Consider the following 60948-nt stretch of genomic DNA (forward strand, 5'->3'; position numbering starts at 1 on the left):
TTGTGGAAACAGGCCTGCAAGAGGACAGCAGACACAAGACTTCAGACAAATACAATGCAAACACTTCATTGGTTAGAGGTGTGTATAGAACTTTACTGCTATTCTTCAAATGATTAAACACTACTGAGGACCCATCAAACTATTTCAATAGGCTGGAAACATTTAATTAATCCAAACTCACAGCGTCACAGGTGAGGTTGGGGTCCACCTGTTTGAAGCCACAGCAGTTGAGGCTCTTCTCCACATCCCTCTGAGTGCTCTGAGAGTTATTCCAGCCCACCTCCAGCAGGTGATCCTGCAGCACACACACATGGGGGCAACGCCACGCTTTAATGTGTGATAGCATTTTCAGAGCTTTTTAGAGCTGTGTGTAATGTCAGTAAATACACAATATCTGCATTAACGTTACAATATCAGTACCGGTAGCAGTAGTCATTGAATGTGTTCACATGAAAATGTTGAAGTATAATCCTATATGTCTATGTATGCACGCACACACAGTAAGTAAAGCTAGCTAGCTACTTCATAGCTAACATTTGCACAGTTGGTACATGCTGTTTGAGGCCAATAAATATTGACCGCAAAATGTGTGTTGCTGAAAATGAAAAGTCTCTTCAAGCTGCTGCAGGTGTGAACATTAGTATTTCTGCTACAAAACAGTTACCGATTAAAATCTAAGAAGAGGAAAGAAGGAAGGATTCTCTGACTGAAAGATGTTCATCTTACCTGCTGCTCTCTGTTGATAGTCAAGCAGGCGCTGGACACAGAGAACTGCACAATAAACACCATGAACAGAACGATCATGTACTGAGGTTCAGTGTCAAGGAGCTGCTCACACCAGTCACTGAACCAGGGCATTGAACACAGTGTGAGGCTGGAAGCAGAGCTGTAGCTCGGTCTCTGCACGACAGATCAGTGGGACATACGATGCTCTGTATTGCACATGCATACATGCACGGAAATTCATTTTACAAACTTTGAGATGAAAAGAGAACAGTGTCATGATGTTGGTTTGTTTGGTGTCTTGTTTTGTTGTGAAGTCCTTGTCTTGTATGTCCTCTGTGTCCCTGCACTTCCTGCCCTGTGGTTGTCCCTGTGGTTGTCCCTGTCTGTCTGCCCTGTTCCCTGATTGTGTATTCCCTTCACCTGTGCTGCTCTCATTGTTTTCCACCTGTTCCGCGTTACCTTCCTCTTGTATTTAAACCCTGTTTGTCTCCTGTCCCCTTGTCAGATTGTACTGTTCGTTCCTGTCAGTGTCCCCGTTAGATGTCCCGTAAGTCGCCTGTCTTGATGCCTGTGTGTTTCCTGGTCATTCCCCATCCCTGTTTTTGTTCCCTGTTTTCCGCTGCCTGTTTTGGATTGTTTTGGATTCGTTCCTCGGCCTGTTTTAAGCCAACCTTAGTTTTGTTTTACGGAATACATTTACGTTGAACCGTTGCTCTGGCATTTGGGTCCTCTCCTTACTACACACCTGACAAACAGCTTCCTTAGCCAGATTGTTCAGACTCATACTGTATATCTCTAGTGGTCAGGGACATGTTCGACATGTTTAAGGTTTCACAACATAAATCAGCAACATTTGTGATATTTGGATGTAGAATTGCTTTAGAGAATACCACAAATATTCAACGCATAGGTTGTTAAGCAGACTGTCAAATCATCAATCCATTCAAGCAGAGCTGAGATCCCTGCCACACTCCAACATGATGTCATCTCCAGCTGAAGGGAAACGTGCACATCAACCCCAGAAGCAGCAGCAGCAGGGCGTTCTGTGTATCTAATGATGATCTTATTTAAATGCTGTTCAACCACGGGCTGTGGACATTTCCCTGGCTAGTAACTTCACACATGATGTCAAAACGATGATATATGTATATGTATATATGTATATATATGTGTATGTATATATATATGTGTGTATATGTATATGTATATGTATATATGTATATGAGCATATAATTTGTAAACCAATAGTAGTGATGGCAGCAGGAGCAGTGTGAAGGATACGAAGAAGAGCAGGACCTGGTGATGCTTCATGGCCCCGATGAGGCCGGCCAGGGCCACAAAGAAGAGGAAGACGCCCACGCCGATGACGCCTCCCACCACCTGGAAGCTGGAGACCAGACCGAACCACTTCCCCCAGGCCGCGATGCCGACCATCAGCAGGCTCACCATCTGAGGACAGACACAGACGTACTGAATGCTACAGGTTGTTTATGAAATACCATAGGGTTTGTGAAACATGAAAACTTTACAATCATTTTAACTTAATTTCAATATCAAATGAAAATATTAGCTGCAGGCCGTTTGGATTTGAAAAAAAGTAACCTGTAAGGATGGAACCCTGCCAGCAGACATACTCCTGGGATGTCTTCTGATGCCGTGTGGAGATCACACACAGCTGTATCATATAGTGTTCACATGGTGGAAGACATATTCAGTTTGTTTACTAAATACAATTATCAATACTAAAATGTAAAAAAACTCACTTCCTGTAAAAGTCCTGCATTTAAGGTAAAAGTACAGAAACAAGAATTGAAAATAGAAAATGGATTTTACACTCCATGTCATCACACATTCATCCACTGACAACGTGCCACCTGACCACCAGGCTCTAAATCTCATTCATACACACACTTGCACGTCTCAGCCTTCAGGAGCTGTTGAGCTGGGGATCAAACCGCCGGTGTGTGTGTGAGTACTGTGGTCAGATAATTTGTGGCATATGAAGTCTGAGGTGTGAAGGGTTAACGGGGCTGTCCCCTGGGGGCCCCACAGATAGTGTGTGTGTATGTATGTGTGTGTATATATATATATATATATATATATATATATATATATATATATATATATATACACACACACACACTCTGAGCATGTACCTGCCTTTTGCTTTTAAATGCAAGTTCCTCAAGCTCATCCTTCAACGTGGCGCAACCGCAGTTAAAAACCGATAACATTATTATGACATCAGTCAGATTCCTTGTGTGCATGATACTTTTCACAGCAACACTACAGAGCGGTCCTTGTGATAAGATGAGCGCAGGACTGTCCCGTGGACTCTGGGGGGTCTCCCGCACCCCTATGGTCCAGCAGGGGATCAGAGCGTCAGAGCTGGCGCACACTGCGCATGCTCCTGGCACCACAGAGACACGGACGGCCTCCTGCAGCGGGACGCTGTGTGGACAGGATGGAGACAGCAGTCTGATGGGAGAGTCCATATGGCAGCATAGATACTCACCACATAGAGGATGTTGAGCGCGCACAGGCAGTGTTTGGAGCAGGTGAAGCCCGCGCAGCCCATCCTGAGCAATAAACAACGGATCCAAACAAGTGGTGGCTCCAGAGGTGAGATCCGGACGCAGAGCCGCAGGAGAGACGCCGCTTCTCGCTCCGCAGCAGCTGGAAGAACCAGCTGGACGCGTCACTAGAAACAATGCAGCCAGACGACCGGAAGTTACAAGCCGAGCCTTCAAAATAAGCGCATATCATTTGTCATATAATTGGAAGCTAATGTCAGCTATTATATTAAGTACCGCTCTCTAGGAAGCAGTGCTCCAGTGTATGTGTCAAGGGCTGTATGGAGCCGTAGCACAGTAAACATGGTAACAAGATAAGAGCAGACGTAATGAAAAGAAGCTTAAATATGCTGTGACAGGAAAGGGATCCAGTAAAGCCTGTAGAATAGATACTGTAGCAACAGCTCTTATGTCTCATGTCATGCTTTGACCCATTTGGTGAGATCATGTATATCCTGTTCAGCCCAGAGGATCATGTCTCTGGACATACAGAGGACATCATCATGGTGGAGGCTTGGACTGTGTCTCGCCATAGCAAGAAAGAGATTGGATTATAAAGTCAAAATGTATAAAGAGACATAGTGCTGACCAATGAGGTGATAACTGAGCCGCTGTATTGAACAATACAGCTCATTATTTAAACATGCTTGAGTGTCCGTCTTCCTGCCATACATTATATATAAATAGCAGGTCTCTCAGTCTGTTTCGGCTTTTGCTGAATTCATGTTATTCTCATGCTCTTATTTTGTAGAGAAAATGATAAAACCCCAGTGTTCCTGTGGTCAGCATGCTGAACAGGTGACATGTTAAAGCGTGTCACCTGTTCAGTATGTGACTGTAAGGTAAGGGCTCCAGAGCATCCGGGCTGCTGATTGGCTACAGAGAAGTACTGTTGTTTCTGTTGAACATCTTCCACAGAGGTCTGGGTCAGTAGCATCAGCATGAAGGCTCTCTGCTCCTGGTCCAGTGCAGGAGCTGTGAGGAGCGACCCGGTTGGCTTGAGAAGAACATGCTCGTTCCTGCCTGACACCACAAGGCCACATCCCACGTGTCTTAACTGCATCCTCGTCTCCCTCACTTGCGTCTTTTCCTTGCGTCCTAGTCCCTTCCACCAGGGACGCATGGAGAGACGCAAGAAAACCAAGTGAGGAGAGAGGACACAAGGAAGTTTGTTTTAATAAGAGACATGAGACGTCCTTTCCTCTGAAGCGTCACGTGAAACAACGTCTGTTTCTGATGACGACGGATCTGATTTTTTTTTATCAGTCGGCTTTACCATAGCCTTATGATTATCTCTGTGCTAATACTAATAAAGACTGCAGCATTCATCCAGGAGGACACACCATGAAGAGACTCCTCACTCATTTCAATGAAACTCATCTTCCAAAAAAAAGATCCGTAAAACTTGTGACAATTCCTTACTGGCAAGCATTTCCTAAGCTAGAATCATAGCGTAGAACAACAGACTGAACAGAACAAGAAACGTAATGTAGAACCACAGATATGCATAGAACAGAACGAGAAACATATTGTTTACTATTGCTCTTTGTATCAGTGGAGCTTTGGTCTGTCAGGTTTTCTGGCTTTGACTTTCACAAGAGAGTCCTGTGCCAATGAAATATCATTTTGCGTATGTAATTGTAAACTAATTGTCACTAATCGATGTGTTCATATTAAAGCAGGGGTTTCCCCTCGGAGTTAAGATCAAATATAACTTCAGACAACACCAAATAAAATGTCTAAGTGAGACATTTATTAGTTTATGACCCTTTAAGGATGGTGGACCACTCAGACCACTCTGTGATATGTGAATGACTAATGTATCAGTTTAAACTGTGAACACATTCTAGTTTAGGTCATCAATCTTTTAATATCAACAATGAATCACAAAGAGCTCAAAGCTCCGTGCAGCAGCTGGATGTCTGAACAGAGATGAGGTCAGAGGTCAGATCTGCTGTTTACTGCCCCCACCTGGCCAAAAGATCATAATGCAGCTTGAAAGTGCAGACGGAGTGAAAAGCATCTTTGATCCTGTGAACGCAACGTTAAGCACATCACAAACACCATCTTCTTTCATCTTAAAAGCATCGCCCGTCTACGCCCCTCCCTCTCCTCTTCAGCTGGAACACTCATCCTCGTCTTCAAGAGGCTCTCAACTGGACTACAGCACCGTGTACGGCACCTCCACCAAAACCATCCACACACTACAACACATCCAGAGCTCAGCTGCTCCTCGCCCCCTCTACCAGAGACCAGGTCACCCAGTCCACCAGAGACCACACCACCTAGTCCTCCAGAGACCACACCACCTAGTCCTCCAGAGACCACACCACCTAGTCCTCCAGAGACCACACCACCTAGTCCTCCAGAGACCACACCACCTAGTCCTCCAGAGACCACACCACCTAGTCCTCCAGAGACCACATCACCCAGTCCACCAGAGACCACACCACCCAGTCCACCAGAGACCACACCACCCAGTCCACCAGAGACCACATCACCTAGTCCACCAGAGACCACACCACCTAGTCCACCAGAGACCACACCACCCAGTCCACCAGAGACCACATCACCCAGTCCACCAGAGACCACATCACCTAGTCCACCAGAGACCACACCACCTAGTCCTCCAGAGACCACACCACCTAGTCCTCCAGAGACCACACCACCTAGTCCTCCAGAGACCACACCACCTAGTCCTCCAGAGACCACACCACCTAGTCCTCCAGAGACCACACCACCTAGTCCTCCAGAGACCACACCACCTAGTCCACCAGAGACCACATCACCCAGTCCACCAGAGACCACACCACCCAGTCCACCAGAGACCACACCACCCAGTCCACCAGAGACCACATCACCCAGTCCACCAGAACCTCCTCTGGCTCCCCATTTAGCACATAATCCAGTTCAGGATCATCCTCCTCACCACAAAGCCTCCACCACCCTGAACCCTCCATCCTCTCTGACCTCCTGCACCACGACCTCAGATCTTACCCCCATTCAGTCCAAGCATCAGACCTGCGGAGGCGGGGCCATCTCCTTGCTGGCCCCTCCCTCTAGATCTCTCTCCATCACCTCAGACATTATTCTCCATCACTCCCTTTCAAGACTGCACTTAAAACTCACTCATTAAAATCTAGGTGTAACCTGTGATGCTTCAGTGCTCTGGTTTCATCTCTCTTGTTTATATTGTTGTTGCTTTTATTGTTTGTGTTTACCATGTAAAGGGCCTTGAGTACCATGTAAAGCACAATGCAAATAAAATGTATTATTATTATTATTATTAATTTGACAAGATATAGAAAAAAATCGACTGCAAAGGATTTGATGTAAATCCCCCTTGGAACTGTACACTTCTGTTTCACTGGGACTTTAGAGAGAGAGAGTGGGGTGATAATGAGGAGGACGAATGGTCCAGTCTTTACATGTTAGAAGGTCTTTACTGTTAATATAGTCTGAATGCAGTACAAGACTGCTGTTGCTCAAATGTTCAGAGATATTGACGTGTAAGTTGCTTATAGCGACCTCCAACCCTCAGCAGGCTCACAGGCTGAGTGACAGGAGGCCATGAACCCTGAGGCCTCACTTAGGGAATATAGAGTCACACCAATTCATATTTAAAGCTCCGTACTGAGGCACACATGTCCTTCATTCATCCAGTCCATGTCTATGTATTAGTACGGAGCATCAGCATGAGCTATACCATAATTATCCTGTGTAATACTCACGAGTTGCTGAGTTGTAAATAAAACAGCACACTCACCATCTTGTATGTATGAACAGTTCCATATTTATTCAAAAGACATTCTTGAGTACAGCAATAATAACAAAGGTAAGAAGATGTAAATGTGGTGACAGCATCACTTTGCTCACAGCTCAGACTTCAGGAGCTTCTTGGCCTTCTCCATGTTGCTCTTCACTGAGGGAGAAGAAGCATTAGCATTAGCATTAGCATTGAGTAGGTGTGTTGATGGAAACAACCAGACGGCTCAGCAGTAGCAGCACTTACAGAGCTTGATGTCAACTGGTTCGTAGGCATACATGCGGTTGGAGTAGCGACCCACGATGTCGGCCCTCACCGTCATGGAGGGATCTGTAAGCACATTATTGTACCGTCTGAGCAGGACCTTTACTTTATCAAAGGAATCTTTCAGTCTGTGAAGCTGGTGGAGAGGATTTGCTAACAGAAAGATATCTCTTACCGACAAAGATGACCCTGGGGACATACTGTCCGTCAGGAGACAGATGCTTGTCTGTGGTTTCATACTGTAGGGGGAGAGAAGGAACAACACGTCACCATATACACCTCACAGCTTGGCCCTGGAGCCACACAGAGAACCATGGGTCCAGCAGATATTAGTTCATATTGGACATGACAGGTCCAGTATTTCTTGTTCCGAGCTCAATTAGAAAACGGGGTTAAATCTCTGTGCACCAATCCTAGTTTATCAATCTGTGAATTGCAATGGCATGACAGTTCATGTTGACTTAATGAATAGCTAAGTACACTTTAACTAGTTTAGTGTTCAACACTAACTTACCATCAGATTGAGGACGACGAATTCCTCATCCAGCGTTCTCTGGATCCCGTTGTCCTCAGATAAAACCTTCCTGAGTTCTGCAGGAGAAAACGTGTTTTAATTCCTGCGCTCCAGGACGTCCCGTCACACACAAACAAAGGACTGCTTGCTCTTCCAAAGGGTTGCCTCTTAGTTCAACGGTGATTCAACAGGTGCATGAACAGAAGCTGGACTCACCCAGGCTGTGAGGACAGTCCTCCAGGTGGAACAGGACCATCAGAGGCTTGTTTCTAAAACACAACGCAGCTTCATTTAGATTTCATCATCGACTTCAATGAAGTCGATGATGCTGGAACTGTTTCTCACCTTGACCTCGCCCAGTAGAGAGCCTCCTCGTAGGTCTGAGCCCAGATCAGCTGATCGCCCCAACCTGGACAGACATGGACATGTCCTCAACATTCATCATACTAGACGTTAGTCTCAGCCATTCAGCCTAGCAGCGGATGCTCACTGACCTCTGGACAGAGTCTGAGGGATCCTCTTTCCAGATTTAGGGATGTATTTCCCGGAGGTGGAGGAGATGGCCACCAGGACCAAGAGGAGGGACAGCGCTGTTTTGATCATCTTGAAGCTTTACTGGAACACGAGGAACCGGCACAGAGGGAACACACAGTGGAATGAATGAACTCGCCCTCCCTTTGAGAAGGAACACCGCCTAGCTCCTATACAGAATACCCTGCAGCTTTAATCCAGATTATTTTATTGAACTGGAAGCAAGTGAAGACTAGAACGGCATGATGTGGGTGTAGTTGTTATGTGAAAGTATGTCATTAAACTACAGACACTATTCCAGAACACCGAGGAGGAAATGCTCCATCAATTATTACAAAATAATAACACAGTTGGAATTCAAACCACATTGTTGGATGCAGAAATTAAATGGACATTTGTGGATTTATAATAAAGTGAAATGAATTTCCCTACAGCTGAAATGCAGTCGCCTAGAGGAGCAGCAGCTCTTACCTGTTCCTGCGGGCCGGGTGAGGAGGACTAGACCGCGCTCCAGGATGTGCTGAGCCTCCCTCTCATGCCTCCCTATTTAAACACCTGTTCACCTGCGGGCCCGCCCTCCTCCCATCCCCCACCGTCTGCTACCACGGTGATTCATATTTGATTTGGTTTAGAAAACCAAACTCCCTTAGGGACATTGGTAAAGGTTTCTGTGCATGTTGCCAAAGGTGTATGGTAATAATCACCTAACATGTGAAGTTAGGGTAGAATAAACCTTGAAAGCACCTATCCCAATTAATACCAATATCACACGTTCTAAGTCTCATATCTAGTTCATCTTCTTCCTCTAAAATGTAGGAGTGTGGTGGAGGGAGAACGATAGGAACCAATTCAAATGTTTTTATTTAGACTTTCTATTTATGTCTATGCCAAATGTATGAGAACAGTATAAGACTTTAAAGATGAGCCTGTCTTCAGCTCCCCTTATTCACATTCTGGTGTGTGTCAGCAGTCTAATGCTACATATCCATATTCATGTTTTTTCATTTTAGGTTATTTGAAAGATTATTATTACTATAGAAATTACCCCAAAACTTGCTGTAGTTATACATTTAAGTATTTGCACATGCCGCAGCCTGTCTGAACATTTCATTCTTCTGGAAATGTTTCAGCAATTCTGTTAATCAAAAGAGAAGATTCAGAAAACGTTAAAGCAATGTTTCTATAATCACATTCGCTCACAAATAATCTACAGCACCTCTCCCTGAGAGGTTTATCCTGAGGATCTCCACCGTGTCCTGTTTCCTCTCAGCAGACCTGCTATGAAAGAAGCTTTGTTCAGGCCTCAGGGAGTCTGATCCTGGGACAGCAGTCCTCTGTCTGCACCGCCTTCACTGAGAGGGTGACTGTAACACACTGAGAGGAGAGCAACGGAGAAGGAGGAGAAGGAGAAAGAGGAGGAGGAGGAGAAGGAGGAGGAGAAGAAGGAGAAAGAGAAGGAGGAGGAGGAGAAGAAGAAGGAGAAAGAGAAGGAGGAGGAGGAGGAGAAGAAGAAGAAGAAGAAGAAGGAGAAGGAGGAGGAGGAGAAGAAGGAGAAAGAGAAGGAGGAGGAGGAGGAGGAGAAGAAGAAGGAGAAGAAGGAGGAGGAGGAGGAGGAGAAGAAGAAGGAGAAGAAGGAGGAGGAGGAGGAGAAGAAGGAGAAGAAGGAGGAGGAGGAGGAGAAAGAGGAGGAGGAGGAGAAGGAGAAAGAGAAGAAGAAGGAGAAGAAGAAGGAGAAGAAGGAGGAGGAGAAGGAGAAGGAGGAGGAGGAGAAGAAGAAGAAGGAGAAGAAGGAGATGAAGGAGGAGGAGAAGAACAAGGAGAAGAAGTAGGAGAAGGAGGAGGAGAAGAAGAAGGAGAAGAAGGAGGAGAAGAAGGAGAAGAAGAAGAAGAAGGAGGAGGAGAAGAAGAAGGAGAAGAATGAAATCAATAAAATGATATACAATGCTTAGTGTGCATGTTGTGTGAATTGTTATTCACATTTCAATGAAACGTGTTCTAGTTACATAGAAAAGTCACATCTGTGTTTTTGTTCAAAGATCAAAGCTTTGAGTGGCTTTTTATCACCGTGTAATACAGTTGTATTCATAGTTGATAAATAATATATTTTTAAGCCATTAATAAGTCCGTTGGGGTTTGACAAGTTGTTAAAAAATCATCTTTCAGCAGAGCATGTGCTTTGTCCTTATAGTTCTTTAATCTAGCAGTGGACCGCTAGTCATACAACAGCAGATATGATCACTGAACTATATAAGATATGATATTCATACTCACTGAACTATATAAGATATGATATTCATTCTCACTGAACTATATAAGATATGATATTCATACTCACTAAACTATATAAGATATGATATTCATACTCACTAAACTATACAAGATATGATATTCATACTCACTAAACTATATAAGATATGATATTAAACTCACTAAACTATATAACAGCAGATATGATATTCAACTCACTAAACTATATAAGATATGATATTCATACTCACTGAACTATATAACAGCAGATATGATAGTCATGGCATTGAAAGTGAGGAATCATTAACTACTGATTTAATTAATAACTTAAACCATTAAACACTCACCACCCTGAGAGATTTTTCACAACAAAAAAATATCTTATCACATGTGTTGAAGATCATGGACTTATAACTGTGAACCCTTTAACCAGCGTCCCATCAGGAAGTGGAGGCTGTGAACCCTTTAACCGGACGTCCCATCAGGAAGTGGAGGCTGTGAACCCTTTAACCGGACGTCCTATCAGGAAGTGGTGTCTTCATGGAGGAGAGGAAGTTGGGCTTCATGGAGGAGAGGAAGTGGTGTCTTCATGGAGGAGAGGAAGTTGGGCTTCATGGAGGAGAGGAAGTTGGGCTTCATGGAGGAGAGGAAGTTGGGCTTCATGGAGGAGAGGAAGTTGGGCTTCATGGAGGAGAGGAAGTTGGGCTTCATGGAGGAGAGGAAGTTGGGCTTCATGGAGGAGAGGAAGTTGGGCTTCCTGCTGCTCCTCACGCTGGAGAAGAAGAAGAGGAAACCTCAGAGAGCATCAGAGAAGGATTCCTCTCCTCGGATGGACAGAAGCAATAGATGTCAACAACGGAATAAAGTTCCATCATAATCTGTCCATATGTTAAAGATTATTCTTATAATGAGCATATTATATATAGTAGCACTAATAAAAGAACAATAGTAACAATAACGCAGTAATATTAATATAAATGTGGGTAATAATAATAGTAGTAGTAGCATGAAACCGGACCAGGATGAAGAGATAGAGAAACAAATGTACCTGAATTTCCCCTTTCTTTTTACAAAATCATGAAATAATCACAAAGGGCTATGTAACCATGGCAACCAACAGCAATTTCAGGGATTTAAAAATATTGTAAAGAACGGTTCCATGAATGTAACACACACCAGGCTTTGGGTGAACATGAAGCTAGCTGTGTGTTAGATAGATTCCTCTCTTTGGTGAAGGGACTGTGTTGTGTCTCATGCAACTCTTTCTCTCTGGGAAAATGGCAAAATATTGTTTTAAAAAGAGTCTTGTGATCTCCCAGTCACATACTCATAGTACAGGTCCATAAGCATGAATCACTCTTACATGAATTGTTTCCTTATTTTCAGCACATACACAGACACACATACACAGATACACAGATACACAGACACACATACACAGATACACAGACACACAGATACACAAACACAGATACACAGATACACAGACACACAGACACACAGATACACAAATACACATACACAGACACACATACACACAAATACACATACACAGACACACAGACACACAGATACACATACACAGACACACAGACACACATACACACAAATACACATACACAGACACACAGACACACAGATACACATACACACAAATACACATACACAGACACACAGACACACAGATACACATACACACAAATACACATACACAGACACACAGACACACAGACACACATACACACAAATACACATACACACATACACACAAATACACATACACATACACACAGATACACATACACAGACACACAGATACACATACACAGACACACAGATACACATACACAGACACACAGACACACATACACAGACACACAGACAAAGACACACATACACACATACACAGATACACAGACACAGACACACAGATACACAGACACAGACACACAGATACACATACACAGACACACATACACAGATACACACACACACAGATACACAGACACACATACACAGATACACATACACAGACACACAGACACACATACACAGATACACAGACACACATACACACAGATACACATACACAGACACACATACACAGATACACACACACAGATACACAGACACACATACACAGACACACATACACATACACAGATACAGACACACATACACAGATACAGACACACAGACACAGACACACATACACAGACACACAGACACACATACACAGATACAGACACACAGACACAGACACACATACACAGACACACAGACACACATACACAGATACAGACACACATACACAGACACACAGATACACAGATACACAGACACACATACACAGACACACAGATACACAGACACAGACACACAGACACACAGACACACATACACAGATACAGACACACATACACAGACACACAGACACACATACACAGACACACAGATACACAGACACACAGACACAGACACACAGACACACATACACAGATGCAGACACACAGACACACAGACACACATACACAGATACACATACACAGATACACACACACAGACACACATACACAGATACACATACACAGATACACACACACAGATACACAGACACACAGACACAGATACACAGACACAGACACACAGATACACATACACAGACACACAGATACACAGACACACAGACACACAGACACAGATACACAGATACACAGACACAGATACACAGACACAGACACACAGACACACATACACAGACACACAGACACACAGACACACAGATACACAGATAGACAGATACACAGACACACAGACACACAGACACACAGACACAGACACACAGATACACAGATAGACAGATAGACAGATAGACAGACACACATACACAGATACAGACACACAGACACACAGACACAGACACACAGATACACATACACACAGATACACAGACACAGACACACAGATACACAGACACAGACACACATACACACAGACACACATACACACAGATACACATACACACAGATACACATACACATACACAGACCAAGGCCTTTCTGATCTGTCCATAGCTCTCAGCTCAAGCTGTTGGTTCTACTGCAGACACACATCTATGAAACACACCTTACAAACATAACGTTGATTTGGGGTTCAGCAATATCCTAAAACATACTGGAGGAGCATTTGGTGGGGACTATTTTCAGCGGTGGATTGATCCACATGTGGTGCTCCAGAGTATTAGGACAGTGCATGTTGGGTCCAGTCAACCCGAGAACCATTCTCTATAGTCTGATGGGTTAAGTGCCGTGGAAACAGGCTACTTGTAAAACAACCCAGTGGACACGCCGCCTCACAGCCCCAACTCCAGTATCGCATCAAGCTGCTAATGGGACTGTTAACAGAGCAGCTCACAGAAAAGGAAGTCTTGAACCTTGCCAATGTTGGCCCTTCAGACAGACATGTGATGGTGCAGAGATGGGTCATGAACCCTAACCCTGCTGACTGCCTGATAGCGTCTGCTTCAGTAGAGGAAGGTGAATGGTGACTTGGTGACATGGTGACATGGTGACATGGTGACCAGCTCTCTGCCTGGTCAGAAGACAAGGCCATAAAGGAAGTCCATCTACAGTCAGTCTAACAGAAACATGGTCTCCTTCTGATTGAACTGTATTCTGCTTCCTGTATTTCACTCATTGCATGCCTCTAGTCAAAAGCTTGACAAACCAAATGTCCCAACGGACTAAACAAACAGTTGCATTGTGTGCTGTGTGCTGGCCTGTAACCAGGATGTGGAGCCGTTCAGTGCTAGGCTCTCGTCACTGTGTTGTCACGGCACCAGAGTCAATATTTGAAGGGCAGGGCCGGGCGAGAGGGCGCTCCTGTTAGCACTTCTCATTCAGCAGCTGCACTCGGCCCTGCCCTGATAACACACACTGCTATTGGCCGGCCCACTCGAATAGGATGCAACTTCCTGTTTGTAGTGAAGCACAATGCACCTGAGCTGAGAAACAGTTACACACACGTTGTGTTAACCTTCAATACACACACACATTCACCTCAGATCACTTTCTTTCTTCATGATGTAGTTTCTGCTTTTGTGACACAATGACCAGTGTTGAGCCTGTTGACCACACATCACTAGTATTATTATCACATTTATATTACTATCATTGTTATGTGCATAATATCTATTTCTGCTGTTATAGTGGTCAACATCTTTATATTCTTCTTATATTAATAGTACTACTACTTTCATTACATGAAACATTAATATCATATGGATTGCCCGTTATGTGTCCATGATAGAGGGATCCTCCTCTGTTGCCAGTGGCGGCTGGTGGCAATGTTTTTTGGTGGTGCCATCTAATCCCAGTGTGAATCAATGCAAAAAATGGTATCACGCATTACTACTTTGCAGTTAAATATTTAACATTTATTCCAACACTTTGACATAATAAGGACATCTTATTAATACAATTCAGTATATTATAAGTAGGGATGGGCATTGTTTTTTTTTTTTTCAATACTGGTGCTAAAACGATACTTTTAAAACATACCGGTGCCTAAACGGTGCCTGAACAGATACTTTCTTCAAATTGAACAATATATTAACTATTTAAAGTATACTTTAAATATAAATAAATAAATACAAAACATTTGACTTCAAACTACAGCTTCAAATGTTTTAACTTCAAACTATAAACAATATATATATTTTTTTTAAAGAACAGACACAAGCATCAGGTGGCCTGATTGGACCGTGTGCAACAGAACTCCACTCAGAAACTGTTGGATTCTACAAACTGCTGCTTTACTGGACTACACGTCATCATACCATCATATCATCATATCATCATATCATCATACCATCATGTCATCATATCATCAACTGGGAGAGCTTTGTTCCAACAAGCCCAGACGGTCGGCACGGCTCGTGCATGTCTCCCCAGCGATCACTCTGGGCCAATCCCAATCTCCACCCTTAAGGACTCACGGACTTTGAGGCGCGCTCCCGCGAAGTCCTTGAGGGTTTAGGGGTGTCCCATTGTCTCATCGTGGAGGGCTTGAGGCTCTCTGGCAGACTTGTTGAGCCCTTTATGATCCCTTTCCATAAATCAGCATTAAATGCTGACTTTGCCTAAAATACATTACGGATTAAAGATGGGACATAAAAACACATGAAATCAGAGGAATGCAAGCAGAATATATATATATATATATAATAATATTGTTTTTACATTCATCAAACATTTCGTTTTTACAAAAACAAGTAAATAGAAAATTTAAAATGACTTCTCATCTCGTGAGGAAGACGTTCAAATCAGTGAATAAAAAATATAAAATAAATACACAATTGTACACAATATCTTTTTATGTAGTCACGTGATATGTTGCAGCAGTGCTGTCATTCATATTCACACCATAGGCTGATATCAGTGAGTCCCTGAGGGTTCAGGCTTGAGGGTTTAGGGGGAGATTGGGCCTCTGTGAGGCACGCACTGTGTCTGTGCGCTGCAGCTCCGCCCCCCCAAGCCCCGCCCCCCCGAGTCCGTCACTGCATGAGAGAGAGAGAGAGAGAGAGAGAGAGAGAGAGAGAGAGAGAGAGGGAGTGCGCTCTGATCTGCGCTATTTGAATAAAGTATTGTTTTTAACTTCCTGGTACCGCGCTACCTTTTTAGTATTGTGCAACATTACACAGTAGTGTAAAAGAAGTATTTACGGCTCAGGCACAGAAAGTAATCTGCATTGCTTTTCTGACCGGTGGATCTGGGACCAGGTGGATCTGGGACCAGGTGGATCTGGGACCAGGTGTTTCACCTGTAGTTTCTCAGCCAAAGGTCTTCTCTCAAACGGGTGTTGGAGGAGAGATTATGAAGCGTTAGTTTTGCCTCTCTGCTCAAGCAGCAGAGAGGACAAGCAGGAAAAGCAGATATTTGGCGCAGATATCCTATTTTACAAATATTACTGGGTATATTCCATTGCTCAAAAGCACAAATATTGACAATTTGTATAATTTATTAATATTTTTCAAATTTTTCTAATGAATTTTTTTTTTTTGGTGGCTCAGGGTGGGTGGGGCCCTGTTGCCCTCTTTGGGCTGGCCGCCACTGTCGGTTGCTCTCCCTGAGGTTTCTTCCTCTTTTCTTTTCCCTGGAAAGGTTTTTTGGGAGTTTTTTTCTGTTCCGGTGTATACAGATTGATACAAATAAAATCCTGAGGGATTATTTTATAATACATTAATTAACATGTATTAACAAATATAATAACAAATAATAACACATTCTTTGAGGTTTCGCTGATTTCAGATGCATTGAAATCACCTGTTCAATGAAACAGAAGTATCAATAAATCTCAGGTTTTGGGGAATTTTCTTTAAACAGTCCTATATATGTTCTTATCTTTACAACAATGAGTGGTGTGGAGCTCAGTGTCAAGCAACCTGATTGGTTGATCCAAAGAAGATGCAGAAAGAGAAGAAGCGTCCACGGCTATGCTAGCAGTGCTAGCAGTGCTGCTTTGAGCTGAATGCTAACATGCCAAGATGGCAGCATGTCTTTTGTCTCTGTCAGGTGTCTGTCTGTTTTAATGTTTTTTTTTCTTTTTTTTAGTGGATTTTTAGGATTTTTGTGCTGATGAATGGCCTGTTCATCCACCCTGCTCTGCAGCCTGAGGCCTGTTCATCCACCCTGCTCTGCAGCCTGAGGCCTGTTCATCCACCCTGCTAGGCAGCCTGAGGCCTGTTCATCCACCCTGCTCTGCAGCCTGAGGCTCGCTTCATCATCTTGCTTGGATACACCGTGTCTTGCACCTGGTTTTTTCTTGGGACTGAATTCTGTGCGGGCACTATGTGTTCTCTTTTCATGGTCCTCATCGCTACTGTGATTCTCTCGGATTCTGGGTTAACCAGCTACCATGGGGAGCGCACATCAGGTATTGTGTTCTCTCCTCCAATCATTCCAAACCCTGAAACCAATAACTTGCTCAGTGAACGAAGTGAACAAGTGCTGACCCATTCTTATATGGATCCCTTTGTCTTTGCACAATGATTATGTCTTGTTTGCACCTCTGTCGTGGAATCAAACTTTATATTGTCTGATAAGTCTCTTGTCATGTTGCATGCTAGATTACACTCCAAAGCAGAAACACCTAGCAACCTTGAAATTAGTAGGAAAAGATTAATGTTGCTTCTTTTACTCTTGATTTCTGGTATCCAGCCAAATCCTGGTCCTGGCACTGCTATTTGTAACACACCTGCTGAATTTAAGGACAGGACCGGGCTAGGTTTAATCCATCTGAATATTCGTAGTCTGCCATCAAAGATTGATATGCTGCACATCTGGGCAAAATCAACTGATGCAGATGTCATTGTTCTGTCGGAAACGTGTATCAGTAAATCTTATTCTGATAAAGCAATCTCCATCAAAGGATATAATGTTTTTAGGGCTGACCGTCACAGGAAAGGGGGCGGGGTTGCAATTTATTGTAAATCAAAATTTAATGTAAATATCCTGCAGTCCAAATCAATCAGTAAACAGTTTGAGTTCTTAGCCATAAAACTTGACATTTCAAATGGGTTTTCCATCACTGTTGTGGGCTGCTATAGACCCCCATCAGCTACTGCTGAAGCGCTAACTTCTCTGAATCAGCTATTAGCTGAATTGACCTATAATGAAATAATATTAACTGGTGATCTAAATTGGGATTGGCTAAATTCTAACTCTGATGCCTTCAAAGATTCCTGTGTTTCATTAAATCTTACGCAGCTCATTGAAAGCCCCACACACCCCAATTTAAAGTGTACAGATAAATCATCTTTAATTGACTTGTTCTTGACTAATGTCCCGCACAAGTATTCTATGTCAGGTATTTTTGCAAATGATATTAGTGACCACTGTGTGATTGCTGCAGTCAGAAATGCCAAAATTCCAAAATCCAAATCTCGTATTTTGATTAAACGTAATATGAAGGCCTTTGTTGAACAGGCGTTCTTCTGGGATTTATATGATTTTAACTGGGATCGTATTGAATTAATTAATGATGTAGAGACTGCATGGCAATTTTTCTCTGAAGGGATATCTTCCCTGCTCAATAAGCATGCTCCCTTCAGAAGATATAAGGTTAAGGGGAGGGATAATCCCTGGTTCACGCCTGATTTAGCCGATTTACTGCATAATAGAAATCTTGCCTGGGCTAAGGCCAGAAAGACACAGTCTGAGGCAGATAAACTTATATTTAGGCAACTCAGAAATCGTTTTACCTTTCTTTTAAAAAAAGCTAAGTCCAGCTTTTATCTCTCTGCAATAACGAAAAACTTAAACGACCCTAAAAATTTTTGGAAAGTGATCAAATCTATCTCAGCCACTGATAATCATAACGAACTCCCACCCTGTATTGTTAATGATGCTACCACTGTAACTGACAGGGCTACTATACTTGATTGTTTTAATGTTCATTTTTCTGCCTCTGGTTCCTTATTCTCTCGGTCTTCTTCCACGATTGCTATGCCTGCCCTTAATATTGCGTCTTCTACCCCAGATGTTGGAAACATGTCTCTAGGCAATATCTCTGCTGGTCAACCTTCCTTTGTTTTTAGGTTGTTTTCAGTGGAAGAGGTCCGCAGAGCTCTTTGCTCTCTTGATGTTAGTAAATCTGCAGGCCCAGATCACTTGGAACCATATTTCTTAAAGTTAGCAGCTGATTTTATTGCCAAACCACTCCAATATCTTTTTAACCTCTCTATCACCACAAATTGTATTCCTGAAATTTGGAAAGTTGCTTACGTCCTTCCCCATCTGAAAGGGGGGGACCCTACTTGCTTGAATAATTATCGACCCATCTCCAAGTTGTCCATCCTGTCAAAGGTCCTTGAAGGTCTAGTAAACGATCAGTTGAAAGATTTTCTTCATACTTACAACATTCTCTCCCCATATCAATCCGGCTTTGGGAAACAACACAGCACAACTACAGCCTCACTCAAACTCACCAATGATATAATAGACGGGCTGGATCAAAAGAAAGTTTGCACAGCTCTCTTTGTTGACCTTTCAAAGGCCTTTGACACAGTGGATCATTCCATTCTGAAGCAACGCCTGCTTGATATAGGTTTATCCGAGCAGGCCGTTGGCTGGTTTAATTATTATCTGTCTAATAGAAAACAATGTGTTCGTTTTGAAGGCACCTCATCCACACTGCTAAATGTCTCTACTGGTGTGCCACAGGGCTCAGTTCTGGGCCCGATTCTGTTTGTTATTTATGTAAATACATTGGGCAGTAACGTCCCAAATGCCAAATTATTTTTTTTTGCTGATGACAGTTATATACTGTTGTGGCACCACTCTTGCCGAGGCCCTTGGCAACTTACAAATTGATTTTAACCTTGTGGAAAATCAGCTCATTGAACTAAGACTTGTCTTGAATGCCACCAAAACCAAACTGTTGATATTTTCCAATGGCAGGAAAGTGCCAGTATCTCCACTCAGCATTTTGTCATTGCATGGGTATGAAATTGATCTTGTGAATTGTTACAAGTATCTCGGCATTTTAATTGATGATTAACTTTCTTTTAAACCACATGTAGAAAATCTGGTAAAAAAATTAAGAGTGAAACTGGGATTCTTTTTCCGTCACAAATCTTGTTTTTTTTTTTTTACCAGAAAAAAGTTGGTTGCTACCACTTTCCTCCCTGTACTTGACTACAGTGATCTCTTATATATGAATGCCCCCAGCAAACTGTCTGCGTTCTCTAGACACTGTATATCATGGTGCCTTAAGGTTTGTCACTGATTGTAAAGCCTTCACTCACCACTGCATCTTATATGCTCGAGTTGAGTGGCCATCTCTGGCAGCACGCCGCCTTATACACTGGCATATTTTTATTTATAAAGCTATCTTGGGTCTGCTCCCCCACTATTTCTGCAACTACATCTCTAAATCCCAGAGCAATTACTGCTTACGTTCCAATGAGTTTTATTTATTAATTATACCCAAAGTTCATTCTGAATTTGGTAAGCACTGTTTTAAGTTCGCTGCACCTGCTGCTTGGAACGCATTTCAAAAAACTTTAAAGTTGAAGGAGCTTATCAACCTCGAAACTTTTAAGACTCGCGTGAGGGAAATTGGAGCGGCTTCATACCGCACTTGTTCTTGTTTTGGTATAAATCCGGAGTTTTAGTCCTGTTGCTTTTATCTTTTAAAGTCTTTTATCTGTTTTATGTGATTTCTGTGTGTCTTGTGTATGTTGGAACTTTGTCTATGCTGCTATCTTGGCCAGGCTTCCTTTGGAAAAGAGATCATTGTATCTCAACAGGACCGACTTGGTAAAATAAAGGCTAATAAATAAAAAAAATGCTCAAAACCCATTGATGTTAAGCATGTCTAATGTTCACCATCGTGGGATGACATCATCAGTTCTGCCAGGATAGACTCTGCTCAGTTATGATGTTGCAGGGAACATGAGCGCTGAGGGTCAGCACGGACTCGTTGATATCTCAGCCTCCAGATGGACAGACGTCCTCAGCAGCGTGGAGACTGTAAACGGTGTGTGATGTTAAAGAAACAGTTGACGCCATTTCAGGGAGGAAAAGAAGGCGTGTGTACAAATGACCTGCAACGTAGGACAGGGCGCCTGTACCTTTCATTTGACTTGATGTGAGAATAATACTTTGATTTTATTTAGCGCTTTTCTGAATACTCAAAGATGCTTTACATAGGAATCATTCACCACTGATGGGAGGAGCTACCATGAAGGAGCCACATCAGGATTATCTAACATTCATACACAGCTACAGGAGACATGTAGGGTTAAGTGTCTTGCTCAAGGACACATCCACACGGGCTAGCAGAGCCGGGGATTGGAACCGCCGATCCTCTGATTAAAGGACGACCTGCTCACCACTGAGCCACAGTTGGCCCAAAGTGAGAATAATAATGATAGAGCTAAAGCTATCATGAGACCCGAGTGTCATCAATTCTGTCCAAAGAAACAGGTTTCAGTTATATTACATCTATCGCCATCATCAAACCAAGATTCTCACACAAGAAATCAAATGGACTAAACCTCAGGAGCACATTCAGTTTCTCCGCAGGATGAACCATCAGAGTCTTTGTTCTTCTGGAACAGACTCAACCCACTCAGTGTTACTGTCCTGCATTGTGAAGTCTTTTCCTACAGCTTTCACTGAGTTCAATACTCCAGTCATTTTTCATTTGTATACATTACTATTCAGCAATACCTCAATAAAACAACTAATGGTTGTAAGATGGCAATACGGTTATATCTGGACCTGCCACGCCCGTGTTGTGTGGACAGATTTACGGTGTATGCAGAGCAATGAAATACAGCGCCTTTATGTTTGGACATTTATTATTACATACACTGTGTACAAAATAATTAAACGGAAAAACATGACTGTGTATGAATGTGTAATCTGTATTCATACAAACATTTCATTCCGACAAAAAACTGAACCCATCTTAAAAAAAAGGGCCAACATTCTGATGATCGCATGAAAATAAAATAAAAAAACAACTAATACATTCTCACAGTCCCACAAGAGAAACAAAGGTCATCGTTTTCACAGAAAACAGTCGTATGCAGTCAGACCGCTAGGAGACTGCGGCCGCACCACGCCGTGTTTGAAGCTCATGATTGTCGCGCCACACTCTGGAGCGGCTCCACAGGATGCACGAGGGAGCGCCGACACACGGGACCCACGCAGCCCCTCCTCTTCCTCCTCCTCCTCTTCCTCCTCACGTTCAATAGCAGCTGCTGGAAGAAGCCGACGTCTGAACCCCATGCAGTTCATCTTTCACTAGTCATGGCCGTGTGGGCCGTTTGCTTTATAAAGTGCTTCCTAAATGTTTGTGTCACTTTTCTGACTCTCCTGAAGGAGCCTAAGTAAAGGGAATACGAGACAGTACCACATGTACACAGCACCATGTGTTCCCACACAGCCACGACCAGCAGGAGTTCAGTGGGGTGGAGACGTCCGTGTTAATGTGTGGAAAGAGACGGATGAGATGGCAGCTCAGACATAGTGGTTCAGTGTCACTGTTAAAAATGATCCCAATAAAAACACAGTGGCATCAGTGATGGGTCCCAGCCTGCTGCTTCAGGCCAGTCTCCAGCGTGCAGGGTTGATCACAGCTCAGTGTCTCAGTGAAGCACTAGTGACCGTGCTGGGGGTGCTGGTTGTGCTGGTTGTTGGCGGGGTGGTTGGGCGGCAGCAGCGGGCCGTTCACTCCGGGATGGTAGAACGCACAGTTGCTCTCATACCGGCAGCTTCCTTTCATCATGAAGTGACGACACACGGGCCTCTTGGACATGTCTGACAGGAGGAGACACCACAGCGTTACTATCACACACACACACACACACACACACACACACACACTTCAAACGTCTGCAGTCTACCCAATGACGTCATCTACCTAAAAACATCAGCGCTTCATTGGATTGAAGCAACAGTGGGTAACACTTGGGGGCATCTATTGGAGGACATGGAACATAATAAAACTCTTTGGTGTGAAAAGCAGAATGAACACCTTAGAATGAGCTCTTCATGTCTACATACGGAACATCATCTACAGTAGCCCGCTAGGACAAACTACACACCGCTCTGTGTTCACATGCCACTGGAATCTAGTTCTACAAATAATCTAATAACACTAGGGGTCATCAGCTGAGCAGGGGCCCACATACCATTCATGTTGTTGTGTCCTCCTCTCGGCCCCCCTCGTCCTCTGCCCCTGAAGCCCGGCTCTCCTCCTCGGCCTCGTCCTCCTCGGTGGAAGTGGCCCCCTCTGTGAGGCCCTCCTCTCATGGAGTCATCTCCCCAGTAGTTGCCGTTGTCTCCCCGGCCCTGGCCCGGCGGCGGCCCCATCATGCGCGGGCCCCCGCCGCTGTTGAAAGGCGGGCCGTGGTTGTGGGGCGGTGGAGGGTGGTTGAAGCGGGGTCCGCCGGGCGGGGCGTTGGGTGGGTAGCCGCCGTTCATGGGCATCTGCATGTGCATGTTCATGTTGTTCATACCCGGACCGTGGCCCAGCAAACCCGGGTTGACTAGAATGAAAAAGAAACGGTTACATAACGATGAGTGACTCCACAGGTGGTCCTGGTGCTACGACAGAAGTAGGAGACGTTGAGTGTACCTGGTGGAGGTCCGCCCTGGTTCTGGGTCTGCTGCAAGGAGCCCAGTAGCTGTTTGATCTTGTCTGAGAAGTTGGGCTGCTTGATCAGGTCTTCAGTAGACTGGTTACCAGAAGCTCCCTGAGGACAGGCAGCTACACATTAGCTTCACACATATTTGACAATAGATAAAGACGTTAATAAGATAAAAACTAAATGAGAACGTTGATAAGCCAGTAAACCAGAAGTGTGCCATTGCTCCCTCTACTAGATATGTACCATGATGGACGAGAGCAGCTCCTGCACGTTGACGGTGGAAGCCACAGGGTTGGTGACTGTGGGTGTGGCCTGCGGGCTGCGAGAGAAAGTGCTGTTGCTCAGGTTGCCCAGGTTGCCCAGGTTGCCCATGAGGTTGGCCAGGACGGGGGGGAGCTTGGAGCTGTCGTTCTGGGCCATGGCAGAGCCCTGCTGGGCCGCCGTGTCCATGGGCTCAACGTAGCCGTCCTCCGGCATGGAGGAGTCCTGCAGGGACACAGTGAGTTCATGAGGCGGAGGAGAGACGAGGCCAGGTGTAGTGTGAGGAGAGAGAGGAGCACTAACCTCGTCCAGAGGGATGAGGCGGGGGGGCATCGGTTCATAAGGCTCCGGGTCGGGTTCATGTGGGCAATCGGGCACACTAGAGAAGACAAGACGGGAGAGCATTAGCATACAATGCAGGCCCTCTATGAAGAAGTCTGAGTAGAATAAACATAGAAAGGGTCAACGGTTCAGATCCTGATGAACGCTTTCTTCGCATCTTGCATGTGTTCCAACCTGCTCTAGAAGCCTACCTCTCTTTGCTGAGGAAGATCTCCTGCAGGATGCCCATCTCACGGTCTCTCTGGCTGAGCTTCTCCGTGCTGTTGGCCCCGTTGATGACCAGGCTGCCGGTCAGCGTGAGGGGCCTTGGGGGGGTCCAGGGGACTCTCTCCTCCATGGTGTCATGGGAGAGCCGGCGGGCCATCTCAAACGTCTGCCTGTCCATCATCAGCTCTCGTTTAGCGGCCTCACCAAAGTCCTTGATCTTGTTGACGTTGACTGTGAATGATGCGTCATATGATGAGTCAGAACTCAGAGAATCAGAAAGTTGGGTCTCAAACAGTTAAGACATTGGCCTTACCTCTCTCCGTCTCATCCAGATCAAAGTAGTAGTAGTTTTTGAGCTGCTCCTCCTCAGCCCAGTGAACCGTCTTCTTCTTCTTGCCTTTCTTGGTGAGGCTCTCTTCTTCTCCTCGTGGTTCTGCCAGAGCGTTCGGCTTCTCGCCTAAAGACAAAACCAAGAAGGACGTCAGGAGATTGACACAGTCTTATTTTCAATAGACAGATAATATCATGTCAAAGAACTTCATTAAGCTCATCATCATCATCAAGGACCTTACCGTTGTCAGAGACCTCGGCCTCCTCAGAGGGGACGGGGGTCCCGGGCCGCTCCGGCTCCTGGGTTTCATCAGCAGGAGTGATGGAAGCAGCGCTTTCTGGAGATGACGGTTTCGTGGAAGATGAAGAGTACACCGAGGGTTTGCTGTCGGGTGGACTCCCCTGAGGACAAAAAAGGAACGAGAATGACATGAGTTTTGACTTTATTTTGTGTGTAAAAAGTAAAATAATGTTCACAGCTCAAAGTTAACGAACTCTAACTCAACTATTTCCTCACTTATCCGCACCATCTATTTACATCAGAGACGAGAAATGATGACACACATAGTACAGCAAAGTCTACCATGTTTGGTTCAAATTGAAACGACAGCAATCACATTTATTCTGAGGACATGAAAAATCAAACGCAAATATTGGGAGGCTGTTTTGGACTGACTGAGATCAGCGTACCTTGTTGGAGGTGGGGGACACGGCCTTGGTACTCAGGGCAGAACCAGCTCTTTCAGCTTTCTTCTTTTTGATTTTGATCCCGGGCACTGGAGCAGAGTTCAGAGCCTCCAGGAACCCGGTGCACTCCATTGCTGCAGGAGGAACAAGAGAGCAGTGAACACCTCCTCCTCCATCACCTCTCATGCACTCAGATGTGACCGCGTGTCTAGAACCTACGTTGTGCTGGAATGATCTTGACTTTAATCTCTTTGGCAGAGTTAGAGGGGGTGTTCAGCGGTTTATATTTTTTCTCCTGAGGTGGAGCATCCGGTGGACCAGAGCTGTTGGGGGAAAAGGAACATGTCAGCCCTGTCATCAGCCACCAGAGGGCAGCACTGAGCCAGTGGCAGGATGGTGCTGGGCTGTCAGTACCTGAGCCTCTTGAGGACTGGAGGCTTGATGTTGTACTTGTCGCCCAGCTGTGGGGCGGCGGGCGTCTTCTTGGCCGGGGCCAGGCTGGGAGTGTCCATCTCCAACCCTACACAACACATCACTTATTTACACTGCGCCGAACACCGGAGTCTCAAGCAAATATGAACAGTGAGAGTGAGACGAGGTAAATGACAGGCAGCCGAAACAGGGTGAATGACACATTGGATCCATTAATTAAAGCAGGACATTGTCCCGCCTCTTCTTGGTTACCAGGACGACAACTAGACGCACGTTGTGTAGTCGTTGGGTTGTGCAGTTGTGTGAGAGGCCTTTTTGTTAAGGACATGAACCTCAGTGATTGTGGTGCAAAGTGTGTACAGCCCAGTTGGCTGGACTTTGATCCATTAAATCAGGTATATACATTTAGATATTCAGCATTATACATTTAAACATGGTCAGATGGGATATGCAGGGCATCATCACTCGTCAGGTTCCTCTTACCTATGGAGCGGATCTTTGCGTGGCTGGGTGCATGAGCTTTAGGCTTCTCCTTCTTCTTTTCCTCCTCCACACTCTTCTCCTTCACGTCCCTGACCAGAACCTTGCCCTCCTCTTTCTTCTTTTTCTTATCTGGAGGAGAGATGGAGTGTGTTATATTCGTGTTGCAGGTAGGAGTCGCTGGCAGGAACAGACGGAAGGTTAGGTTCGTACCAGCAGGAGAGCTGCCGCTGCTCGCCACGCTCTGGGAGCGGATCGTAGCCATCCAGCCTTCTACCAGCACAGTCGCCAACTTCCTCAGCTCTAAACGTAGAACACAAGTATATGAGTGTGATACACACTTTCTCTTTATACAATGACTTCATGTTTGATGTACAAGCGTCCTACCTTCAGTGTCACCACTCTTGCTCAGCTGCTTCACCAGCTTGGCTGTGTTGTTCTGGAGCACAAAAATGCAGAGACAGGTTAGATGCTACAGGTTACTACAGGTTAGAGGTGACAGGTTACTACAGGTTAGAGGCTACAGGTTGCTACAGGTTAGAGGCTACAGGTTACTACAGGTTAGAGGCTACAGGTTACTACAGGTTAGAGGCTACAGGTTACTACAGGTTACTACAGGTTAGAGGCTACAGGTTAGAGGCTACAGGTTACTACAGGTTAGAGGCTACAGGTTACTACAGGTTAGAGGCTACAGGTTATTACAGGTTAGCGGCTACAGGTTACTGGCTACAGGTTACTACAGGTTAGAGGCTACAGGTTAGAGGCTACAGGTTACTACAGGTTAGAGGCTACAGGTTGCTGCAGGTTAGAGGCTACAGGTTACTACAGGTTAGAGGCTACAGGTTACTACAGGTCAGAGGCTACAGGTTAGAGGCTACAGGTTACAGGTTACTACAGGTCAGAGGCTACAGGTTACTACAGGTCAGAGGCTACAGGTTACTACAGGTCAGAGGCTACAGGTTAGAGGTGACAGGTTACTACAGGTTAGAGGTTACAGGTTACTACAGGTCAGAGGCTACAGGTTACTACAGGTCAGAGGCTACAGGTTACTACAGGTCAGAGGCTACAGGTTAGAGGTGACAGGTTACTACAGGTTAGAGGCTACAGGTTACTACAGGTTAGAGGCTACAGGTTACTACAGGTTACTACAGGTTAGAGGTTACAGGTTAGAGGCTACAGGTTACTACAGGTTAGAGGCTACAGGTTATTACAGGTTAGCGGCTACAGGTTACTGGCTACAGGTTACTACAGGTTAGAGGCTACAGGTTAGAGGCTACAGGTTACTACAGGTTAGAGGCTACAGGTTGCTGCAGGTTAGAGGCTACAGGTTACTACAGGTTAGAGGCTACAGGTTACTACAGGTCAGAGGCTACAGGTTAGAGGCTACAGGTTACAGGTTACTACAGGTCAGAGGCTACAGGTTACTAAAGGTCAGAGGCTACAGGTTACTACAGGTCAGAGGCTACAGGTTAGAGGTGACAGGTTACTACAGGTTAGAGGCTACAGGTTACTACAGGTCAGAGGTGACAGGTTACTACAGGTCAGAGGTGACAGGTTACTACAGGTCAGAGGTGACAGGTTACTACAGGTCAGAGGTGACAGGTTACTACAGGTCAGAGGTGACAGGTTAGAGGCTACAGGTTGCTACAGGTTAGAGGCTACAGGTTGCTACAGGTTAGATGCTACAAGTTAGAGGCTACAAGTTAGAGGATACAGTGTTCTGGTGGAGGGGCGGAGACATTACCTGCTTGAGGTGGTCCACTTTGAGAGGCAGCTTCTGCAGTGTGAGCAGGATGAGTTGCAGTAGGGGGGTGTTGTTGGTGGTTTTGGAGTAGGTGAGCCAGGAGTTAAGCATCCTGTAGCCACCAACTCTGATAAACCTGGATGAAGGAGGGCAAAGTTGAGTATAATGAAGGATACAGATGGTCAATGACTACACTTGCTGATCAACAAAGACATGGAAACCTCCTAATAATTACTCAGATTATAAGTATTTTATGGTCAGGGGCTAGTGCTATTCTGTGATCTCTCCATTCTCTCAGATGTTGGTGGATGAACATTTGCTCTCTTGAGTATTTCTCACAGCAGAGTGTGTGTATGTGGGATCCATCCATTGCTGGTTTGTGTTGGTTCTCACGTAATTCTAACTTGATACTAACTCAAGGAATACATATGTTGAAATGGTTCCAGCCCTAACAATAAGGTTTATTCATGCAATCATTGTATCTGAACACTTTTTTATTATTACATGCATAATAAATGTATGTTTGTTTATTTCATTATCATGCAACTTTGACAGAAAGGAATGTTACAAAAAGCTGGGAAGCAGACCTTCGCAGAGCTAACCTGAAGTATGAGTTCAATATACAGTTCTTCCAATTGAATGGAATAATTTCATTGTATCCACCCCTGTGTTAACATGAATTAAGAAGCAGACGTGAAACATACAGCATATGAAGGAGAAGTACAGCCTACCTGTTCAGAACATCGTGGGATTTGGTCTGCAGCAGGATGCTCAGGTACATACATCTACTGACCATTTTGGTAGAAGCTTTCATCAGGCTGCATTCAAAAGAAAAGGTGAAGTATGAACATATGACAAGGTGAAGTATGAACATATGACATGGTGCAGTCAAGAAGTTAAAGGTCAAACGGGGCACCGAAATGAGTTGGGCCTCCTTTCACGTCCTCACCTGAACACCTTTGGGACTCCCTCCAGGCTGCGCAGCTCTCCATCTTTCCCCAGCAGAGCCTCCACCCCCTTCAGGATCTCTCTGGGGTCCACCGGTCCTCCTGCCATCTCTGAAACACACACCGCAAACAATGAGTGACCACGCCAGCAGGACATTTTCTGTTATATACAAAAAATATTTGGTCTTTGATAAAAAGGTATTCAAGGGCTGTTTAGTGCGGACTGTTTGCCTGCTGGATAGTAAAGGGTGCTCCACGCTTCTCTTTAGGAATTAACAGCTCCGATCGGTTTGGTTTTTTAAATGTCCCCTCGAGGCTCCAAAGCCACTTCAGGCAAACTAAACTGCATCAGGCCGACAGGGTTTCCCCTCACCACTGCCCACCATCGAGACCACCGTGGATCCTCTCACTTCTGACACTCTGGTTCTCGCAATCTGACAAAGGCCTGACTCACAACACCCACACCAGGAGATCAGAAGCACAAGCTGCCAACACGCTGTCATCAGATCTGCTGAGGGGCCACACAGGCCATCTTCCCGAGGGACGCCGGAGCAGAGGAACCTGAGCTACAAGCCAGTAGAGCAGCTGAATATCAGACTAAAGTAACCTGGCTGACCTGCTCACATCACATGACACACAGCCGAGTGGCTGACAGGCATCCGCCGTGCAGGAGGACTTGAGTGTGCTGCCTCATTCAGATGTTTGGAGGCGTTCACGGGGCCAACGAGACATCAGTTCAACAGGATGCTGCAACTTACTCCTCAGTGTCTCCTCTCTGGGACATGGACTTGCAGGACAGGACTTATGGTGTTTATTTTGGAGTGTGAGGCAACACTATGTATTCCACTTTACACTATGAAGTAAGAAGCAGCAGCAACGCAGAAACCAAACTGCTTGTTATTAACTGAGCAACAAAATACTAAACATCACTAGAACTCAACTTCTTTCATTGACCTAACTTTTGTATTTAATTGAATGGTGCCCCTATTTATATCTAAATTAACTATTGATATCAATTCAATAACTTTAACTACAAATAAATGTATTGTATTAAAATGGATCAGAGACAAGAGGAAAGGTCAAAGTCTTGTTAGAACAAGAATAACCAAAGGGATGAATTTTTAAAAGACATGTTACCGGTAATGATGTATCACATTTTTAATGCCACATGTCTCACAATCATTCACATAAAAAAAAAAAAAAAAACTCAAACCAGGAGAATGGTAACAGAATCATCAACAGTCAATGGAAACTCTATTGTCACTTTTCATGTGGTATCTGATGAAATGATGAATGGTCAAAATTCAGATAAAACACATTGAAAAGGTGTCTGTGTGAAGTATGAAATGCTTGAAAACAGTGGAATTAGTAAGTTAAAAACTCAGTGGTGTCAACTGTTCCAGCCGCGGTACAAATGACCTGCCACCTGCAGGTCCCTGTGTGTCCACACACACACACGCCACCGTCTACACAGGCATAGCATAGTGCAACACCACATGAGTGAACCGTCTTCACTGTGACTGTAAAACCTAGTCACAAAGGAAAGGTGTTGGATGTTTCACAATAGTCTACTTGTTAACCTAAAAAGGTCCAATGTGATCCAACAAAGACAGCCGACACTAAACTACCAGCCTTTATGAATGTCTTCACTGTTACAGATTACAGATGCCACCCTGACAGGTCTTATGAATAACCTCTGAATGCTCTTCATGTAACGCTGGGCGTGCATCTTTTAAGCATGCACATAATTGTCCACTTCATAGTGGAACCGTTCTAAGTCGAGAGCAGAACCTGCTATTCTGGTGGAAATCATTAATTGGAAATGTCATGATGTGAGGAATCAGTTAGGTCTTACCCGGATAACTGTTGTAGAAGTTATATATAGTCTCAGACCTCCACAACACTGCAAATAACCCACTTCCTGTAAACGTCACAATCGTTACACATATACACACAATCAGTGTTAATCACGGCCCTGGATCAGTGAGGAAAGAGCATTATTGGTGCATTGCCATAGTGGTGTCACTACATCTACCACTGAACATGATGAGAACAACTAGGACCCGCCTTCTACGAGATCAGCATTTACTAAAAGGTTGTTGTGAGAGTATTCACAACAAGATGAAACGGAATTAATCAAATAATAATGTAAACCGGTTATGTAAGGGCAGTTCAACGGAACCCGACATCGGTCACAGTCCGTGGTCAAGGCGGAGAACAGGCCTGTCGGAGGGGGAGGGGGCCGCTAATCAGACCCTCCTCCGGGAACCGCTTCCACCACGACGGCACACGAAAGCAACGCCACACAGAAAAAATGGCTGCTCGAGAGAAAAACAAGTCACCGAGCACCACATATCTACCGACACGTACGCGCTTGGCGGTCTGTAATTTTCTGCTTGTCAGTTTAGTAACAACTCCCAAATGTTGCTCCGAGAACACGGCCAGCCCCCCGCAGCTGTCCTATGACGGAGAGCAAACCGCAAGCTGTCCGCCATTTTCACGATCCGACGGTTTGTGTTGGAAGGAGACGGCGCTTGAGTCATCCTGCAATCTTTATCCACAGATTGCCGAGTACGTGATGCTTTCGGGAAGTCCCTGTGCTTTAATTATCGACATTCAGCACACACAGACGGTGCTTCATAAAACCTGTCCACAATCCTCAAGCTAACGCAATCTTTATGTATAGATTGCAGTTTGTGTTCGTTCCGTGAAGCAGCCCCTATAAAGCGAATCTGGCAGGCAAAAAGTCCGACTTCATGAACTGGAATTTTGTTGTTTTTGTGCCTACGGCAATCTTTATGAATAGATTGCTTATGGATAATTAACGAATAAACTGACTATCGTATTTTATTTATAAAACTCGCCCATTCCGTCTCACACACAAAGAAACGGAGCCTCGTGCCTCCGTCCACTTTCCTGTGTGAGCTCATTCTAGAAGCTTTCTATTTCAAATGGGTTGAAGAACCACGCTAACTCACGGTGCCGGCTAACCAGCTACCGCTAACCAGCCCGGCGTCTATCTCGATTCAATTTAACTTCAAAATCAACTTACTATCGACACTACAGGTCCTCAGCGCCTCGGGTGTATTAGAGTGTGCTTTTCAGGCACTTATATCTCTTATATCATCAATGTTATACCGTCAACCCTCCTTCATGGTTTTAATATCAACTGGAATACTTCTTATGGGTGGGGCTGAAAGCTAGCCTTTCCTTCAGGAACAAGCTGGAGGCAAAAATAGTAATCAAATGTCCATTACTTGAAGAAAAAAATATGAATTTGAGTAGAGCTGCTCAAAGTCCTCGACAGGCCAGTCTTCTGCAACGCGAATTCATACCTGGAAAAACACACAGAAAACACACATTTTAATGTAGAGTCTGCGAAATCTCGTCGTATCAAAGCCCATTGTTGGTCCTCGAACACATTCAGCAGGAATTTCGCATTTTAGACGGAGAAAATGTAGAAAATCAGCCTCGCTGCCTTTCTGACTTCACTTACCTTTGACCAAATCCAGGAGTGAGCCCGCAGAGGAGGCGCCCGGCTTTTATACTGCGTGACGAGTTTGACGTCACGGGCAACGTTTTTTCTGTTTTCGCTGAAACAAAATGGTGGACAGCCGACCTTCCCTGGTCCTTGTCAATGACATAATGGCGTGTCACACAATTTGCAAGCTGTTATTTTGAATTACTCCCTAGATTTAACTTGAAAGTACAGTTTAGTTGCATCATACAGTACACATTCAAGCATACCAACCAATGTCGTTGATTTGGTTGGATTGTAGTTATTATTTAATATAATAATTTAGTTAACAGTATTGCTTCAAAATGGCGACTACTTTGTCTGTCGGGGCTGTGTTGCCACCATGGTTGTGAAGAGAACATTTAACAATTATCTACACCCAACAAACTCAGATAAAACGGGCAGAATATGGCTTCACACTGAACATAAAGTAATTATTTATTATACAATTTTAAAATAACATGTAACGTTGTATATCGCTACATTGTCGGTCGACCTTTCACCTTTCACTTATAACCCCACTGTGACAGGCAAAATGGCTGCCTCCTTTCAAGGGATCGCCAAGCTTCTGGCTCGTCTCTTGCCTTCCATTTCACATCCATTACAACAGTATCGGGTATTTAATTTTACTTTGCTATTTGTCGATAATCCGATGAGTTTATATGTGATTAGTTTGTACTGAAGTTTTTTAATATTGAGGAGATATGACAGTTTCCTCCCCGGTGCAGCAACGTGCCTGTCCCGGGGACTTGCAGCCTGCAGTAGAAATGCCTTTCGCGTTTACTTCATTAGAACCTCTGCGCATTAACGCAGAGCCCAGTATTGTACAACACAGGGCTCGTTGTATGATGGTATTCAATTACAAATGTGGCCTACTATTCGAGCAGGGAAGAATATGCATGTTATCTGTTTGTTTAGCTACGGTGTCCGAAAGGCAAGTCAAATGTGTACATTTGGATTTTTTTTTTTAATGTATTCTTGTTTAATGTGCACTCTTTCACACTTTACATTGCAACTGCGGCTCAAAATCTCCCTTTAGGATAAATAGTTTAATCTTGTCTTAATTAGATTGACCAAGATAACATTAAATTTAATTATTTTGTGTAGCACAAAATTACAAATTTGCCTCAGAGTGTTTTAAATTTGACATCCTCTGTCCCGGGACCTTCGCATCTGACTATCGTACTATAAGCTCCTTAAGATATGATTGTGCATCACCATTAAGGCTTTGTAGGTGAGGAGAAGGATTTTAAATGTGATTCTTATTTCTACAGGCAGTCAGTGCAGAGAAGCTGATACATACATTTCCATACATACATCATGTTGTGACAATGGTAATGGTGAGAGAGTTTTCTTTTGCGTTCAGTCGTGTCTGCAGAGGCTGCCTGTAGGATCCCGTCTCTCTCCATTTGTACCTCCAAGTCACTCGTTCTGCAGAGCGGCGTCGCTGCAGGATGAGGATGCTGCTCAGGCCGCGGAGGCGCTCCTCCGCTACAAGGACAGCCCCTGGGATTATCTGGAGAGTGAAGGTACCTAGAAGAAACTCAAGTCTCATCTCTCGTCCTTGTACTTTTATAATATTTCCATTTCCTCTGACAGACTACATTGAGAAGTATGGGACCAGTCCAGTTTGGGAAGGCTACAGGAGGAACCACAAAGGGGGCATTCCTCCACAGAAGACACGCAAGACTTGCATTGTAACATTTCAATTTGAATCCATCCTCTAATGGTTCTATGTATTACATCTGTCATGAGAAGTCTCCTAAACACTTACTCTGTTTCTGTAGAGAGGAGATAAGATATGTGGAAACCCCTGTCCAATTTGTCGGGATCAAAACATTATCCTCCACCATCAGGTGGGTCAACGTCTCTCCACACACCAAACACACTGCTGTTCTGTTTTACAGGAGTGCTCAATACTGCTGCAGTCTGAGTCTGCAGGCTTTTATTCTAACCAAGCACTGCACCTGCTCATTTATCTTGATTTATTTTCAAAGAAATAAATACTGTTTGATTTAGTCTGTAGCATTTGGATAACGAGCATCTGGCTGTATAAATGGACAGTTTATAACACATAGTGTCCAGGAGGAGCACTGCACTGTGTTACACTAGTGTGCAGGAGGAGCACTGCACTGTGTTACACTAGTGTCCAGGAGGAGCACTGCACTGTGTTACACTAGTGTCCAGGAGGAGCACTGCACTGTGTTACACTAGTGTCCAGGAGGAGCACTGCACTGTGTTACACGGCATTCAGCCCAGCACATAGACACAGCCTCAGTACAATGGAAACAGGAGCTGTGGCTTCATTGTTTTTCTGAGCTCAATAATAATAATAAAGTGAGAAAGTACAACTTTTTATCATGTTTGTGCTGAAAAACAGGAAACTGAAGCTTTATAGAAATCTATCTTTTTGTGAATGATGTGGCATCAGCCATCCAGCGTTCAAAGCTTTGCAGCATAACCAGCCATATTACGTTCAGTCATAAATGCATAACGCTCTTATGTTGAATAAGGATCCTACAATGCGGATTAAAGAATTGTGACCAATATATTTAGTGAGCGGGACATTTGATAGCGTAAAAGGAAAGTAGTGACAATGGAGGCTCTGTTTCTAAATGACCTTGTTAGTTATTGTCTCACATAAGAGAAATACATCTTGACAAGCTAATTAAGACCTCAACTAAGTTACACATGTATGTCTTTCTCACTTTAAAAAGCAAATCGCTTTTGCATCAAAGTGCTTCACAAAGACAGACGTTTATACGCACGCACGTGCATAGGTGTGTAAATAAAGACAGCTTTAAACAGTCAATAGACTTTAATCGTAGGAAAACTGTTCCAGAGTGAAGGAGCTGCTACAGGAAAAGCTCCGCCCTCTTTTCACATTCAACCAATCGACCAATACTTTCTCCATTCATTGTTAGACAATTCTGATAGTTGTCAGATTAATAATTGTGAAAAATCCAAGGTGATGTCTTCAAACAGTCCACAAAACTAATATTTTTAGTTTATGTTCATAGGAGTGTAGAGACAAATTGGAACCTGTAATTTGATCTTTATCATTCAATCATCAAAATTGTTGAAAGTTATATTTCTGATAACCAACTGATGGATGCATCTGCAATGGTGTCGGCTCTGAAGCTGATAGTCTGATCAGTCCTGTTTGCCTTGGTTCATATCACTTAAAAAACAATTCCATTGTTTTGAGGAACTACATCTCAAGTACTTTAGTAGTTTCAACTGACTTGTACTCTATTTCTACTTCTATCCCAGTACTTTTAGGGACTCTGGTGTACTTTTTACCCTACTACATTTATTTGACATCTGTTAGATGTAGTAGTTATATTTTCCCTAAAATCCTCTGCTAAACTCCTAAAATACAATTCATTGTTGAAATGAAACGTTGTTCTGTGACCTGCTCTAAAAGGGGGAGGAGTGACTGACCGTCCAGACCTGAGATGGTTAGACTTCAACTAGAGCCAGTTTCACAATTGTGTGCATTTTGTCTGATTTGAATTGGCAGGCTCATAAGAAGCCACAGGCTACAGCTGATGTCTGCTACAATATCTGAATCTTAACGGCACAATGTTGAAACTAACCAAACAAACCAGAACCACGATCCACACTGACGGAGAAGTGACTTCAACACCTTCATAAGAACAGGAGTAGTGATGCAGTAATGAATTAGCTTGCTCTCTTGCTTAATTCAATCGTATGAACAGCTGACCTGAATGTATCCCCTCTTGCAGAATGTGAAGTTGCTGCAGCAGTTCATTAGTCCCCACACTGGACTGGTGTTTGATCCCACTCGAACCGGTAGGTCCTGAACATGAGCACGCACTGATGCATCAGGGAGGCCAGTGTTAATGTTGTGTTGCTTGTGCCGTCTCCAGGTGTGTGTATGAAACAGCAGAAGAAGCTGCACGAGGCCATCGCCACAGCCAAAGATCATGGTATGTCGGCAACGCGAGGCCTGAGGACGGCTGATGTGTTGGGGTGGGGCTGTAGAGGAACTGGTTCACGTGTACCTGTAGAATATATGTAGTACATGTTGAATATCAGGTCCGTTCCAGATGAGCCAGGCCTGCGCAGAATCCATCATTGGCGCGCAATGCATGCTGGGTAGACTTGTGTCCTACTTGCTCATGCACACGTGGTCAACGATAACCTCACAGAGCGAGGCGCCGCAGTGAGGCTCAATCTCATCTCCACGCTTAAGACTTTGAGGGTTTAGTTCTGTCCCGTTGTCACAGTGTTTGAGTCTCAGGCAGACATGTTGACCCTTTATGATCTCTTTCTGCAAGTCAGCATTAGATGCCAACTTTGCCTAAGGGAATTACCCACAGTTCATAGCAATGTGACGTTAAACACACGGCTCTCAATGGAAGCACGGAGAAAAGGTAAACAAAGAGGCATGTGGGCGTTTAGCCCGATAAATACATTTACACTACAACATTACGGCTTAAAGATGGATCATAAAAACACATGAAATCAGAGGAATGCCAGCAGAAAATATATTTATAATATTTATTTACATTCAAACATTTCGTATTTAATAAAAACGAGTAAATGGATAATTTAAAATGACTTCTCATCTCGTGAGGAAGACGTTCAAATCAGTGAATAAAAAGTATATAGACTTTTTTTATGTAGTCACGTGATGTTGCAGCAAAGTGCTGTCATTCATATTCACACCAAGCCCTGAAGCCTCTCACACTCAGCACATGTCAGTATGTCCCTGAGGGTTCAGGGAGACATTGGGATTGGGCCTACCTCTCCACCGACTGCGTGGCCCAGTGCATGATGGGAAATGCCTGGCTGTCGCCACACCAGAGCTTAGATCTGACAGCAAACACCACGTGTTGTAGAAAATCCATATTCTATGTGTAGTTGTAATACTTAATGCTCGATTGTTGACTATTAGTCTCATGTTTGATCTGAAAACACATTGTGTGGTTGATAATAATGAAGCTTATTTATTTAACATATCAGCAGCACTGAGGTATCGGGATATGCGTGACAGGTATTGATTAGCAAAACCTGTGGACCGCTAATATTCACACAGGCAGTAACACTAATCACATTATCTGTTCATGTCTGACTAACACCCGGCTTCCTCTTCCAGGCTTCCTTCCCTTTCAGATTCCATTTGTGGAATTTTCAGCAGAGGACTACTCAAACTCCCATGATGCTGTGGGGCGCACACCACCTCCCCAGTCACTGGCCTCTGGTGAAACCTGGTATAAGTGGTACAGTGAGATAACGCCTGATGAGAAGGAAGTGGCGAAAGTGAAGAAGACCTATAAGGCTTACTTAAAGTGATGAAGACTACAGAACCAGTTGATCACGTTGCCGTAAATGTAATGACTAAGTTACTTTGGTTTGCCGACTGTGTGAATATCCTATGGTATGTAAATACAAATTGCACAATAAAAACAATGAAAAATTGATTATTTTATTGTTTGGCTTCAGATTATAATCATAGACATTTAGTAGACCTCCATCGATATGTCTAGAAATAAGCAGCAGTAACTCCAGGAGGGGCTTCATGATCAGTGTTGCTGTGAGACTCATGGTCCGGTCCCAGCTGATGCATCATGGGTTGACCTTGTTGACCATGGTTTCTCCCAGAGACTCCAGCACCTCCCGCTTGTAATCATCAAAGTCTCCATCGATCTGGTTGGCCGAGCTGTCCTCCACGACCCACATCTGGCACTGAGTCTCTGTGATGAGCCGGGCGTCGTGACTCACGATGATCACAGCTGGACAACGAGAGACAGTTAGCTTTCCCTTCATGACTTTCTTCCTCTGGACTGTTTACACGCTTCAGCTCATTCCAGGAACAGAAATGACTCATGTAAGTGATATGTATGACATACTAAGTCACAACGATGATGCAGTCAGTCAAAATAAAGTATTTTTAATTTACTTAAATATTGGCTTACTATTGCAAAACTGTCATTCTTCTGACTTAAAGGAGTACTTTTTATTGGCCTTTTGTTTCTGGCTTCCATAAGATGAGCTGAGACATGTCAGGGAGAAGATCAGTCCATCAGAGCACGCTGACCTTAAACTCGTGGAAAGCACCTCAATATATCCGTCAGCCTCTGAATTAAAGTGCCTCCATTTTTTTTTTTTTTTCCAAAATCAAGCCAGCAATCAAACTTAACAATGAATGAGCTGTAATTATTGTCTCATTTGTGGCCTGACAAATTGCAAATAGTTTTGATTGGACTTTTTGCCGGAAGTAATGCCGTGTTCACACCAAAACAGTTGCAAATTTTCGCAACGCCACTTCGCCCATATGCAGGTGAAAAATTCGCTCTATGTGGTTAATCCGTTTTTTCGCAACCATTGCTGGGGAAAGGGGGCGGGGCTTATCTGTCTTGAAAACATTTACTATTTCCTTCATCCACCAGGTAAATAACCACTAGTTCTGCTTTATACTTGTTGAGGAAGTCCCACACACGTTGGAACATCAACCGCCCCGTGTCTGGGTTCATAACATTATCCGTAGTCGCACACAGCTCCGACTCCACCAGGACGAGTGTCTGAATGAAGCCGTTTCCGGCGCTCCTTCAGCGGACCAGCAGTTTGATTCAGGACGATGATGCCGGGCGGAGCTTCTCAACGCTGATTGGCTTTCGCAACTCCGCGTCAGGCGAATTAGTCGCTGGAGTTGAAATATTTCAACGCCGGTAAAAAAGCGAAAAGGCGGATTTGCGAATATTCACAACGCCGTTTCGCCTCCATCACGACGCTGGGCGAAAAATCCGCTTTTTTGCAACCTAACACGTCTGTGCATTGACTTAACATGTAATGTGGAGGCGCGAATATTTCACAACTGTTTTGGTGTGAACACGGCATAAGAAACTAGCATGTCAGGTGTTGTGAATCATGAACGACAGACAGTTGATGCTTTGTGTCTCCTTGAGGGCGCTTTCCTTTCCCTTCACAAACTAAAGGAAGGCTCAGTGTTACAGGAGCATCTTGGTTGCATGTGGAACCTTCTTTACACCTACTTTCCAGGAAGCCATTTGTTCCTATACATTTCACTACAATACGCTTATCAACCTGTGCATCATCAATCTGGGGAATGTTGTGATCATTCGAGTTGATCCTTGCTGGTGGACACCTAATAGTCTCCACTTACCTCCTTTATATTCATTGATGGCCTCTGATAAAGCATCGATTGACTCGATGTCCAGGTTGTTGGTGGGCTCATCCTAGGAGAGAAGAAGCGTGTCAGTCAGAGTTCATTCAGGTAGAGCATCATCAGGTTGGACACCGGCTCACGCAGCTCACCAGGATGAGCACATCAGGTTGACGACAGGACAGCTCAGCAAACACCACTCTGGCCTTCTGCCCACCTGAGGAGACAAACCCAGGAAACTGTTCAAAATGTCTCCTTCCTGTCAGCCGACAGTAAATAAACCAACCGCTTCGTGTGCGTACCGGACAGCTTGGAGATCTGAATGGTGTGGGCGTGGCTCTCCAGGCCAAAACGGCCCAGGCACTTCCTGCCGTCCTGGTAGGGAAGGTTGAAGTTCCTCATCAGGTACTCGGTGGCGGTCTCCTCCATGTTCAGCTGGTCAGCATACTGCTGGTTGAAGAAGCCCACTTTCTGCAGGCAGACAAACAACAGTTACAACTCGGATCAACCGCTCCCCTTGCTGTGTCTACGTGTAGAGAGTCTCTTTGGATAAGAGCCTCAGCTAAATGAATGGATCAGTTACAGAATCACGTCTAACCACATGTTCCCACTGAAGCAACGCATCACATCAGCGTCACAACGGCATCAGGCCAAACCAACCGTCGCAATCATGACCTATTATCATCATCACAAGTGTGATGTATTTTGTTTGTAAAGATCTGGAGGCTTAACCAGAGAGTTCGCTCTCCCTCCCTCTGGTTCTCCAACATGCTCTGCTGCTCTTGTTTGAGTCTGAGCCACCTGACTCCATCCCACAGCCACCAAGCAGCCTCTAGCAAACCCTACATAGAGTACTACCTGTGCTTCACTACATAGAGTACTACCTGTGCTTCACTACATAGAGTACTACCTGTGCTTCACTACATAGAGTACTACCTGTGCTTCACTACATAGAGTACTACCTGTGCTTCACTACATAGAGTACTACCTGTGCTTCACTACATAGAGTACTACCTGTGCTTCACTACATAGAGTACTACCTGTGCTTCACTACATAGAGTACTACCTGTGCTTCACTACATAGAGTACTACCTGTGCTTCACTACATAGAGTACTACCTGTGCTTCACTACATAGAGTACTACCTGTGCTTCACTACATAGAGTACTACCTGTGCTTCACTACATAGAGTACTTAGCTTCACTACATAGAGTACTACCTGTGCTTCACTACATAGAGTACTTAGCTTCACTACATAGAGTACTACCTGTGCTTCACTACATAGAGTACTACCTGTGCTTCACTACATAGAGTACTTAGCTTCACTACATAGAGTACTACCTGTGCTTCACTACATAGAGTACTACCTGTGCTTCACTACATAGAGTACTACCTGTGCTTCACTACATAGAGTACTACCTGTGCTTCACTACATAGAGTACTACCTGTGCTTCACTACATAGAGTACTTAGCTTCACTACATAGAGTACTACCTGTGCTTCACTACATAGAGTACTACCTGTGCTTCACTACATAGAGTACTTAGCTTCACTACATAGAGTACTACCTGTGCTTCACTACATAGAGTACTTAGCTTCACTACATAGAGTACTACCTGTGCTTCACTACATAGAGTACTACCTGTGCTTCACTACATAGAGTACTTAGCTTCACTACATAGAGTACTTAGCTTCACTACATAGAGTACTACCTGTGCTTCACTACATAGAGTACTTAGCTTCACTACATAGAGTACTACCTGTGCTTCACTACATAGAGTACTACCTGTGCTTCACTACATAGAGTACTTAGCTTCACTACATAGAGTACTACCTGTGCTTCACTACATAGAGTACTTAGCTTCACTACATAGAGTACTTAGCTTCACTACATAGAGTACTACCTGTGCTTCACTACATAGAGTACTACCTGTGCTTCACTACATAGAGTACTTAGCTTCACTACATAGAGTACTTAGCTTCACTACATAGAGTACTTAGCTTCACTACATAGAGTACTACCTGTGCTTCACTACATAGAGTACTTAGCTTCACTACATAGAGTACTTAGCTTCACTACATAGAGTACTACCTGTGCTTCACTACATAGAGTACTACCTGTGCTTCACTACATAGAGTACTACCTGTGCTTCACTACATAGAGTACTTAGCTTCACTACATAGAGTACTACCTGTGCTTCACTACATAGAGTACTACCTGTGCTTCACTACATAGAGTACTTAGCTTCACTACATAGAGTACTTAGCTTCACTACATAGAGTACTACCTGTGCTTCACTACATAGAGTACTTAGCTTCACTACATAGAGTACTACCTGTGCTTCACTACATAGAGTACTACCTGTGCTTCACTACATAGAGTACTTAGCTTCACTACATAGAGTACTTAGCTTCACTACATAGAGTACTACCTGTGCTTCACTACATAGAGTACTTAGCTTCACTACATAGAGTACTACCTGTGCTTCACTACATAGAGTACTACCTGTGCTTCACTACATAGAGTACTACCTGTGCTTCACTACATAGAGTACTACCTGTGCTTCACTACATAGAGTACTTAGCTTCACTACATAGAGTACTACCTGTGCTTCACTACATAGAGTACTACCTGTGCTTCACTACATAGAGTACTACCTGTGCTTCACTACATAGAGTACTACCTGTGCTTCACTACATAGAGTACTACCTGTGCTTCACTACATAGAGTACTTAGCTTCACTACATAGAGTACTACCTGTGCTTCACTACATAGAGTACTACCTGTGCTTCACTACATAGAGTACTATACACGTATTCAATAGAGATAATGCAACAGGACGTTACTCACCAAGCGATGATTCTTCCTCATCTCACCTTTAGTCTACAAAAGAAAACATCCAGTTACTTAACTGGTACATATATTTGAATTACATTCCAATGTTTGAATATCTATCTACTCACAGGCTGGAGCTTCCCAGTGAGCAGCAGCAGCAGGGTACTCTTCCCAACGCCATTGGGTCCAACTATACAGACTAATGGAAGAGGTTAGGTCAGCAGAAGGTTGAAGCTCAACTCATCTTTTTCTGTGATGAACAACACAGTTGCGTTCACACCAAAAGCGTTGAAAATTTGACACGCGAGTAGATTACAGGCAAAGTCAATGCAGACGCGAATGGTTATGAATAAGCACATTTTCTGCGGGGCGGCAAATGACGCGTTGCGAATAGCACGAGTTGACATTTTCCAATTCTGGGGAAAAATTTGCGTGACGCTGAGTTACGTAAGCCAATCAGCGTTGAGAGGCTCCGCCGTCATCACGCCGTCCTGCTGTCGCTGAATCAAACTGCTGCTGGTCCTGAAGTAGCGCTGCTAGCGGCTTCATTGAGACGCTGTTGTGGGACTACTAAAGCAGAACTAGTGGTTATTTCAATGGTGAATGGAGGAAACGGTAACTGTTTTTACGGAGATAAGCCACGCCCCTTTTTCAGGCGTGAGTAACATTTGCAACGCTTTTCGGTGTGAACGCAGCTTTTTTGTTGAGCGAGTAAACTGACGCGAGTAACGCAACGTGAATATTCGCGAACACACGCACACGTTGCAGTGCTCCGTGGAAACAAAGCCTCATCGGGGAAACATGAGAAATGACTCAATCTGGTAGAAAATAGAAGAAAAATTATATTTCGAAGCTCTACATTGAAAGCCTGATATATTGGAATGTATGATTTTACACTGATGGCAGTGGGATCAAATAATGGTGGATAAAATAGGTTTCAAAGGGAACATTATTTTGTCTGTATGTTGGCTCCATAGTTCATCATAGACTTTTCATAGGAGCTGACATTGAACTGAACATTCAGAAAAACAACTTCACCAAACTTCATGCATCAACACAGACAACATGATCATGAAATGAAAAAGCTGATGATGGTAGAAGCAGCATACTTACTCCTGGACTCCATGTCGATTCCAAAGTCCACGTTTTTGAAGAGCGGCTTGTGACCCCCGTAGCTAAAGTCAACACCTGTAAGGAGAGCCAGCGCGTTACTCTCACACTTTGTTTCTGTGTGCATCACTGATTATTATCATCATGTGTGCATCACTGATTATTATCATCATGTGTGCATCACTGATTATTATCATGTATGCAGCACTGATTATAATCATCATGTGTGCAGCACTGATTATAATCATCATGTGTGCAGCACACATACAGCATGTGCATTATTAAGTGTCCTTTCCTGTTCCTTTTAAAATAGATTTTCAATATGTTAGTCTGTGACATTTGACAAACACCGTTATTCCCTTTAGTGCCAACTGAGACATCATATTTTCATCGTCATAGTGCTATGAACATGCGTCCTCATACAGTCTTCACCCGCCTCCTAAAGTCCTCACATCCTCAGCTGCCTCCTACAGTCCTCACCCACCTCCTACAGTCTTCACTTCTCTCCTACAGTCCTCAGCTGCCTCCTACAGTCCTCACCCGCTACCTGGTCCCCTGCCCTACTGAAGTGTCTGTGTTGGTGGTTCTTACTGTGTAGTCCCAGTATGGGCGGTGAGAGCGGAGGTGGGTTGGGGAAGGTGAACTTGACGGTGTACTCTCTAGGCCTCTTCAGCAGCTCCGTGGCGTCCTGGCTCTCCTCCTCCTGACCGCCCTTCTTCTTGCCTTTCTGCTGCTTCCTAGTCAGGGCCTCCTTAGTTTGCTTCTCCTGAGAGAAAACATTTAGACAAACTTCTGTTAGTCACAAAACATGATGTAAGGATGAAGCCCTGGTTTAATGAGGTGTGACACACACACACACACACACAATATCTTGATGAGAGACTTTAGAAGCACTGCGGCCAAGAAGAGACCCCAGAGTCTTTAGTCTTTATGTCTTAAAATACTGGCGGCAGACGCTATGAAGCCACTGAATTGAAAAGACAGGTGAACCCTGATCATGAACAAGCACCTGGAGTTTTTAGAAAGAAATTGGAAAACGGTCATGGCCAGAGTCACTTTGTAAGAGCTGCATCTGTGAAAGCACAACTGGCTTCCTACAAAGTAGGAGTAGTAATAATAATAATGTTTAAAAACCCTACTGTTAAATGGGGAAGTTGTTGCACTATTCCTAACTTCAATTTTAGCATTTTAAATTAATTTTGTAATGCAATTAATGTCTGAAAGCACTACTTGAAAGCAATCTTGATTTTATTATTGCTATTTTGTCTTGTAAAACAAACTGAACAATAAACTGAAGTGGAAAAGTGAAGTGATATGTACTTATTTTAGAAAGAAAAAATAATATTTTGTATTTGAGTGTATAAATTCTAATGCAAAACAAAGAAGGTACGATTAGACTGAGACAATGTTCCTATATCATCAAGGGGGCTTGACAGACAAGGTTTGGTCTACTGGAGCAGAGTGAAGAAAGGGGCGGCCATGTTTTACTTACTGCCTGTTTGGTGGATTTGCCACCAGCCTTCAGGTCTTTCAGTTTCTTCTCCTGCTTGTCATACTGTTTCTGCATTTCTTTCTGCTTCTGCACATACATCTTCTTGAAGGTCACTTAAAGAAAAGAAAAGCACACAGTGAGTAATGTGTGTGTCAGACTGTCCAACACTAACAGATCTCAACACAGACGAAGAACAGATGGTTGCTCTACAGATATTAAGGTAGACATTAAGTATGAAGCCAGATCAGTAATTAATGTATTTGGTCATTTATAAATGACTCCACAAATAATTATCAATGCACACAAAATAGTTATTATATATAAATGTAAACAAAATCCACATATGTAAAAAATAAGCTTCACAAATATATTTCCAATGCACAGAAATATTTATTGTTTTTAAATAAATGTCATTAAAAAAAAAAATTCAACCAATCATGCATGACATCATCCACAGGGTGGAACTCTTCAGAAAGTGAGCTTTAGACAAGTTGTCTTAAGGAATCCAGGCCGTGCTTTGCAGCGCGATGGTTAACTATTAGCGTCAGAGGAACTCTGATCCAGTGGACATCAGAAATATATTTGGAATTTAATTTAATTTTTTCTACGTGGAATTCTATTTTTGTTTACATTGAACAAGTATGTTTTATGGTGAAAGTAAATTAAATAGAAAAAACTAAATACATGTGTGAATCCTTCCTTCTGTGTTAATTAATATTGAAACAAATCTGACCTCATAATGAAGATATTGTTAATAGGACCATAATCTATGTTAAGAATGTTGCTTGTTAAATTCTTGCTCTGAATTGCACTTACAGTAATTCCCTCTGTAATAGTAGAGCTTCTCGTTGTCTAAGTGGATGATATCTGTACAGACTTCGTCAAGGAAACTCTGGTCGTGGGAAACAATGAGGAGAGTCTTCTTCCAGCCTTGAAGGTAGCTGAAGAAAAGAATATACAAGCACACAACTTCAATAGAATAAAAAGCAGGAGACCTCATTTCCAAATATTCAAGGGGAAAGTAACCTAATGCAAGAGTGAGAGTGCATTCTTGATCTGGTCTGTCTGACATTATTCACTGAAAGCTAATTAACGCCGAGTAGAATATGTTTTTTTTTAAACAAAAAACCATGGAGGTAGAGTTTTTATTTCCATTATCATGCCAAGGTCGCCTCCTGTTATTATAGCTGGTCATGGAATAAGAGTGTTCTCCCTCAACCGTATTACCTCGGTCAGCACTTTAGCTGTAGTTAGTCCTGATGGGCAGGTGGAACTTTAGCTCCTCCCATCAGTGTATGAATGGGTGAATGATGTGCAGTCCATTTACCAACCCAATGTAACTTTGCTGAGCCAAGTCATTCCTTCCTTTAATACTAATTAAAATATACTACTAAAATACTTAGTGGCATCACCCAGGGAAACATTAGATTAAGAGCTGCTTTGTACTTGTTGAGCCAGATGACAGCGTTCAGGTCCAGGTGGTTCGTGGGTTCGTCCAGCATCAGCAGCGTGGGTTCCATGAACAGAGCTCTGTGGACACACACGGTGAGAGTGAATGAGAAATAACTTCCAACAGGTCAACGCTGGACCGGCTGCATCCATCCAGTGTGTAATGTGTACCTGGCGAGGGACACCCTCATCCTCCACCCTCCAGAGAACCTCTTCGTGGGTCTGTTCTGCATCTCAGTGGTAAACGACAGACCAGCCAGGATCCTCCTGGCCTTGGGTTCTGCTGCTGCAGCTCCAATAGCCCGGAGTTCTTCATAGACCTGCGGGAGGAGCAACACGGAGGCAGGTCACATGTTAGAGAGTTATGAAGTTCATCCAGATTGTTGAAACCACTTTGTTTGGAAGTCAAACTGAAGGCGAGTGCACTTGAAATGTCAACAACAATCCCTCACTGCAGAGAGAAGCTGTACAATTACAGCAAATACAGTTAGTTTACAACAACAACACATATACTGTTTGCTTTGTCCAGTTGTGTCCCTGATCCCAAAATGCAATTCATGTTTTCTTTACTGATAAGAATGAAGAATAATCCTGATCCAGAAATACAAAAAGTTGTCTCGTCGTCCACTGGATTTATTCTTAAGAGCTGAACAATAGATTTGTTGGCCACTTGGGGGCAGCAGAGCCTAAATATAACGCTGATATTTTATCACCTTGTAAAATGTATATTGTGAACAGCTGCCAACAGACAGCAACACCATCATTCAATTGGATTAATATAAGGCACATATTCTCTCCAGATAGAAAGCTCTGTCTCTTATGCTGCTTAATGCTTCACTGTTTTTAGAGCTGGACCCACTGGTCCTAATGCTTATGGGTTCAATGCTTGTGAAATAAACAGGTCAAATAAATGAAGAAATATTCAAGGAAAATGCAGCCTGGTAAAGCGCGCTCACCTTCTCCAGCCTCTCAGCCACGCTGTCCTCTCCCTTCTCCAGACGAGCCTGCAGCTGCCTCTCCTCCTCCAGCAGCTTCAGGCGCCGGGTGTCGGCCTTCAGCACCGCCTGCACCGCCGGCGTGTCGTCAGCTACCACCTCTACACAAAACCAGGGACGGACACAGTCAGCGGCGACGCCAACGTGGGAAGAGGAGGATGTCTGACCCGTCACTTACCCTGCTCACACAGCAGCACGTCAATGTTGGGCGGAATGCTGAGCGCTCTGTTGGCGATGTGTTTCAGTAATGTGGTCTTTCCTTTGCTGAAGAGGAGACCGACAAGAGAGCACTGATCAGTGTCCAACAGGAAATACATGGGCTACGATTACAAGCCCTCGTAACCTGGATACTGGTCACTGATGGTTTTTCTTGCTTTTCTTGTTATTGTCGTCTATCGTAATTATTTGCATACAAATACACAATTCAAATGAATAGGACATAAATGATGCATTATACATTATTAATATAATCATTATTATATTAACTTTAATGATGTATTACAAGCTTCTTAGAGCTAGTGTTAGGAAGTTTAACTGCTCATAATTCCCTCTCTAATATCTCTGTATGTTGCTTTGAAAACATCTCAAAGTTTCTCACTAAAAATACATTTTACAAGATTACATTTGAACACATCATAATAACGTTACAATTTACCATCATCCAACAGTAATTTTTACTCAATAGAGATTAAACGCACCATAATGTAATTCATGCTACTTGAATTAACGTAAGCGGTTAGCTTGGTTATTAGTCAAGCTAACCGCTAACAGCTCCATTAACGAGCTCTCCTCCTGCTCAGGTCGACTAGGATTTGTTGTTACATCCGTGCACCGTTGATCAGCAGCATGACTTTTAGTAATCAAGTTACTTTAGTTCTTGAGGAATCATTTCAGCCCAATTACATTTTTACCCAGACACCTGATGAGTAACATTATAGTAGACGCCTGTGTGTCTGTATTCCCAGCCAGTAAGGATAGTTACCCATTTGGTCCAACCAAACCGTATCTTCTTCCTGCCACGATGAGGAGGTCAGCGTTGATGAAGAGCTCCTTGCCATGAGCAGAGATGCTGAACTTCTCCAGCTAAAGGGCACAAACATCTTCACTATCACAGTGCTGAGTGCATGCAGCAGATTAGCATTTTACAAATGATACAGTTTGGATTGTTAAAAGCATCTAAAGAGCAACACAATATTCTTCTAAATAATTAGCTTCATTCTTTCATCAGGGTTCACATGTCAAGAGATCTGAATTTCATTTTCATTGTACTACCTTGATATCGGAGGCGTTTTCTAGCATGGCCTGTCTGGACGACATCTCAGCCTGGGAAATGGAGAAATCTCCCTCCAAGGCATTCTGAGCACGCATACTGGCCACCTGCCGCTCATACTCCATCTGGAACCAACAGACAGCCAACATGCAGACATGAGAACACAACAACACAGCAGTACACCGGCCTCCAGCTCACATTAGGGTTCTGTCTGCAGACGAAACAGAAAACATTAGACTCGTCTTCCACTCAAAGAGCCGTTCACTCAAACATTCATCCACTGAAGGCAGATGCTGCTATACAGGGTGCTACCTGCCCATTAGGAGATGATCTCATGCTCACTCACTCACTGATGCCTTCAGGCGCTATGTGGTTCAACATTTTACCAAAGGACACCCTTGGACCTGTCCAAGTAGGATGCCTCTAAGATGTATCTTTTATTTGTTTCCATTTTATATTGTACATTTTTAATATTCTAATATACATTAAAAACAAGGTGCCATTTAGATCGCCTCCTTGGTACCAGGCTGCACAGATAAAATGAATGAAAAAAATAAAAAAGGTTGAGGACCGCTGATTTAGATTACCTATATTTTTTTAATAGGGCTGATTAATCTTATATTTTTTCAGTTACCATACTAATCCAGATAAAACCTGCTAAACATGCTGTCCTGGGACAGGGACGTCGTATGTGTACAGATTGTAAAGCCCTGAGGCAGATTGGTAATTTTGGGCAATACCAAATAAAGTGAATTAAGTTCTATAAAAACAAAGTTCACTATGATTTTGGCATTTGGTTATACAACCCTATGTTGTAGAATGATGATTCATAGAACTGTATAAAATCAACGCTTTCTAATATGTGGGGACATTTGACCGTTAGTGGTTTTAGGAATCAGGAATCCAGAATCCAGCGTCTCTGCATTACACAACTCTCCCCACTGGCTGAACAGCGGTTCATAACTTCAACATGTCAAATAAATAAGAGGAGGTGTTTATAAGTATCATAACAGCATATACAATGATTACCTGTTTCTTTTTCTTCTTCTTTTCCTTTTTCGTGAGGGTAGCTATCGGGTCGTCTTCCTGCTGCTTGGCCTGCTCAGCAATGGTGTCCTCAGCGCTCTGAGAGCAGACACACAAAGAGGTGACACTCTGATCCACAGTGGGGAAGGAGAAGAGACGGCTTTGTGGAGGAAATACTTACCATCATCATGTCACCTCCGTCACTGTCCTCCTCCTCTTCCTCCCTGTGTGATTGTTCAGCAGGTTTCCCTCTCTGTGTGGACAAGTTAAATCACATCATGGTTACCTGAAGAGGCTGAACATTAGATCAAAAATTTCTGGTGATTAAGATTTTTTTGTATTTTTTTTTGTATCTCCCACTCTGTTTCACTCTTTTAAAATACTGATCTTACTCTAATAATGGAGTCCAGAGCAAGCTTGGCATCTTAAAATAACAGAGTGGGAGATTTAGTGGCATCTAGTGGTGAGTAAAAGATTGCAACCAACTAAATACTCTTTCACCCCTCCCTTCCAAAGCGTGTTGGAGAACTACGGTGGCCTTCAGGTAGAGATGGGCATCTCTCTGAGCTTATTAATGCTCTGCTCTTTTTAATGACTAAAAGATTGCTTTTAAACATATATAAGAGTGCAAAGGATGTTTACAGTGTAGATTTGACTGTTTTCTGCAGACTCGGATATTCAGGCTGAATGTGTTGGTCCTCTGAGATGTGCTGAAGAACTTGGGTTGGGACCCCGATCAGTTCACGCATTTGTTATTTCTAGACTACTGTAACTCTTCATTATCAGGCTGCTCTAATCTCCAGTTGATCCAGAATGCTGCAGCTCGTGCACTAACGAGAACTAGGAAGAGAGATCTCATTACTCCTGTACCAGCTGCTCTCCACTGGCTCACTGTGAGATCAAGAATCACATTTAAAATCCTTTGAGTGCGCCTTCCGCATGCCTACACTGACAATTCATTTTACGGCGCAAAAACATGACATGTAGTTAACGCTAAGTTTCCATGCCAACGCTGTCGGTCAGGATGGGGTTATCAGCTGCAACCTCTTATGAGAGCAGTGAGCCACCCAGTGGGGATCGCTCACATGATGCCAGGAGAGAAATCTGGAAATACTTTGGCTACATTGCAGACTGAAGGAAAGCCCACTGACACAGAGACACGTCAAACATGGCAACGCTGCTTTCAGGCTCAAGCACAATGTCTCATACATGGAAAGAACTATGTAGTCGTCTGGTCAGATAGGGACACTAGGCCTACATAGCCGTGTATCATCAATGCTATGATGGCGCCATGTAGTGTTCATTAATATCTTGCTGTAGGCTAATACTAATAGTAATGCCATTTGTTAAGAGTTCAAGAAGCTGGGCAGGAACAAGCTGGTAAAAAAGGGAACCATACAGACATTTTATTTATTAGCATTATAGATAAACATACCAGTAACGTATCAAATTCTGGTATCGTAGCGCAAGTATCGGTATCGTGATATTTATGGCATCGAAGTCATAATTTTGGTATCGTGACAACCCTACTCGCTACTGAGCTTTTCTTTATATTTGATACTTTTTTTGTTACTTATTTTCAAAATGTTCAAATCAGTGCGTTCTTCTTCTAACTTCGTTCGGTGTTTCACTATGGGAAGCGCTAGGCGTGACCAACTAAGGAAGCTCCAATGACACCACGTCTGTCAGTGACAGACAGGTCGAACTGTGCTAGGGCCCCGCCCCCTCATATTATCACAGTCGACCACCCCTCGCAAATCATTCTCGCTTTCTTCCCGTGAAGAAACTATTATAGCTCCCTCAGCTAATCTTGGCTAGCTTAGATTTTCTGCTTAACAGTTCACAGACGAACCGTTAAGGACACGTCGTCGAACGCAGTTCCTGGCTCTAGTCTGGATTTGCTGGGTAAGTACTTCGTGAGAAGTATATTTAGACACTACATAGTATTTAGGCAGTGTCCGCGTCAAGGCGAGCTGTTCTCCCGACTACCCGGTGTTTGTTTACCGGTGTCGTCGTTGACTGTAACTTTATTATCTCTGGCTAACACGCTACGGCGAGCCAACCAGGTCTCGGTTAGCATTTGTTTGCTAGTCGAGCCGAGTGCCCGGAGTTCTGCTAACGTGCTACGACGAGCGAACTCTCACAGCACACCAATAGCGGGCTAAACCCCTGTTTGCTAGAGCAATTCACCGTCAGGCTAACGCTAAGTGCGGCTAATTGTTCATATATTTCCCTTCCTTCTCAGTTGCCATGTCGGCCGCTACCCTCATCAAAGGGTCAAAGGAACCGAAGGCAAAAGAGGCTGCATCCCGCCTGTGCCCCGCATCATGCGGGGCATCCATCTCGGGGAGGGACCCTCACCCGATGTGCATAGCATGCATGGGTGCTAAACACGCTCAGACATCCCTGGCGGACCCACAGTCATGTCTGCACTGTGCGTCAATGCCGGAGAAGGTCCTGGAAAGGAGGCCCAGAGTAGCGGTATCCCCTAAGCAGGACCCGTGCCTGTCAGGAACCGCCGCAAGAGCCACGACCAGCACACATCTGCCGCGAGCCTCTTTGAGCTGGGCAGACATGATGGACGCTGAGTCCCCGGATATGCCTCCAATTTTCGAGGAGCTCCTCGAACTGGAGCCGGGTGTTGAGGACGCAGAGGGCGATGCTAACTCTGGCCTCCTCAACATGGACGACATGGATGATGAGGAGGATGACTCCACATTTCCTGTCCAGCTGTCCAGACACCCTAGTGCATCCGAAGTTGCTCCCCCAGGGGACAGCAACTTGTATGAAGTCTGCAAACGAGCCGCGTCCAAGTTGGGCATACAATGGCCAGCAGCCCAAGATGCTACGGGGGGGAAAGAGACCTGTATGACGGTAAAAGGCTGCCACCAGCCCAACCGCCATCAAAACAACTTCTGCCAGCAATACCTGTCTGCATGAAGGAAATTGCCAGGTTCTGGTCAAGTCCATTTAAGAGCAAGCTTCCCACCAAAGGCTACTCAAAACTGGAAGTCGAAGGGATGGAAGAGCTGGGTCTGGCTGGACCACCAGGAGTGCAGCCATCCGTGGCTTATCATCGCCACCCGGACCGCCACTCTCTCTCAGCTTCCTCAAACATCGCTTTGCCTAATAAAACGGAGCGCCTGACCGCCTCCATTTTGCAGAGAATGTACCACTACGAAGCACAGTCAGTGTGCTCGCTAAATGCGATGACTCTGCTGTCCGCGTACCAGGGAGAAATCCTGGAGGAGATGGGCAGGTAGCTGGACTCAGGGTCACCTAATCCAGCCCTATGGGATGAGATTTGTGTGGTGAATGATCTTATCCTCCGCTCCTCACGCGGTGCAGTGCAAGGCTGCGGCCGTGTAATGGGCCTTGCGGTCTCAGGTGAGAGGGCCCTGTGGCTAAATCTCTCAGGTCTCAGTGATATGCAGAGAACAGAGGTGATGGATGCGGCGTATGACCCAACCAAAGGTCTGTTCGATCCTGCTCTGGAAAAAATGAGGGAAGCCAGCACCCTCAGGAAACAGGAAGGCGAAGCCTTTAACCTCTGTTTACCCCGGAAGCACGTCCCTCGTACCCCACAGGTACCCAGGGCTAGCTTTGCAGCTACAGCCGCAGCTACAAGGGGTAGACAGGGGCCAGACCTCACAGACAGGCAGCAGGTCAGCCGACTAACCAGCAGCCTCGGGCGGAGAACCCTAAGACCTTGGGAAAACACTCCTTTGCGGCCACGGCAGCAAAGAACCGCCCGTCCCACCCCGGGGAAGGGAAGAAGAAGCGCACGACCTAACTGGCCTTGCTTCTCCCTCCCCGGCCTTGCTTCTCCCTCCCCGCCACCTTCAAAGAGAAGAAGGGTGGTGGAGGTAGGACCGAACCCCCAAGTTCATGTTTCAAAGTCCCCGGTGGTTTCCAGTGCTCCGGGGGTACTTTTGCAGTTTCTCCCCCCTCACGTTCAAGGGGAGGAGAATCTGGGACAGCAGGGAATGCAGTGTCAACAAGCACTTTTACCCAGTTCATTGAAAGAAATAAAGTTAGTATCTTTGCAACCAATCCATGGGCTGAGGGCAAGATACAATCCCCAAAACAAAACAAAAGTAAAACCATGTCATGGCCCCATAACCCCGGCAGGGGTAGCTCAAGCTCCGCCAAGGGGAGGCCGCTCCCTCCAGGTGAGGGACATCACCTCACCGTGTCGTCAGCCCCCTCACTGCCCGGGCAGCCAAGTGGCACGCATGCGCAGTGCATCCATGGGTCCTGTTCACTATTTCTCAGGGGTACAGGCTAGAATTCGCTATGAAACCACCCAGATTCAACGGTGTGTTAGTTTCAGTGGCCACGGGCGATTCAGCCCGAGTCCTAAAGGACGAAATAGCGTCACTGTTAAACAAACAGACGATCAGAGCTGTCCCGAGCGAGGAATCTTAGCGGGGTTTTTACTCCTCATTCCAAAAAAGGGAAGTGCATCCCTGCGCCCCATTTTCTACGAAAATACACCAAGATTTCCAATCTACGAAAATACACGTTCAGGATGTTAACACACAAAGGGCTCTGTCGCTCGATTCGTCCGGGGGATTAGTTTACAACAATCGATTTCGCGGACGCTTATTTTCACATTGCCATTTCTCCGGCGCACCGGAAGTTTCTCAGGTCTGCCTATCAGGGCAGAGCTTACGAGTACCAAGCCATCCCGTTCGTGCTCTCGTTAGCCCCGAGGGTGTTCAGCAAGTGTGTAGAGGCCGCTCTGTCTCCGTTACGGAACAGTGGCATCAGGATATTCTCGTACATAGACGACTATCTGATATGCTCCCACTCACGGGAGCAGGCGTTGAAAGATTCCACTACGGTGATAAACCATCTCACGGATCTTGGGTTCAATATAAACTGGACAAAGAGTCGGGTCGAACCAGCGCAATGTACAGATTACTTGGGTCTCAACATATACACCATCTCTTCATCTCGTCACGCTATCGGAGGCGAGAGTAGCGTCCCTCACGCAGTGTCTCGCCCTCTTCCAGCTGGGGAAAGCGGTGTCGTTCAGACTATGCGTTCGCCTGCTCGGCCTAATGGCGTAAGGGATAGATGCGCTGGCCCACTCGTGGCCAAACGTGCTGCTCTATGCATTCCCCCCGCTCAGCCTGATCTCCCCGACTCTAGACAGGGTGAGAGAACAGGGCTTGTCGCTAATCCTGATAGCGCCACGGTGGCCGTCCAAGCATTGGGTGGCAGAAATAATACAGCTTCTGGCGGACGAGCCGTGGCCTCTACCCATACGCAGGGACCTTCTTTCCCAGGCAGGCGGGGAGATCAACCACCCTCACCCAGACCGAATAGCGCTCTGGGCTTGGCCTGTGAGAGGGGGAACCTGAACGCAGCAGGCCTGCCTGAACGGGTCATCGACACCATTCAGAGTACAAGGGCCGCCTCCACTTGCTCTCTTTACAGTTGTAAATGGCGAATTTTTGAGGAATGGTGCCGTTTGAGGCACACCATTCCTTTCCAGTGTTCAGTAGTGGACCTACGGTGGAGCTCGCAGCTTTTCACCCACCTCCTTTTTCCTCCGCAGAGGAGCAAAGGCTTAACACATTATGTTGTATGTGAGTAGATCGGCAGTTTTCAGGAAAGCAGATCAACTGTTCGTGTCCTGGGCCACTCCTCACAGAGGCAAGCCATTGTCCCGCCAGAGGCTGTCCCACTGGATTGTAGAGGCCATATCTCTAGCCTATAGTTGTAGGGGTCTGCAGCCCCCCAAGTGTTTGAGGGCTCATTCCACAAGGAGTATGGACACTTCTTGGGCCCTGTTCAAGGGTGTTCCAGTGCAAGATATTTGTGCTGCAGCGAGCTGGTCTACGCCTCACACTTTTGTAAGGTTTTACAGGCTCGATGTCTCAGGGCCGTCCTTAGCACATGCTGTGCTAGAGGCCAACGCGCCAGAGTCCCTGTGATAGTCATTACCGGGCTAAACAATTTTGGCTTCGGGAATTTCATGCAATCCGGGAGCGGTCTATATCTCCCATAGTGAAACACCGAACGAAGTTAGAAGAACTTTGGGTTACTCAACGTAACCCCCGTTCTTTGATAACAGAGTGAGGTGTTTCACCAACACACCCCTCCTTGCATTGACACGGAAAAAAAAGGAGGAAGAAACGGGGAAGATGTGCGGGGGCGGAACGTTGCACCTGGAGAAGACGGTTCAAACCCGCCCCATCGTCATGGGAAACGTGAAGTCCTTCCTTCCTGCTGCTGTCAGACTGCACAACCAACTGAGCTCGCAGTAGACCACAAAAACACTCATTACTTTTAACTGGCGCAATATAAATACTTTTTTTAAATACTTGTTTATTCTGTCTGTATACAAGAATGCTATTGTGGATTATTTTAGATCACTGATTCTCACTGACCCATTTTCTTGGGCAGAACAAAACGTTAAGAGTAAAATCCTGTGCATTTCTTTTGAAAGGGTTTTTTTTAATGCAGCACTCCGTAACAGTATTTGGCGTTCATGACTTAGCTAAAAAGACACTCGCAAAGTTTGTTTTCACTAATTCACATGGCGACACGCAAGTATGACACAGACTACATGAGATATGGATTTTCTTACATTGAGAACAAACAAGGGCAAAAACCTCACAAGAGTCAGGCGGTGGAGCGGTCATGTGAACACACGCAGATTTTGTTGCTTTTTTACATTTTTCATGTTTTAAAATGAATGTTCTTAATTGTTTTTAAATCTTGTTTTCTTCTGCATTGTGTTTTGATACTTTTAATGGTTTTATGTGAAGCACTTTGAATCGCCTTGTTGAAATGTGCTATACAAATAAACTTGCCTTGAAAAAGAAACACATGGAGGAAAGCCTCTCAGTTCTGGTGCAGCAATATGATCAGCGAGTATCCTTCCCTGTCACTCGAGCAGTAAAAGCATTCAGCGCTACCCTTCCCTGTGGGTGTGGCATCTCAGCTGTGGTTCAGCTGAAGGCTAAACACAGGGATAGACTGGACATTGAGCATGACCTCACTACTACGACCTCAGAGTGACCTTGTCTACTAGAACTCCAGACTTTGAGACTCTTGTCAGGAGCATTATTAAATCCTCATTCTATTACATCCCATTACAATGCTGTCAAGCCTCTTTCCCTGCAGGCGGCTCATCGTGATTTGCAGAGCTCCGCCCTCGCTAAACTATCAACAGATAAATAAAGTCACGGAGAAAAGTAGAGAGTTCGATTCTGCGTGGACGTATAAATCTGCTCTCACTGCCACCGATGCTGCTGACCCGTCTGCTGATATGTGGCGAGAAGTTAGCAAACAACAAAAGATGTAATGCTGAAAGACTCTTCCAGAACAAACATCTGATGAAAGGTATCAAGCTGAAGAAGAGCGATTCCTCAACTGCTGCAGCAAACTGAGTAAAGTAAATATACTTTCAGGAAGTGGATCAAGTCTCCAAACTCAACTCCTGCAGCTGGTTGTGTGTCAGCTCATGAGACACTGAGGCGTCCGCTAGTAAAGACGAATCCGTCCTCCGTCTGCGGTGCTCTAAGAGTCTGTAGTGAGGACGCTCAGTGTAAACGGAGCAAAAGTTCTGGAACAACAACAAAATTAAGAATCCTTTGTAACTCATTGTAGCGTCATTGTAGTCCCATTGAAACAGCTTTCACATGAGGGGAACCCAACAGGTTGACAGGGGCCTGTCATGCCTTCTTCTAGTGGCTCAGCTATGATTCACCATTTTTTTCTGTAGTTTAAAATGTATAAAAGCCTACCTTGGACTTGGCCTCTGCCTTCTTGGTCTTCTTTGTAGTTTTCTCTTCACCATCGTCCTTCTCTGCTTCGTCCTCCTGATCAGAGGCAACCTGACAAATTCATGAAAACACTGTAAGCCAAACTGTTAAACTAGTGCAGTGCCTGTTCAACACATGTCTGTTCGGACCTCAGGTATCGCTGCGTATTCTTCCAGGTTGGTATATTAGAGGCTCATCACGTCATACCTATTGGAACCCCTAGAGCTCTGCCCGCCATAAAGCACTGATAGTTTGGGAATCCAATAGATTGTTTTCCTCAGCAGAAATCCTCCATCCACCCCCCCCCCACTCCATGAATGACCTCCGCCTGGCAGACGAGCTGAACGAGCTCTACTGTCGCTTTGAAAGACAATGGAGCAGTCCTGACGCCATCCCCCACAGACCACCAGCCCCCCCTCCCCCAGCCATCAGGGGCTCACGCCTCTGTAGGATCACAGGACTCAATGACTACAGGCCCGTGGCCCTGGTCATGTGGTCATGAAGTCCTTTGAACGCCTGGTCCTGTCCCACCTCAAAACCCTGACTGACCCACTCCTGGACCCCCTACAGTTCGCCTACAGAGCCAACAGGTCTGTAGGCGATGCCGTCAACATGGCCCTCTACCTTTTACAATCTACCTTTTTTGATGGTGTATCTTCTTCGTCCTCATTACTGTCTTCATCCTCATCATTCTGGGCCTGGCTGAGAGCAGCAAAGATGTTTCCGCCCTGAAGGACACAAGAGATGCTTTACACCGCCACCATGTTATCAGGACAATGTGTTAATGCTGACTTCAGACTAACCTTATTCTTCTTGTTCCCTTTACTGCGGGCGATGACTGTGTGAAGGAAAGACAAGAGCGTTGCACTAAGAATGTACAATTGTGGGGATAAGAACCATTTCACTGCAAAGCTCATTCTTGAAACATACCCGGCTCATCTTCCTCGTCACTTGCTTGCACTGAAAGCTTTTTCAGCTTTAGCATGACGTCGTCGTCGTCATCGTCATCTGCATTTCCACCTTTTCCTTTCCGTCGGTCTTTTTTCTTTTTCTGAGACTGAATAGAGGAGTTTGAAATTGAAATGTTCAAGCAAGCCTAAAAAGTCACGCTAGCCAGAACATGGTATACATAGTTGTTTTTAAAGTGTACCATCAGTCCCCTTCTTAATCAAAGACCTACTCTTGAATATTACCTGTTTTCCTTCTACTTCAGGTTTACCATCAGTGGAAAGTTCCTCAAAGAACTGGAGAAACACAACAAATCCAATGAGATGTGTTGAGCCACAGAGATACAACTGCAGCTATGAAACCTTTAAATACTGTACTCTGAAACTACAAATGAATACTCACACTCTTTTTCCCCTTTTTATCTTTCTTCCCCTTTTTCACAGTTTTTTCTGCTGGAACTAAACAGATGTCACAATATCAGTGGGGCACAGCAGACATGCTACAGGGAGTCCAGCAAACTGCACGTGAAATGAAACGATGACTCGTACTGACTAATTATTTAATTCGAGGTACCTGGCATACATGTGGCCCTTTGTGATCATCGTCCATCAATAGAGGACATACAGTAATCGGGCACGTTTGAATAAACTTCATCAAAACATGATTATCATTCGTGGTCTAATGAATGAAACGAGAGGATCTCTTGGGACTGAAGCTGTGTTTAAGCTTTAACAACATCGTATAGCTCCTGTCTGCAACACCTCCTAACCTCATAGGCATCGTTTCATTGATTTTCACTGTATCTGTTTTCTGTAATAGAGAAAGTCATGACTGCAAAGTAATGGCTGAAGTCCAAACTGCCTCTGTGTTTCACATGTCAATGCCGACAGTAGTATTGCATCACTTGATGACGTCATGAACGGACCGACGCATCATAGCTAGCTAAAAGCTACATGTGTACTTAGCGTTAGTTATTAAAATGTGTTGCTAATATGAGTGATATGATATTTCTTCATGCTGACATGATATGAGTTGCTGACCAGATGAGCCCGGTGCGCGTGCCGGTCTGTTAAACCGAACATAATTCAGAAAGGTAGCATTTAGATCTGGTCTGGACTGCTAGCTAGCTAACACGTTAAGCTAGTCTCACCAGCTGCTGGGGCCGCTTCCTCGCCCACCCACGCGGTTTCTTCTTTCACTTTCTTGGGCATTTTGTTACTCTAACTTCGGAAACAGCGCAGCTTAAACGATGTCCTCTTTCTATCCGGTTGAACGGCTCGCCTCACACGTAATGCGGCCCAACTGCTGGAGGCACATGCCGGGTCATCAACAAAGTTTGATTCTGCTTCGTCTGGCATTTTGCTCGGTTGACAAACAGGTCGAAGGGAGACAGCGCCACCTGGAGGCCGGATGACTGCGGGGGGCATTACGGCAGCGTTGCACGACTGCTACCTTCTGGAGAGAGTTTACATTTACAGGGCCCAATTCTGTTCCCAATTCGACCCTGCCCAAAACGTTTCTAGTAATCACATAGAGATTTTATCAAAGTTACAAACAAAAAATACAACTTGCTTCTCCTGTCCAGTCAAACGTGTTTTCTGTGTGGAGTATGTTTGGGGGTTGAATCACTATCTCCATGCCAAATGATCTGATCGGTTGTTGACAAACTGTGGTTCTCGACGCCCTGGCTGCATTCTCTTTACCTCAATTTGAAGTGTACACACTGGAAACACACTCCCACAGCCCGAGCCTGACTACGTCCTTACTGTCAGTGTTGGGGGTAACGAATTACAAAGTAACGGATTACAGTAACGTTATTACTATTATAGGTAGCGAAGTAAAGTAACACATTACACTGAAAATATTGGTAACTACACTACTTTACTAGACCTCAGTAACGCGCGTTCCTGCGTTACTCAAGACATTTGTACCAGTCCGAAAAGTTCTCTTTTAGTGGCGCGCGAGTCACACGACACTTCCTGATGAACAGCCTATCACAGAACTCCATCTGAGTGATTTGAGTGACGCAGCTGCTGGTGCGTAGAAGGAGGGAAGCGGGGAATGGAGGAGACGGAGACGGAGAGCCCGGATCCAACTGGGAGGTTCTATCCAGGTTCCCTAGGATTAAGGATATTGCAAAGCAATACAACACTCAATACC

The 60948-nt window shown here is 44.6% G+C and overlaps 5 protein-coding genes across 5 annotated transcripts in view; 1 reads left to right on the forward strand and 4 right to left on the reverse strand.

Moving 5' to 3' along the window:
- Window positions 1–3304, reverse strand: part of tspan13b (tetraspanin 13b) — a gene marked incomplete at its 5' end in the record, with an annotated part of 9830 nt that extends 6526 nt beyond the window's left edge. The window contains 5 exons of the mRNA XM_079232476.1: window positions 1–14; window positions 182–295; window positions 727–807; window positions 2008–2175; window positions 3242–3304. The exon at window positions 1–14 is cut by the window's left edge and continues 97 nt beyond it. Coding sequence (XP_079088602.1) covers window positions 1–14; window positions 182–295; window positions 727–807; window positions 2008–2175; window positions 3242–3304 — 440 coding nt within the window. The remainder of the gene's footprint in view (window positions 15–181; window positions 296–726; window positions 808–2007; window positions 2176–3241) is intronic.
- A 3761-nt stretch (window positions 3305–7065) lies between these two features.
- On the reverse strand, window positions 7066–8890 carry agr2 (anterior gradient 2). Its single transcript, XM_079232290.1, has 8 exons — window positions 8846–8890; window positions 8338–8458; window positions 8189–8252; window positions 8060–8112; window positions 7844–7920; window positions 7505–7568; window positions 7312–7395; window positions 7066–7221 (listed from the first exon to the last, which is right to left on the reverse strand). Exons 2-8 carry the CDS (start codon window positions 8444–8446, stop codon window positions 7172–7174), a joined length of 501 nt encoding a protein of 166 aa, XP_079088416.1. The 5' UTR covers window positions 8447–8458; window positions 8846–8890; the 3' UTR covers window positions 7066–7171.
- Window positions 8891–21982: 13092 nt separating this feature from the next.
- On the reverse strand, window positions 21983–32424 carry ppp1r10 (protein phosphatase 1, regulatory subunit 10). Its single transcript, XM_079232188.1, has 17 exons — window positions 32266–32424; window positions 29216–29324; window positions 28998–29084; window positions 28267–28402; window positions 26910–26961; window positions 26736–26825; window positions 26526–26654; window positions 26025–26130; window positions 25830–25933; window positions 25614–25744; window positions 25166–25325; window positions 24907–25050; window positions 24578–24824; window positions 24027–24423; window positions 23771–23888; window positions 23325–23681; window positions 21983–22950 (listed from the first exon to the last, which is right to left on the reverse strand). Exons 2-17 carry the CDS (start codon window positions 29320–29322, stop codon window positions 22790–22792), a joined length of 2526 nt encoding a protein of 841 aa, XP_079088314.1. The 5' UTR covers window positions 29323–29324; window positions 32266–32424; the 3' UTR covers window positions 21983–22789.
- An 841-nt stretch (window positions 32425–33265) lies between these two features.
- mrps18b (mitochondrial ribosomal protein S18B) lies at window positions 33266–38152 on the forward strand (the record flags this gene model as incomplete). Its single annotated transcript, XM_079232107.1, has 7 exons — window positions 33266–33346; window positions 34097–34259; window positions 34330–34427; window positions 34518–34586; window positions 36480–36546; window positions 36624–36683; window positions 37856–38152. The coding sequence occupies 7 exons, from the start codon at window positions 33266–33268 to the stop codon at window positions 38050–38052; spliced, it is 735 nt and encodes a 244-aa protein (XP_079088233.1). The 3' UTR covers window positions 38053–38152.
- A 44-nt stretch (window positions 38153–38196) lies between these two features.
- abcf1 (ATP-binding cassette, sub-family F (GCN20), member 1) lies at window positions 38197–60139 on the reverse strand. The gene is made up of 25 exons (XM_079232365.1): window positions 59939–60139; window positions 59191–59246; window positions 59034–59084; window positions 58771–58897; window positions 58644–58678; window positions 58479–58568; window positions 57823–57912; window positions 50241–50312; window positions 50063–50158; window positions 49036–49158; window positions 48746–48846; window positions 47942–48027; window positions 47725–47864; window positions 46940–47088; window positions 46766–46849; window positions 46136–46260; window positions 45320–45432; window positions 44419–44593; window positions 43831–43905; window positions 42846–42916; window positions 42733–42765; window positions 40186–40354; window positions 40036–40100; window positions 39884–39956; window positions 38197–38492 (listed from the first exon to the last, which is right to left on the reverse strand). Exons 1-25 carry the CDS (start codon window positions 59997–59999, stop codon window positions 38326–38328), a joined length of 2427 nt encoding a protein of 808 aa, XP_079088491.1. The 5' UTR covers window positions 60000–60139; the 3' UTR covers window positions 38197–38325.
- Window positions 60140–60948: the final 809 nt, after the last annotated feature.

The sequence above is a fragment of the Taurulus bubalis genome, assembly GCF_910589615.1.
Source record: "Taurulus bubalis genome assembly, chromosome: 16".
Classification (NCBI taxonomy): Eukaryota; Metazoa; Chordata; class Actinopteri; order Perciformes; family Cottidae; genus Taurulus; species Taurulus bubalis.

Excerpts from the sequence above, each read along its gene's own strand:
- agr2 (XM_079232290.1), bottom strand. The coding sequence starts at position 8,446 with ATGATCAAAACAGCGCTGTCCCTCCTCTTGGTCCTGGTGGCCATCTCC. Across the intron at positions 8,253-8,337 it reads CCCTCAGACTCTGTCCAGAG|GTTGGGGCGATCAGCTGATC; the intron begins GTCAGTGAGCAT and ends ATGTCTGTCCAG. Across the intron at positions 7,921-8,059 it reads GGACTGTCCTCACAGCCTGG|AACTCAGGAAGGTTTTATCT; the intron begins GTGAGTCCAGCT and ends TTTCTCCTGCAG.
- ppp1r10 (XM_079232188.1), bottom strand. The coding sequence starts at position 29,322 with ATGGCAGGAGGACCGGTGGACCCCAGAGAGATCCTGAAGGGGGTGGAG. Across the intron at positions 26,826-26,909 it reads CAAGAGTGGTGACACTGAAG|AGCTGAGGAAGTTGGCGACT; the intron begins GTAGGACGCTTG and ends TTCTACGTTTAG. Across the intron at positions 25,745-25,829 it reads CAAGATCATTCCAGCACAAC|CAATGGAGTGCACCGGGTTC; the intron begins GTAGGTTCTAGA and ends TTCCTCCTGCAG.
- abcf1 (XM_079232365.1), bottom strand. The coding sequence starts at position 59,999 with ATGCCCAAGAAAGTGAAAGAAGAAACCGCGTGGGTGGGCGAGGAAGCG. Across the intron at positions 48,028-48,745 it reads GGTTTGGTTGGACCAAATGG|CAAAGGAAAGACCACATTAC; the intron begins GTAACTATCCTT and ends TCTCCTCTTCAG. Across the intron at positions 45,433-46,135 it reads CTATTACAGAGGGAATTACT|TGACCTTCAAGAAGATGTAT; the intron begins GTAAGTGCAATT and ends CTTTTCTTTAAG.